The sequence below is a fragment of the Leptonychotes weddellii genome, chromosome 8, assembly GCF_054177405.1.
Source record: "Leptonychotes weddellii isolate Sample4059 chromosome 8, ASM5417740v2, whole genome shotgun sequence".
Lineage (NCBI taxonomy): Eukaryota > Metazoa > Chordata > Mammalia > Carnivora > Phocidae > Leptonychotes > Leptonychotes weddellii.
In genome coordinates, this window is record NC_138376.1 from 59,955,341 (window position 1) to 60,027,429 (window position 72,089).

Below are 72,089 nucleotides of genomic sequence, written 5' to 3' on the forward strand. Positions count from 1 at the left end.
ACAGAAACCAGAAGGGGTGTATTAGAATCCTGGGAAAAGGGGATTTGTAAATGCAATTTGTTTTGATTTTCTTCGTGGACATAATATTCAACTAATTTTGAAATTACAACTAACTTTAAAAGAATATTTGATATTTTTATTTTTATTAAGGATTTATTTCTTTATTTTAGAAAGGTGGGGCAGAGGGAGAGGAGAGAGAGAGTCTTAAGCAGATTCCCTGCTGAGCATGGAGCCCGACGCAGGGCTCGATCCTATGACTCTGAGATCATGACCTCAAGACTCAGAAAAACAAGTCAGATGCCTAACTGACTGAGCCACCCAGGTGCCCCAATATTTTGATTTTTATTAAAGTAACTTATAGCTTCAAAAATTAAAGACTGCTATATTCATTTATTATTAATGGATTTTGCTGTTAATTCTGGATTTAAAATTTCATTGGTTTCAAGTTACATTTCTGTGTAGTCATATCAACAAGGCTTATGCTGATCACAAATGCTACTTTCAGTAAGAAGCCTCTCCTGACCCCAAGCGAGGTATGTTCTTATTCTGCCTTGGATCCTTTGTCTTTCTTTAATTATACTAGCACATTTGGCTGCAGACAGGAAGAGGTTATGTTATTGTCTTCCCCATTATATTTTGTCCTTATTCATCATTTCTTCAAGCCATAATAACTAAAATTATTCTTTGCACAGAGTAAGAAACAACAACAATAATCATAATAATAAGTGATGGATTGAATTGTATTTCTTAAAAGGAAGCTTATTCTCCTGTTTTTATAAAGCTTTAAGATCCTAAATAGTTGCTAAAATTTGAGGACTTCTCTGTTGCTCATCAGATCATTTCATCATTGTTTATTTCATTTCTTAGCTGAGTGATCGTTTTCCTTCATCTTCAAATAGTTTCTCTGTTTCATAGCACATGGAATATGTATTAAGTTGTCTACTTTTGTTTTGTGTTTGGCTTGGCACATTGATTGGATTTTCTAGTTCATATAGCTAATATATAAATTATCCCATCCAGGTTCATCCAACACATGTGTAGTCTATTCTGAGGTTGCTTTGGAAGTAAACAATGCATTCGCACTATTTCTGGTGAGAGTTTCAAGAAAAAAAAAAAAAGAAAATTGCAAATTTTAAAATAGTTAACTTGTGTTTTCAGAATTTATGATTATATTTTTTCTTTATAAGACATTAAAAATCAGCTTTTGGTGGGAAAGATAGTTTATGTGGGTTGAGACAAAGGGAGTATATATGAGAGGGAGTTTGAGCACACCAGTAACTACATTTCCTTAAAGGGTGATTCATTTTTTCCTAAGACAGTTTATTTCACTTCTCTGCAATTAAAATTTTCTTTTCATGAGAACAATGGAAATGTGTATAGGAAAAAACTAAAACTATTAGCAATGTAAGTACTGTTTGGGGATTAAACTTGGAATTTAAAGTTTTATAATATAATTCCATCTTAATTGAGTAAAACCTCCGAGCACTTGCATGCTCTTATCATAGGAAAGAGCTTTCTCTTCAAATTGAGGAATTAGGGTGATATTTTGCTTGTTTTTCCTGTGAGATGGAAGAAATGAGTCATAAATGAAAATGAGATTGAAAAATTACCTATAAGATGTTAATTTCTTTTCAGAGGGAGAGGGAGAGAGAGAATATCAAGCAGACCCTGTGCTGAGCATGGAGTCTAACACAGAATTCGATCTCACAACCCTGAGATCATGACCTGAGTTGAAATCAAGAGTTGGACACTTAACTGACTGAGCCACCCAGGCACCCCAAGATATTAATTTCTTTAATGTTACTTGTTAAAACAGAAGAATATATAATAAATGGTAATATTACAAAATAGGCTAAAACCATATGTCTAAAATAGTATATTTTTGTGTCCACACCCTCTGCAGGAGAAAGCTAACATTCTTACTTTATTCCCCAGCTAGATGGTGGAGTTCCTAAGGGCTGCTCACACTACAGTTTCTAAACTGTAGTCACTATGCAGTATCTGGCCTCTTTGGGTCCTAGTGACTGGAGACGGCTGCCTATAAATCAATTTAGAGGTAAATCTACCTGCTGTCATTGTTGATGATGCTTATCATGAGAACAGCAATGTCGCAGCCAAAGTTACATTCTCCGTATTTGCTTTCAAAACCTCAGACCTTTTGGAATCTAGACCAGGGAAGGAAGAATGACCTCACTTGTTGCCTAGTCTGTAAAGCAGTCATTGATTTATGCCCAGATAGTCATAAAATCTCCAGTACAGTTGTATCTTTTTCTGTCTCTCAACCCTCTTGCAGAATTCCAAAGTCTCTTGTGGAAACATTTCTTTCAATGTTTGTGTTTGTCAATATTTTCTTTGTACCTTTTGTGTATGGGAGTGTGCATGCAGGTACTTTGCTGTGTTGGTGGTAGATTATGCTTCAGCCATCCTCTACTCATGACCTTTACTGTGTGACTTATACTTATTGACCATATCATCAATAATATGTTAGTCACTGAAGATCAGATGAGTCATACTAGGCTCAGCTAGGGGGCTCTGCTTCTTGCTGCAGATTTGTGGGTTTAACTGGGGGAAGGACTCTGTTTCCTGTTTCTATTATCCTTTTTTGGACCAGTGCACTCACCTAGGTATATTTTTCTCATAACAATGGTAAAAATACAAGAGTCAGGCAAAGATGTGCAATACTTCTACCCCATTCCATTGCCGAAGTAAATCACATGCCAAGCCCATAGTCAAAGGATGGAAATATATGCTTTGCCAACTGGATTTCATCTTTTGCAAAACAGCTATTCAGATTTTTCCCCACCTTTCTACTGGAGTGTCTGTCTCCTTTTCTGCCTGAATTTTAGGAATATTTTGTATTTTTGCTCAGAATCTATTCTTACACTTTCACCAACATTTAACTCCCAGACAAGTTTATGATTCTATCTAAACAAAAGCTATATTTTGTTTGCATGAAGGTGCTCCTACCCATCAAATACTCAAAGTCACCATCTTTACTAGTTTTCTATCTCCAAGCAACAGCATTTTGCTCATTTTTTTTTTTTTTTACATTTCTGGATTTATTTTGCTGTGAAATGAGGAACTCCTTGATCAAATCAGTGATGTTTGGATTATAGTGATGATGCAAAAGGCATTCCAGGAGTCCATGAATGATGAATTTAGCACAGTCTAATCCATATGGAAGACAAATACATATCCAATACAAATGTGAGTACTGGCAAAGACAAGCTACTGCCCTCTGCTCAATGGAAATGAGTCCATGTAAACAACCTATCCCTAGGTTGTTAGCTGGTTCTCACAGTGACCTCTTTATTAATCTGGTTGGGCATTCAGTACTGACAATAACTATCGGCCTGGTGAGAGGATATCCATTATTTCGGGCTGTTCATCAACTCCATCTCAGCTACCATGACTAATTTGTACATGGACCCATTAAATAAGTATGGTAAGTGAAGATAAAAAGAAAAGACTGACAGCCATAGGACAAGTCATATTTTCCACCTGATTTTTTGATACAGTTTGGTAGGCTTTCACACTGGACTTTAAATTCTACACCATTCTGAGAGGTCCATTCACATAGAGAAAACATTTTCTTCAAATTCTGTTTCCACTCTGAGAGGTCTGTTTCCAGATATCTTCATCACCAGTCTTCCTATTTTGTTCTTTCCACATCCCAGACAAACCTGACAGCCCATTAACATTGCCCGTGAATTGGTGTAGGACTCTAAATTATGTTATGTATTTTTCTGGTAAGAATGGGCAGCTACATGTATTGCCCAAAATTTGCCTACTGCAAGGATTTTCCTTCACCACCCTTTGTCAAGTCACCTGAATGGGCTGTAATGCAGCAGTATTTCATTAGTTCCTGTGCTACCATATTAGGCAGACACACCTGTAGAGCAAGTTTGAATTTTTCTTCCTTTGTCACCTGATTATAGGTAACTTCACATGAAGCTGTAAGTAGGGGCTGAGGAAGGGTCAGCAACGCAACAGGAGGGAGCATGATGAGAATCTGATCTCTCTGCTCGAACAACATACTTGTATCTTCCGACCTGTTAAAAAATATCACATATCACATAGGTCCTTCCACTTAATGATGCTGATGCTGCGTTCACTTATCTCATGGCTCACTGGATTAGCTGCTTTATTATAAACATCTAGTTTGTTATAAGAAAGCATATATATAATGGTCATTTTGTTTTCTTTGGTCATGCTTTCAGTCACTACCAGAGTTTTGTATCATTCAACTAACTGCTTCTCCAAAGGGAATAGTTATCCACATAAGAAAAAAATAGTTTTTCCCCTGAACCTTTGAGGTTTACACCGATTCTTCTATTTGGGTCAACTAGAGGTGCCAAAAAAACATTTTTATTTGCTGCAGATACTTTATCATTGGCTGTACTGCGTTACAAGACTGATGTGGAAAACTAATCGTATCGCAGCTTGAATCTGCAGGAGAGCAGTCTCTTGCTCTGGGGTTCACTCACAACTGGATGATTTATGTGTTAAGTTACATGTGAAAATGCAACACCCAAGTGTTGTTTATGTTGCTTTCTAAATCTAAACAGGTCTATTATATGTTGCACTTTTCAACAACCAGTAGATACTAATGGGTACAACTACCAGCTTTTTTCTTAGAGCAGATATCCATAGATACCACAGACCACTGAATCTCTAGAAATCTCACTGATATACTAGTGGCTTAATTTTCAGGGCGTTTATCTTCCACCTTCTGACATTCTTGACATAAGGCATCTTGACATCTAGGGTATCTGGTACTTTCTATTCACAAGTGCAATCATAATGTCATCAGTGTCATGGATCAACATGATGTTCTTTGGAACCTTATATAGTTGATGTCCCTGTGGACTATATTATGACACAAAGCAGGAGAACTAACTTAGCCCTGAGGGAAGACAATAAGGATGTCCCTGCCAGGTAAAAATCAAATTACTTCAGATGTGCCTTGTTAACGGAGAAAAGTTTATTTGCCAGATCAATAGCTCCATACCACATGCCACTAGCTATGTTGATTTGCTCCAGTAAAGATACATATCTGGAGGAAAGCTGCAATTAGATTCAATCTTTGATTACATTAATAATAACCTACAGTCATAGATCCATCCAACTTTTGCATTGGCCAAACTGCCAATTTAAACAAGGATGAGCTATAGATCATCACCTCTGCATCTTTCAAGTCATTGATGATTAAAGTAATCTCTGTAATTCATTCAGAAATGAAGTACTGGATTTGATTTAATATTTTAGTAGGGAGGAATAAATTTAGGAACTTCTACTTGGTATTTCAACCGTGTTAGCCCTAGTCCATGATGAGTCAGGAAGCCAGTTTGTGGATTTTTTTTTTCAAAGATTTTATTTATTTATTTGACAGAGACAGACACAGTGAGAGAGGGAACACAAGCAGTGGGAGTGAGAGAGGGAGAAGCAGGCTTCCTGTGGAGCATGGAGCCCGATGTGGGGCTCGATCCCAGGACCCTGGGATCATGACCTGAGCTGAAGGCAGACGCTTAATGACTGAGCCACCCAGGCGCCCCCAGTTTGTGGATTTTTTTCCATTTGCTGAGTCCAGCTATTTCAACTATAAATATAGGAACTGACATGTGGGAACACCACAGGATTGTGGTGTTCATTGATTAACTGGGCCCTGTGTAAGAGACTCAGGCTAAAGCTCTTTTTATCAATGGCCTAACTTTCATATGGACTACAGTACTATTTTGTTTCCCCAAATTAACATTAATTCAGAGCCAGTGTCCCTAAAGTCTGGTTGTTACTCTTTTCCAAGTTCATAGTCAGCATATGTAAATAGCTTCAGAGACCTTTGGAAATGTCTTGGAGAAATATTTATAGTATATATGTATATTAGTTTTCTCCTGTTGTAACAAATTACCACAAACTTAATGGCTTAAAACAACATGCATATATTATCTTACATTTCTCTAGGTGAGAAGTCTGATACAGGTCTCACTAGGCTGAAATCAAGGTAGGGCTATGTTCCTTTCTAACAGCTTTAGGGGAAAATCTTTCCTTGCGTTTTCCAACTCTAGAGGCTGTCCACATTCTTTGGCTCCTGGGTCCCTTCCTCCATCTTCAGAGCCAGCAACATTGCATCTATCTGGCCATTCTTCCTAGTTACATCTCCCTCTGACTCTCTGACTCTCTGTTCTGCCTCCCCTCCTCTGCCTCCTTCTTCCACTTTAAGGACTTTTGTAACTACATTGGATTCACCTGGATAAAGCAGAAAAATCTCCCTGTTTTAAGGTCAGCTGATTAACAGTCTTAACTCCACTTTGTCATGTAATCTAACAGGTTTCATGGATTAGGGCAAGGACATCTTTGGGGGAATCATTATTCTGCCTACCACAATACTATGGCCTTATTGCAGACGACTTTCCCAAGAAGATCAGACTCGCCTTCTAAAAAGGACTGCTAACTGGGTGAGAAAGCCGTGACTTTCTATGTTGATAGTTCAAATTCAGTGTCTTCTCACTGTGCCTAGGGACTTTTCGGTTATTCAGATGAAGAAATACTTTAGTAAACTATGTTATTCCTTGGCTCACCATAAATAATAAATCACTCTGATAAATTCCTTTATGTCAAAATACTCTAATTTCCACTCTATCCATGATGCCTATTGCAATGTTGGTGCCCACATTGACTCTGATGGCTAGTCACTATTACCTGGACTCCTCTGCTACAGAATTCCATCATCTCTATTAAATTCAGATACCAATTTTAGTGGCAGAATCCCTCATCATAATTCCTAGCCTATAAAGGACAGCCATCATGGAGATTTCATGGATGCTATTTCTTTTATTACTTAATTTCTTAATGTCTTAGGGAATTGAGCATTTGCTGGGTCCTCTGGTCAATAAGCATGTGTTCTACTGATACAAAATAACTTCAATCCACAATTCCCATCTCTCTAAGCCTTGATTGCTTCCTACAGATTATGCCAGGGAAATTCTGTCATATAAAAATTTCACTGAATGAAAGCCACCATTAAATCCAGGATTCTGGCAAACAAACTAATAATCTGTTGAAGTCACTTCCAGCTGCTTACAGTGACATATTAGACCAAGAATCTTGATTAAAGACACCTATATTAATAAATTTATCCTTCTTTTCTGATGCCATATTCTTCGAAGCCCATCCCAGACGTATTCCCTAGGTTCCAGCTGAAATGAGTTAGCAAAATATTGCAATTCTTTAGTTTGTAAGCTATCTCTTTATGGACAAGATTCTGCAATTGTCCTCCTGGGGAGTATTGATATTTAACTACTTACGGATTTGAGATTAATGAATGGTGTTTGGGTGGAGTATGAAGAGAATAGGATACTCTTTGAGAAGTAATCCTGTCAGATGAAGCCATCATAGGGATTTTAAGATGGAAGGGCTAATCTATTCAGATAGGAAAAGAGAGGCTACTTCTGCTGGTAAAGGGAGCTCAAGAATATCAGAGCCTACCTAAGACACCCCAGTCACAAAGATCAGAATTTTACTCACTCCAGCTAATGTACTAAATTAAACAAAAAATGACTTTTTTGAAGCTGTGTTTTCAACTTGAGCTTTGAGATTTAATTTTTTGAATCTAATTCTAAACCATGTATTCTCTGAGACTACTAAAACAGAGCTCTGAAAACTGAAAACTATAGCTCATGGCCCATGCAGAGAATGGCTTAGACGTTTTTAAAGAGTAAAAGAAAGAAAAAGGAAACATAGACTGTATGTGGCCCCACTAATCCTGAAACGTTTGCTATCTGACCCTTTATAGAAAAAAAAAAATGTGCTGAACCTCAAACTAGGAAAAAAAGTAATTATTTTGAGGTTATAGAGAAGTTCTGGGGTTTCAGCTGACAGTGTCTTAACCTAAGAGTTGAAAATCCAGTGCTTTTTCTGAAAACTCTAGCACAGTCATAAGTGGTCATCCCACCTCCCAGCCTTTGTAGTCATTATTACATCCCTACTATCAAGTGAATAAGCTACTTAACCTCCTAAAGCCTTACAATCAACCAGCACTTCATCCCAAGCATATTATATATTATAATTTCATGAAGCTATATATTACGAGTATACCATTTTTACCAGAAAAGATATCATCAAAGTATTTTAAGCCTGGGGCGCCTGGGTGGCTCAATCAGTTATGTGTCTGCCCTCGGCTCAGGTCATGATTCTGGAGTCCTGGGATCGAGCCCTGTGCCAGGCTTCTTGCTCAGCTGAGAGCCTTCTTCTGCCACTGACCCTTAACCCGCTTGTCCTCTCTCTCTCTAATAAATAAATAAAATCTTTTTAAAAAAGTATTTTAAGCTTAAAGAATGAGATACTTCAATTATGTACTCGCGTATTGCGAGTCTTGGTACCAAGGACTCTTATCAGTCAGAATCTGGTCAGAAAAAGGAATCCACTACATGTATTTCAAACAAAGGTAATTTAATATAAGAAACTGATTACATGTATAATGGAAGAATGGAGAAGCAAGCCAGAAATAAGCAACCCCAAAATAAGCAATAGCAGGGATTCCCTAACCCCTCTAGGGCTATAAAGACAAAGAGAAGAGAAGGTGTTATTAGAGCCCAGGAACAGGTCCATCACACAGAAGCTGCAGTTTCAGTGGGCCAGTCTACCAAGAATGGGGACTATGGAACACAGGGGTTTTCAGCAGATGATGGACCGATAGGGGTCAGTTGGAAAGGGATACAACCACTTTTATTGATGTTGCTTAAAGCAGGTGAGTGGGGATACCCACCCTGTCTTCACCCTTTCTTCTGTTGTGCAGTCCTCTGCTCTACCTGCGTAGACTACAGCTATTTGGAAATAGGAAGCAAGGAAAACTGGGAAATGCAATCCACTTTCAGAGCAAGGCAGAGAAGCATAGGGATTGAATGTGAAACCCAAATAACTGTCCTGTTTGTATTTAGCAACATGGTAAAAATCTCTCAGTAATTCTAATAATTTGTGTATTCTGCTTCATGGTGTATGTGAAGTATATATTTGTGATTAATAATTATTTTCCAGCTCATACACTATTATTTTTTTATTGACTTACTACACTCACTAGGATTTCCAATAAAATATATATGAAAGTACAAACAGTGGGCATTCTTATATTTTCACTATTGCAAAGGGAAAGTTTTCAACATTTCAACATTAAGCATGATGTTTCCTATGAGTTAAATGGATCTGCATTTCTCTTATTTCAAATTTATTCCGGTATAATTTATACACAAAAACTGGCACATATTTGATACAATTTGATGAGTTAGGACACATGCATATACCTGTGATATCATTACCATAATCAACATAATAAACATATCCATCACCTCTGAAAGTTTCCTTGTGTCCCTTTGCTCTGTGTGTGTGTTAATGGTAAAAACACTTAACAAGAGTTCTGTTCTCTTTATAAATTTTTAAGTGCACAACACTGTATTGTTAACTATAGGCACTGTATTTTGCAGCAGGTATCTAGAACTTACTCATCTCGTATAACTATAACTTTATACATACTGAACAACTCCCCCATTTCCCCCTCCTCCCAGCCCCTGGGAACCACTATTCTATTTTCTTACAAGTTTGACTGTTGTAGGCTCCTCACGTAAGTAGAATCATGCAGTGATTGTCCTTCTGTGATTGACTTATTTCACATAGCATGTCTTCTAGATCCATCTGTGGTGTTGCAAATGGTACAATTTCCTTCTTTTGAAAGGTTGAATGATATCCCATTGTATGTATATACCACATTTGCTTTATCCATTCATCTGTTTATAGATATTTGTGGTTTTCCATATTTTGGCTATCATGAATAATGCTACAATGAACATGAGAGAGCAGGTATCTATTTGAGATTCATATCTTAATAGTTTAAATACTTTGGGATATATATACCCAGGAGTGAGATTGCGGGATCATATGGTGGTTCCATTTTTAACCTTTTGAGGAGCCTCCATACTGTTATCCAAAGTGGCTGCACCAGTTTACATTCCCACCAACACTGCACAACTGCTCTCACTGTAACTGTTCCACTTTGTCGCCAACACTTGTTCTCTTTTGTTTTTGTGTTAGTTTTTGTTTTTGATAATAGCCATCTTAACAGGTATGAGGTGATATCTTGTTGTGGTTTTGATTTGTATTTTCCTAATGATTAGTGATGTTCAGCATCTTTTCATATACTTGTTTGTCATGTATGTCTTCTTTGGAGACATGTGGGAAAACTGGCTATTCACATATAAAATGATGAAACTGGACTCCTATCTTACACCATATGTGAAAATCAACTCAAAATGAATTAAAGACTTAAACCTAAGACCTGAAACTATCAAATTCCTAGAAGAAAACATTACTTCTGTACACTGTATTTTTCACCCCAAGAATTATTTCATTTACATCTTTGATAATCATTGCTATGGCAGTTGATCTTTTTTAAATAATCCTTTTTAATCTCTCCATTCCCTGTTCTCTAAATTATTACATCTCACATTATTACATATTTTTGCTTATTCTATATAAATGCCATACACAATGTGAATTTCTCCTTTGTATTTCTTATTATATTTGTTATATTTAAGCTTTCAGATGAAGTTTGAAAATTGGTATATCATTTGATTTTTTCACAATCTTCTTTGTTCACCTTTTCTTATTCATCACATATTCTTACCTTTTTATTTCATCTTATTTTTTCCTTTATCAAACTTGATTTCTGTGATGTATAAGCCATGCCTTGCTTTTTCCCGTTGAGTATGCAAAATAATTTTCTTAACTATTAATTTGTGTTCTGTATAGAAATACTTTAAAGATGTTATCTTTCTCTGAGTCTTCCAAAAATGTTTTCTTCTATTCTAAAGAACTTTTTCATAGCTACTACTCTAGGTTTTTAAAAATATTTATAAATTCTTTTTTTTTTTAAGGTTTTATTTATTTATTTGACAGAGAGAGAGAGACAGTGAGAGAGGGAACACAAGCAGAGGAAGCAGGAGAGGAAGAAGAGGGCTTCCCATGGAGCAGGGAGCCCGATGCAGGGCTCGATCCCAGGACCCTGGGATCATGACCTGAGCTGAAGGCAGACGCTCAATGACTGAGCCACCCAGGCACCCCTAATATTTAATATTTTGCCAATGACTTGAGTATATATATATATATATGTATATATATACATATATATATATATATATATATACATATATATATATATATATATATAAAACCCTTTTTCAAATTCTTTGTCAATATCAGTGCATATTGATATCAGTGCAAATGATAAGAGGAATCCTCTTATCATTTTAAAATTGTTGGGTATGTTGTTTTGGACAGTTTATTCCTATAGCCTCAGTATCTGACAGGGTTTATTTGACACAATGCTGCTATAATAACTCACACTTCCAGTACCTGATTTTTGAAAATCTTAGCTTATCAAGTAACTTAAAATCTGTATATACAAGTATATATTTCTATTAGGATACTAATGTCTGTTCTCCATATCCATGGCATGTTTTATATGAGAAACAAACACATCCTTAGTAACACCAGCAGTAGTCGTATTCAACTCTTTAATAATATGCAAGAGGGAGGGGCGTCTGGGTGGCTCAGTCCTTAAGCGTCTGCCTTTGGCTCAGGTCATGATTCCAGGGTCCTGGGATCGAGCCCCGCATCGGGCTCCCTGCTCAGCAGGAAGCCTGCTTCTCCCTCTCCCACTCCCCCTGCTTGTGTTCCTGCTCTCGCTATCTCTCTCTGTCAAATAAATAAATAAAATCTTTTAAAAAAAATAATATGTATGAGGGAAATTGAGAAAACCTAACATGCTTGTTTAGAACAAAATTATATTGTAAACCAGTTTTTTTTTATAATTTGAAATATACACATACTCACAAATGTACATTACAAACTATTTCAATAGTGTAGTAAAAATGTTCCCAAAGATAGTTATCCATTTTTATTTCCAGAACTTTCCCTCAATCCTGTTTATACATCATCTTGTTCAACTATACTATGGAAGAGGATATAAAAAAATATGTAGTAACAATACAAATATTATTTAACTTACAGAGAACTATCCAACTTCATCCCACAAATTTACAATTTTAGTGCTGAATTTTACCCTCATTTTAGTCATGAGTTCCTCGGAGAATGTTATAAACTAAAGACTTCTCCAGCACCATCTGGGGTAGATTACTGCAGACATTGCTTGTAGAGAGACAAAGGTCTGTGGTACTGATCCTCTGTAGATCATCTAATCCTGTACTGCAGAATCCAAACTGTATCTGTGTTCTGTATAAAACCCAAGAATGCTGAAAGTCAGCCAGAGCAGAACAAAGCTTTAATCAATTCACTGTTTCTTGTTGAGGATGATTTTGCTTCAGTGGGCAGAAATCTGATTATCCATAAAAGGCTAATAGTTGTCTATACCCTCTGATAATGGTTTACTGACTACGGTGCTTTTCCTATTTCAGTTTCCTCACTGAAATATGATCTCCTCCCCTCTTCTACTGAAGGTTAAAAAAGGGGGGGGAGTCATTTAACTGGAAATGAGTATCAGAATGAGATGAAAATGAAAGCCAGAATTTACTCATTCTTGCAGCAAAAACTATGATTGCATATGATGTGTCAGACATTGTAATAGGCATTGAAGGATCCAAGGATGCGTACATACCTCCTTAACCTCAAGATGCTCGCAGTCCAATAGTGAAGGAAAACCAAAATAAGACAATCATTAGCACTGTTGCAGGGATATAAACCACATTTCTTCTATTTTCTTATCAGTGAGATGATAAAAATGAAAGTACTAGAAAAATGACTTGAAATCACAACATGGTTTTCCACGTTTGAAATTATGCATATGTATATATGTATATATATATACACACACACATACATCTCCCTCTCCCTGTTATTTTCCTCTCTCCTTTACTTTTTCTCTATTCTTATTAAACTTTCAACTAAGAAACAAAATAAAAACTGATTAATGATTATACTTTGTACACCTTGATAAGGCAACTATGTCACATAATATAAGGCATGGGAATAATCATCAAAACTCTTTGAGGTTCTATCACACTTCATAAGGTAAAAAGAGGAATTACACATTAAAATGTAGTGACTTTTTTATTAGGGATCAAATGTTACCAGAGGATAATAAAATATTGGAAACATCAAACAGAAAAAGAGCAAATTGTATTTAATCTAAATCACACTGGTAAAATAAAAGAAATTAGGAAATGTGAGGTTTTCATGTTTCTTTTTCCTAATTTTTCTTGCCTGTTTTAAAGTGAATTTCCAGTATTCTTCAAAGTATGATGAATTTCTTCAAGAATTATTTTGAAATCATGGAACAGAAAGATGTGTTTTATCCAGTGAACCATAAAATGAGTCTTGGAAGAACTCATTTCCTCTGAAATTCCTCTGAACATTTTGGACTTCTACTAGAACCTTTTCAGAATCACATTTGTTTTGGTTCAATGTAAATTTATCCCATTTACGAAAAGTCACAATCAGACAGAAGGTTTTGAATATACAGGCATTGGTTTTAAAAATTCACATTTATTGATATGTGTTCATTACATAGCCTTTTCTATAATAAGAATTTTTTTAAAGATTTTATTTATTTGAGAGAGAGTGCACAAGCAGGGGGAGTGGCCGGCAGAGGGAGAAGCAGACTCCCCGCTGAGCAGGGAGCCTGATGTGGGGCTCGATCCCAGGGTCCTGAGATCATGACCTGAGCCAAAGGCAGACGCTTAACTGACTAAACCACCCAGGCGTCCCTAAAATAAGCATTTAAATTTAGATAAATCATATGCTTTTGAGTTTGAACTTACCAACTGCAGTGTTTCCTCTAAAACATATTAGTGAGTGATTTTACAGTTTCCTTAAACACAAAATACTTCTAATTAAAAATACACATAGCAGGGCGCCTGGGTGGCTCAGATGGTTAAGCATCTGCCTTCGGCTCAGGTCATGATCCCAGGGTCCTGGGATCGAGTCCCACATCAGGCTCCCTGCTCCTTGGGAGCCTGCTTCTCCCTCTGCCTCTCTCTCTCTCTCTCTGTCTCTCATGAATAAATAAATCAAATCTTTAAAAAAAAAAAAATACACATAGCAGGGTCTTCCAGTAATGGCTATGTGAAGAAGTCAGCGATTCCACCCATAGATAACAATCTCACATTTTTAAAAACTAGAACAAAATATTTTAAAACAACTATTTGTAGGCATTTGAAAATGAAAGCGTCAGTCAGAAACTTGTAGTGTTTACTCCTGAGCAACTGCTACATTGGACAAGTACGGCAAATGTGTGACTGTCTTGTGTGAAGAGCTCTCTAACCCAGATGCCCCCACTTCAGGCAGTGGCAATAGGCAGTATCGGGGGCTCAAGGTGCACATAAGAGTCCCATTCGGCAGATAAACTGCATAACATTGCAAACACATGGGAGACCCAAGGGAGTCTGGCGCAAAAGGGGACAGAAATCAGAGAGTACCTAACTTTAAGAGAGAGAACTGCTCCGGGTGAGATTTGCATGTTTGCTGTTCTCGTAGTGTGTTGCCAAACCCATGTACAGTTTGGGAGGCTTGTAAGCAGAACTGAGGCTCATGGTAAGATTGGGAGCAAACCCCAGAAGCAAAGAAACATCCAAGAGAGTAAGTTTCAAAATCTGAATATAAATTCTGCCTAATCTTTGAATCAGTACTAAGCTGCACAGGCTCAACGGAGACTCCCAGGGGTGCAAGCTGAGAAAGTAAGATCTGGCAGAAGGAAAAACAGCAAGTTTATCCACAGTTGCCCCCCGTCCCCCCATGCCAGAGAAAGATTTCTCAGTCTGAGTCTTGGCAAGTTAAAAGCCTTCTATAACAAAATAAGGGCAACAATTTTCAGTAGGAAAAAAAAAAGGACCAGATCCCAAAGTCTTCAAAACATATTATTCACAATGACCAATGGAGCATGAACATGGGAACCACACTCAGGAAGGAAAGCAGTCATTAGAAACTGACTCCGAATGGACCCATTTGTGGGATGTAGCAGATAAAAACTTCAGAGCAACTATTTCAAATTTCTTCAAAGGACTAGAGTAAGATATGAATTAAGATTTAAAGGTAAATTTAGTATTAATGACAAAAAGATAGGAAATCACAATATGGAACTGGAAATTGCACATATGAAACAAATACTTTCCAATCTAAACAACAGAGAGAAGAAAAGATGTAAAAACAAAGCAAAAGATAGCAGAGACCTGTGGGACCATATTAAATGGACACTATACTTAGCGGAGTCCTGGGAGGAAAGAGAAAAGGGAGGAAATGAAAAAAACAAAACAAAACATTTTTTTTGAGGAATTAATGGCTAAAAAACTTCCCAAATTCAGTGAAACACATTAACTTATAAATACAAAACAATATAAATCCAAAGAAAATGTCACATAGCCACATTGTAGTTAAACCAATAAAAGCCAAACATAAAAAGAAAATATTGTTAAGCATCAAGAAAAAATGGCACAATATATATAGGAAACACTAGCAATTACCGACTTCTCATCAGAAATAATGAAAGCCAGAAGACATTAAAATGGTACATTCAAAGTATGGAAAAGAAACTGTTCATAGAGAGGTCTATAACTTACCAGACTAATCCTCAAATCTGAATGCCAAATAAATACTGATACCAGAGAGAATTTTTTGCTAGTAGAACCCCACTTTAGGAAATGCTAAAAGAAATCATACTGACAGGAAATGGCACCCATGGGTAAACTGAATTATGCAAGAAAAAAATGAAGGACCTCAGAAATGATAAATATATGGGTCAATATAAAAGACTACACACATACATATGTATATGTTTATACATACACATATACATACATAGGCATAATTTTTCTCTAAATTTCTTTGAGACATATCACTGATTGAAACAAAAACGTCTCATACTTTCAGATTAAGAAGCATTACTAGAGACATAGTGAGTTGTTATAGTGATAAGATCAATTCAGCAAAAAATATATAACAATTATAAATGTACACTTGGTTATAAACAAAGCTCCAAAATACGTGAACAAAATTGACAGACTGAAAGGAGAAACAGACAATGTACCAGTTATAGTTGAAGATTGTAATACTCCTCTGGCACTAACAGAAGGAGTAGACAAAAAATCATTAAGTATATATATATAAATTGAGCAAGTCTATAAACTAAGTTACCCTAACTGATATTTATAAAACATTCCAGGGCGCCTGGGTGGCTCAGTTGGTTAGGCGACTGCCTTCGGCTCAGGTCATGATCCCGGAGTCCCTGGATCGAGTCCCGCATCGGGCACCCTGCTCGGCAGGGAGCCTGCTTCTCCCTCTGACCCTCCCCCCTCTCATGTGCTCTCTCTCTCTCATTCTCTCTGTCTCAAATAAATAAATAAAATCTTAAAAAAAAAAAAAAAAAATTCCACCAACTACAGCAGGATACACATTCTTTGCACATGTACATAGAATATATAGATGCTCTGCTGTAAAACATGTCTTAATAAGTATTAAAGAACAAAAATAAATTAGAAACTAATACCAAAATTATACCTGGTAAATCAGAATTTGGAATTTAAATGACATACATTTAAATAATCCATGGGTCTAAGACAAATTGGAAGAGAAAGTAGAAAACATTTTGAACTGAAAATGAAAACATAACATGTAAACATTTTTGAGAAGTAAAATTCATATATGTGTGAATATGAGAAAATAAGAAAGATCTAGAGATCAGTGATCTAAGCTTCCACCTTAAAAAGCTAAAGAAACAAAATAACTTAAATTCAAAGGAGGCAAAGGATTAAACAGTGAGAAGAGTAGAAATCTGTAAAATAAACAGCCTAACTAAAGAGAAAATTCAGTAAAATCAGAAGACGATTCTTTGAAAAGATTGATAAAATTGGAAAGAATCTCTTAGCTGATCAGGAAATAAAAAAAGGCACAAAATAATAACATTACTAATAATAGTAATAAAATTACTAACTAAAATTAGTAATAAAAGACGGAACATCAGTACAAATCTCATAGACAGCAAAAAGATGATAAATATTATGCACAAATTTATTCCAGTTTGACAACTTGCATAAAATCCTTAAAATTCCTTAAAAGTATGTTACCAAAAGACTTGCAAAGAAAGAGAAAACATAAACATTCCTATATTTATTAAAGAAATTGAATTTGCAATTAAAATCCATTCATAAACAGAACTTCAGGCTCAGATATTATATATGGTGAATTTTTTTCATTCTTTCAATAAATAAGTAATTCTAAACCAGCTCTCAGAAAATGGGAGGAGGAAATATTTTGACTTGTTCAATGAGGACAGTATATCCTGATACTAAATCAGAGAATTATCTCAAGTAAAGATTCCTAAGCACAATATATCCTATGAATATAGGTTCAGATATCTTAACAAAACTTTAGAAAATCATATCCAGCAACATATAAAAAGAATGATTATTTAGTTGGCAGCTACAAATACTATTATCTTTTTTTCTAATAAATCGACACATCTTTTTCAGTGGTTTTTCTCACACTCTTTACTTTTTTTTTTTTTTTTCCCCCAATTTTCTGAGGCTCTAGGAAAGGTCTGCATTACGCCCCTGGCAGCAACCTTCCACTACACCCTCCCATCCATCCTGCGTGCTGCTGGTGACCTCATCTTCCTTTTACTGATAATGCAGCATATCATTCTTCTCTTCAAAAACTCTAACCCCCTATTGTCTACTTAATAAAATCTGTGTTTCTGGGGCGCCTGGGTGGCTCAGTCGGTTAAGCGGCTGCCTTCGGCTCAGGTCATGATCCCAGAGTCCTGGGATCGAGCCCCACGTCGGGCTCCCTGCTCAGTGGAGAGCCTGCTTCTCCCTCTCCCTCTGCCTGCCTCTCTGCCTACTTGTGCTCTCTCTCTCTCTCTCTGTCAAATAAATTTAAAATAAAAAAAAAAATAAAAAAAAATAAAATCTGTGTTTCTTAGTCTTTCAACAATTTTATATTAGCCTTATTTCTCATATTTCAGTGAAGGGGTTGTATTTATTGACTTGATAATTCCCAGTTTCACCTTCCACTTTTTTTCTCAACTAGTAAACTTTGTTTGATGCTGTTCCCTTTATGCAGTAATACTCCTTGATTTTAAGCTTTTATGTTTTACGTATTAAGATTGAGGTACGGGGCACCTGGCTGGCTTAGTTGGTAGAGCATGAGACTCTTCATCTTGGGGTCATAAGTTCGAGCCCCACACTGGGAGTAGAGCTTACTTGAAAAAAAGATAGAGGGCGCCTGGGTGGCTCAGATGGTTAAGCGTCTGCCTTCGGCTCAGGTCATGATCCCAGGATTCTGGGATCGAGTCCCACATCAGGCTCCCTGCTAGGCGGGGATCCTGCTTCTCCCTCTGCCTCTGCCTATCTCTCTCTCTCTCTCTCTGACTCTCATGAATAAATAAATAAAACATTAAAAAAAAAAAGATTGAGTTAAAATTCAGCCACTTCAATGAATTCTCTTCTGTGATTCTCAGATCATATAAACACTCTTTCCTTTGAAATTCTATAGGTCTTGTCCTTTGAACCTTTGAGAGGAGCAAAGTAAGGTACAAAAAGCTGAGGAATTTGAATCTGAGATTAATTTTCTGAGTTTTTTAAAGACCTAGCTATGAAATCATGGGGAAATCATTTGATGCTTTTGAGGATCAAATATTAGAATGTATGTGGTAATCCACAGGGCAATGTGTAATTATTAATTATAATTATTACTAGTAGATGACTTTTTATATTCTCTCATGTAATATATTTTTTTGATATTGAAATTCTAATGTTGAGTCAGGATGTCTCAGGAATTAAGAAGCCATCATTTATCATCATTTATCATTTATCAGCTGGAATACAATCAACATCATTCAACAAATATGCCTTCAATAAACACTTTGAAAACCATTCATAGAAAAAATGGTTGGTATAAATACAGTGTATATATAGACACATATATACATATATACACATAAGACGTATGGATGTATATTATATACACAAGTTAGAAAAGGAAGAAGCAATGATAATACTTTTCATTATAAAATTAATGTGCAATATGTAGGTGAAAAATTCTTTTCAGCCCACCTTAGACTAGTAAATTCCATTGATACTGATAATAATATTTTCCAAAATGTGACCATTAGGATTTCTTTGGTGACTTCCATAAACCCTTTTAAAGAATTTGTGAATGATATTTGGCTTCTTTCAAAAATGTTAAGTTCGAAATTTCAGTTATGGTGTTTATCTGCTGCTGAGTTAAGGATAGAAGATGGAAACCACTGGGGACTGCCGCACGACTCCGGCTATATTCAATGTCTTCCATGTTCTCTTTAGTGTAGTATAGTCATGGAATCAAATTCCTTTCTGCATGTGATAACCATATTTGTCATCACTGATTAAAAAATGCACTCCCGGGGCACCTGGGTGGCTCAGTCGTTAAGCGTCTGCCTTTGGTTCAGGTCATGATCCCAGGGTCCTGGGATCGAGCCCCACATCGGGCTCCCTGCTCTGCAGGAAGCCTACTTCTCCCTCTCCCACTCACCCAGCTTGTGTTCCTGCTCTTGCTCTCTCTCTCTGTGTCAAATAAATAAATAAAATCTTTAAAAAAAATGCACTCCCATCCAAGTCTGTTTAATAACAACAGCAAGAGCATAATAATAATAAAAATAATATCCTTTAGTAGTGTGCTAGGTACTATTGCATACATTTTACCGGTGTGATTTATTTTAATCCTCACACCAAGTTTATGAAATAACTATTATTTCCATTTATAAGTGAGAAAGTTATGGTACAAAGAGCTTAAATAAACTTCCCAAGGTCACACACGTAGTATATGGAGGAGCCAATTTTTGAGGCCAAGCAGTTTGAATATAGACCTCAAAGACTGTGATTAAAATCTTGAGGAAAACCAACTCATTTTGTAGGATTTAATAGATCACATATGTGTGGCAAATATTAAACCAAAGAATCTTATTTTGGCCAGTTCTCTCCCCTCCTTGCTTGTGCTCCCTCTCTCTCTCTCAAATAAATAAATAAATAAAATCTTTTTTAAAAAAATTAAATAAATAAATCTTAAAAAAATAGTATGATTAGGAGAGTAAGATGCTTGTGGTAGGCTGAAAAATTGTCCCCCAAAATATCCAGGTACTAATTCCTAGAACCTGGGAATGTTTAAAGAGATGTTGGATGTGATTAAGTTAAGGATCTTGAGATGGGAAAGTTATTCTAGATCATCTGAGTGAGCCCTTTTATAAAGCTATCAAAAGTACGTTTATAAAAGGGAAGCGGAAGAAGATTTCACACAGAAGCAGAGAGGGTCATGTGATCATAGAGGCAGAGATTAGAGTAACACAACCACAAAACAGGGAATGCTGACAATTGCCAGATTAAATTGGAAGGGCAAGGAATGGACTCTCCCCTAGAGCTTCTGGAGGGAATGCAGCCCTGCTGACATCTTGACTTGGTCGTAGTGAATCTGACTTTGGATTTCTGACCTCCATAACTGTAAGACCATAAATGATGTTGTAATCCACCAAGTTTGTGGTAATTATAGCAGACATAGAAAACTAATACACTACTAAATCAAGCTGCAAACAACTAGGATTTAGTCTCTATTCCCCCCTCAGATGCTGTACAAGGTATAAAATAGTATAAGCCATACTCCTCTTTCCTTTTTTTTTTTTTAAAAACATTTATTTATTTATTTTAGAGAGAGAGAGTCTGGGGAAGGGAAGGAGAATCTGGAGCAGACTCTGTGCTGAGCATGGAACCCAATGCAGGTCTGGATCTCAGGACCCGAGATCATGACCTGAGCCAAACCAAGAGTCTAACGCTTAACTAATTGAGCCACCCAGGTGCTCTCATACTCCTCTTTCTTGAGTATTGAAAGTTAAAGAAGGATATATTCCCCAAGACACAGGAGAGAATAATACCAGCTAATTTAAATTCAGCTTGTATGTTGTACCTGTATCTGTGCTAAGCACTGCACAGTTTGTCTTATTTAACCCAGACACCAACTCTATGGGGATTATCTCCATTGTAAATGACACAACCAAGGCATTCAGAGAGATTAAATAAATTGCTTAGGTTTACCCATCAGAGACTGGAATTCACTTCTGTCTTTAAACTATGTTTGGTTTAATCATTACATTATAACGACTCTTAATCAGATGCATTGTTTCCTAACTAACCAACCATGGGAAAAAAATTGTTCTAGGAAAAATCTGGGTACAATCAGAAAAACAACGATGAAATACTGTTTAAAAGTCTCTTGACTATTCACCTTGTTTGTACTTTGACATTTGAATAAAAGGTTTCTAATGAGGGATATAGGAAAAGAGAAGATGGAATATTCTTACTATTCCTTCTCACCTAGCTAAACACTCAAAAGGAGATACAGAAATGAGTCTGAAATTTCTCAACCAGTAAATCCCATAAAAGATAAGGCTTTCAGAAATCTAGATAGATAAAAATATAGGTGATAGTTGGTAGAGATAGAAAGCTAGTTAGCTAGATTCCTTAATTAGATAAGTAGGTATGATTCCTTATTTACATTCCATATTTTTTATTGACTTCCAATAAAAACATACTTCTCTTTCCCTGGGGAGTTGAATTCAATATATTGGGGGATTTTCAGTCCAATGTTCTTTGACTGTGTTCAAAAGTATAGTTTTAAACTCTGCTGATGTGCTCTTTCTTACACAAGATTTGACCTAGCACAATGGCACCACACATAAGATGGTTGTGAATTATACCACAAATCTGAGCAAGAATGATATATTAAACAGTGAGTTTTTTTACATTCTCACTTGCAAGCAAGAGCAAAAGAAAAATGTTATGCTCTCTTCTGAAAGGAACACTAGGAGGATAGTTCTGCTTTCTTTAGTCTATGTGTGTTGGTCTGAAGATTACCAAGCATTTGCAGTGTCCTAGAATGTTCTAATAAATTGGTAGAAATACAAACCAATTTTTAATACATCTTAATGTAAATGTACACATATATTATATCCTTTTAAATTAAAAAAGTTACTTCTGAATTACTTCTGAGTTAAAAAGAAGTCACTTAATTTTGTTTAATAAAAGTAAAAATCTCTCATGCTGGGTAGGTGAGTTTCTGTTATATTTATGTCTCAATAATTTATTAGCATCATTAAGTAGTGTTTTACAATTAAAGAATGGGGGCTGAGACCATTAATTAATTAATTAATTTTAGCTTTAATTGACATATAAAATTATAAGATATATAAAGTGCTCATCATGATGACTTATCTATGTATCCCTTATGAAATAATTCTTACCATCTAGTTAATTAACACATCATCACTTCACAAATTTATCTTTTTTGTGTGAGAATGTTAAGTTCTACTCTATTAGCAAATATCAATGATAGAATGCAGTTATTAACTATAGCCATCATGTTGTACATTAGATCCTCAAAACTTACTCATAACTGAAAGTTTGTACCCTTTTACCATCCTCTCCTATTCCTATCCCTGCTTTAGCCCCTGGCAACCACTTTTCTGTTGTTACTATGAGACTGACTTTTTTTTTAAACCATGAGCTCATTATCAGGAGGATTTCTTTGCTATATATTTATGGTTTCATTATATGTAATAGTTTTCTTAAAAGTGTGTACCTTAAAAATCTTATCTACTTCCTCTTTATTGTTTTCATTTTAACTATTATGTTGTATATTCAGAAAGGTATAAAGATTAATATAAGCACCCATTTAAAAATCATCATACAAGTGAAATAAAATACTTCTGCTTCTTTCCCAAGACTATTCTTCTCACTCAATAATATCATACTAGAGGCAACAATTATCAGAATTTAGTTGCATAATTACCATGCACTTTTTATTCTTTTTCTATAAATGTATATTTTTATCAATGTACAATGTTTTGTATTTTTTTAAAAAAGATTTTATTTATTTATTTGACAGAGAGAGACACAGCGGGAGAGGGAACACAAGCAGGGGGAGTGGGAGAGGGAGAAGCAGGCCTCCTGCTGAGCAGGGAGCCCGATGTGGGGCTCGATCCCAGGGCCCTGGGATCATGACCTGAGCCAAAGGCAGACGCTTAATGACTGAGCCACCCAGGCGCCCCTGTTTTGTATATTTTATTAATTTTTTCCCATTTCAGCTTTTATTAATTTTTTTGTTTTGTATCTTTTAAAACTTTACATTTTTATTACACCTCACTATGTATATCTTTTTCTTATTTGTGTTTTCTCTCAATAGAATGCCTTCTAGTCTTTGTTTCAATTTATTGAGATATAAGTGACATTTAACACTTAAAGTGTACCACATAATGATTTGAACCATGTATACATATTACAAAATGATTACCACAATAAGTTTAGTTAATATCTATTTTTTTGTAGCTACAACTTTTTTTTTCTGGTGATGAGAAGTTTTAAGATCTATTCTCTTAGCAACTTTCAAATATATGATACACTGTTATTAACTATAGTCACCATGTTGTACATTACATCCCTAGAACTTAATTGTCTTACAATTTGAAGTTTGTACTTTTGACAGTCTTCACCCATTTCCCTCATCCCCAACTCCTGCCTCTAGCAACTGCCAATTCATTCTTTGTAATTATGGGTTGTTTTTTAGATTTCCCATATTAGTGAGAGCATACAGTATTTGTCTTTGTCTAACTTATCTTACTTAGCATAATGCCTTTGAGTTTCATCTGTGTTTAGTCTTAATGGTTATTGGGACCTGTAGCATTAGTTTATCCTTTCTAACTGATGAATAGTAAGCCATTCTGTAAATATACCACAACTGATTTTTTCCTTCTGTTAGGCAAATTAATGTGTTTTCAGATTTTCTATTATAATCAATGAGGTTATGAACATCATTGTACATTTTTCCAGGAACACACGCACGGAATTTTCTCTAGTGTTTATAGTTTGTAATGAAAGGTTATAGTCAACTTTATTAGATAGTATTAAATTACTGTACTTTCCAAAAGCATTGTACGAATTTACAAGCTCTCAACAATGTAGAGGAATTCTCGTTGCTCTCATCCACCATGCAATTGTAAGACATTTTTCCCATCTATGGCTAGAGGGATTGCCTTTACCTCTATTGTCTCTGGCTTTTCTTTATTTTTGTTATCCTAATGAGGCAATACTTGCTGATTTTTGTTTGATTTCTGGCTTAAGATTCTCTCTCCCTCTCTCTCTGCCCCACCCCCCTAAAAACTGTTTTTTTTTAAATACCAAACTGTTAAAAAAAACTGTTCATTTTAGGAGATGGGATGGTAAATAATTTTAATTTTCTTATATTGTTTTTTATGCATCCAACTTTTCTACAAAAAGCACCTATTTTTACTTCTAGCAACTCTAAAGACATTTATTAATTGTTAATTGTTTAATTCATTAGCAAATAGGCACAAATCAGTTCATTCAACCTATGGATTAAGTTCTGTGAAGTCATAACTGAGTCTCTTTAGGTGTCCCTAAATCAGTACACTTTACATTTGACAACCAGTGATTGGACAGAGGACACTCAGGGATCAATTAGTGAGTATAAGCTAAAGGCCTCTCTGGTTACTTAAACTATACTCAAGGCAAAAATAGATAGTGTCATCCAGTGTTTTTTTTTTTTTGGTAAAAATTAACAACTGGCTCTCCAGAAATAAAAAGTTCTAATTTTTATCATTTGTTTTATTTCTGTGGTATAAATATACCCACTATGGCTGATCTCAAGCTATCCACATGATGTCACTGAAGAGAGTTGGGAAAAAAATGTGGAGTGATACAGGATTGTATAGAATTTCCATCAAATAGATACAATAGATGTAAATAATCTCAAAGCATAGGTAATAATAAAGTGTAGAAAAATAACTAAGAAGTGATGAGGTTTGGGTATGTGTTACCTTTGTTTTTAATATAATTTATTTAATTGAAAATTTATATAATTTAATTTTTAACTGTGGCTCTGTTTAAGAACTGATTCACGAAATTCCTGAAAATTTAACAATCCATCTTGTAAGCTGATATGAGTCAACCCCAGCATACCACTAAGAGTATCTCTGAAATATATTAGCCCATCCACATACTTTGAATATTTTTATTTTTTAATTTTTAAAAATTTTTTTTAAGATTTTATTTATCCATTTGACAGAGAGAGACAGTGAGAGAGGGAACACAAGCAGGCGGAGCGGGAGAGGGAGAAGCAGGCTTCCTGCGGAGCAGGGAGCCCGATGCGAGACTCGATCCCAGGACTCTGGGATCATGACTGAGCTGAAGGCAGACGCTTAATGACTGAGCCACCCAGGCACCCCTGAATATTTTTATTTTTAACAATGAAAGCCCTTTTCTAAAAATGTATTCTACTAGTTAAACTATTTTCACACACTCAGAAATAAGACTCACTGTACTATTTGACAAAATGAGATTTGCTGTTTGACATAGATTAAAGAAGTACTTGTCATTTCCTCTGAGTTGTGGTTTTTTTAAATAAAATGCTAGCTAACCGTTCTGAACTGTGCATTTTTAAAAGTTTGACTCATAAATACTTCAGAAATCATCTCAAGAAGTTTGACTATTTTTAATTAAAATTTGTATTTCTAGATAATTATAAATTTGTACAACATTGTAAAAAAAAAAAAAAAAGAATACAGAGAAATCATACAGCCTTTACCCAGTTTCTCCAATGGTATCATCTTGCAGTATTATAGAACAATACCACAACCAGGATATCAACATTTATACAGTCAAGAGGCATATTTCTATTACCATAAGATTTCCTTCTGTTGCCCTTTATATTCATATACACATCCATGTTACCCCATCCCCCCAAACCCTAGCAACTACTGATCTGTCCTCCATTTCTATAATTTTGTCATTTCTACAATGTTATATAAATGGAATAATACAGTGTATAACTATTTATGTTGCTTTTCTTTTTCACCCAGCGGTCCATCTAATTTTCTGTGTGCATTAATAGTTCATTCTTTCTTAGAACTGAGTAGTATTCCACAGTGTGAATGTACCAGTTTGTTTTCACATTCATCCTTTGAAAGATACTAAGTGCTATGAACGTTCATGTGCTGGATTTTTCATGAACATAAGTTTTTATTTTTCTGGGAAAAAAGCTCAGGGGTGAGATTGCTGGGTCATATGGCTGTGCATGAATAGTTTTTAAAAAAATTGCAAAAAACTATTTCCGGAGTGACTATACTATTTTCCATTCTCACCAGCAATTATGAGTGATCCAGTTTCTTCACATCCTTGCCAGAGTTTGATGTTTTCACTACATTTATTTTAAACACTGTGATTTTCATTTGTATTTTCCTAATGACTAATGACATTGAACTTCTTTTTATATGCTCATTTGCTATCTGTACATCTTCTTTGATGAAATGTCTTTTCATGTCTTGTGACCTATTTTTTAACTGGATTGTTTGTATTTTTTTACTGTCTGTATTTTGAGAGTTCTTTTTCATATCAAGAAATACCAATTCTTTTTCAGTTATATGGCTTGGAAATATTTTATTCCAGTCTGTGTTTTTTTTTTAATATTTTTAACAAGGATTTTCACAGAGCAAGTATTTTTAATTTTGATCAAATCCAATTTCTCAATTTTTACTCTTAGAGGTTGTGCTTTTGGAGGAAAGTTTGAGATTAGTTTATATAGCCCTAGATCAGAGGATTTTCTCATGTGTTCTTTCTCTGTTTTATACTTTTTAATTTTGCCTTTAAGTCCAAATTCCATTTTGAGTTAAACTTTGTAAAAGGTGTGAAACTGGGCGCCTGGGTGGCTCAGTTGGTTAAGCGACTGCCTTCGGCTCGGGTAATGATCCTAGAGTCCCTGGATCGAGTCCCGCATCGGGCTCCCTGCTCGGCGAGGAGCCTGCTTCTCCCTCTAGCCCTCCCCCCTCTCATGTACTCTGTCTCTCTCTCTCATTCTCGCTCTCTCAAATAAATAAATCTTTAAAAAAAAAAAAAAGGTGTGAAACTTAGGTCAATATATATCTCCTTGGTTAAGTTTATTCCTAAGTATTTTATTCTTTCCAATGCTACTATAAATTAGATTTTATTTATTTATTTATTTATTTATTTATTTATTTATTTATTTATTTATTTATTTTAGTTGTAAGTTTTTATTTAAAATCCAGCTGGTTAACATGCAGTGTAATATTAGTTTCAGGTGTAGAATTTAGTGATTCATCACTTACATACAACACCCAGTGCTCATCATAACAAGCGCTCTCCTTAATACCCATCACTTGTTTAACTCATCCCCCTGCCCACCTCCCCTCCAGCAACCCTCTATAGTTAAGAGTCTGTTTTATGGTTTGCCTCTCCCTTTTTTCCCTTATGTCCATTTGTTTTAAAACATTTCCTAAATTCCACATATGAGTGAAATTATATGGTATTTGTCTTTCTCTGACTTATTTCACTTAGCATAATAATCTCTAGTTCCATCCACATCGTTGCAAATGGCAAGATTTCATTCTTTTTTATTGCTGAGTGATATTCTATTGTCTATATATACACACTACATCTTCTTTATCTATTCATCAGTCGATGGATATTTAGACTCTTTCCATAATTCAGCTATTGTTGATAGTGTTGCTATAAACACCGGGCTACATGTGTCCCTTCAAAGCAGTATTTTTGTATCCTTTGGGTAAATACCCAGTAGTGCAATTGCTGGGTCATAGGGTAGCTCGATTTTCAACTTTTTGAGGAACCTCCATACTGTTTTCCAGAGTGGCTGAGTTTGCATTCCCACCAACAGTGTAAGAAGGTTCCCCTTTCTCCACATCCTCACCAACATCTGTTGTTTCCTGTGTTGTTAATTGTAGCCATTCTGACAGGTGTGTGGTGGTATGTCATTGTGGTTTTTATTTGTAATTTCCTTTTTAGATAGTTAATTGTTAGTGTATAAAAACACAATAGATTTTTGTATTTTCATTTTGTAATCTACAACTTAACTGAATTGGTTTATCATTTCCAGCTTTTTTTTGTGTGTGGAATGTTTAGGATTTGCTATATATAAGGTCATATACTCAAAGCAGAGACAATTTTACTTCTTACTTTCTGATTTAGATGCCTTTTATTTCTCTTTCTTGCCTCCTTGCTCTGGCTAGGATGACTAGTACTATGTTCAGTAGAAGTGGTGACACTGGGCATCCTTGTCTTTTTCCTCATTTTAGAAGAAAAGCTTTCAGGTTTTTACCATTGAGCATAATATTAACTGTGGGCTTGTCATATATGACCTCGATTATCTTGAGGTACATTCTTTCTATCCCTAATTTGTTGAGAACTCTTATTATGAAAGGCTGTTGAATTTTGTCAAAGGCTTTGTCTGCATCTGTTTTTTTAAAGGTTTATTTTATTATTTATTTTGAGAGAGAGAGACAGAGAGGTAGAGGGAGTATGTGAGTGGGGGGAGGGACAGAGGGAGAGAGAATCTCAAGCAGACTCCCAGCTGAGCTCAGAGCCTGACATGAGGCTCCATCCCAGGACCCTGAGATCATGACCTGAGCTGAAATCAAGAGTCGGATGCTTAACCAACTGAGCCACCCAGGCGCCCCTCTCTCTGCATCTACTGAAATAATCATTCATTCTGTTAAGGTAGTTTATCATGTTGATTGACTTGTGTATGTCAAGCTATCTTTGCATCCCAGGGGTAAATGCCATTTGATCATGATCCTTTTAATATGCTATTGAATTCAATTTGCTAATATTTTATTGAGGATTTTTGCATCTATGTTCATAACATGTGTTGGACTAACTTTCTTTTCTTGTAGTGTCCTTGTCTGGCTTTGGTATTTGACATTACAAGGTAATGCTTATAAAAAGAGTTTGGGAGTTTTTCTTCTTCTTCAATTTTTTGGAAGAGTTTGAGAAGTATTGATATTAATTCTCCTTTAAATATTTGGTAAAATTCATCAGTGAAGTTATCAGGTTCTGGGCTTTCCTTTGTTGGGAGGTTTTGGATTATGATTGGTCTGTTCAAGTTTTCTATTTCTTCATTATTCAGCCTTGGTAGATTGTATGTTTTTAGGAATTTCTACATTTCTTATAGATTATCCAGTTTATGGCTATATAATTATGCATAATAATCTCTTATGATTTTTTTTATTTCTATGACATCAGTTGTAACGTCTCTACTTTCATTTCTGGTTGTATTTATTTGAGTCTTCTCTCCTTTTATCTTAGACTAAGGGTTTGTTACTTTTGATTTTCTTTCCAGAAAGCTAACTCTTGACTTCTTTCTTCCTTCCTTCCCTTCTTTCTCTCTCTTTCTTTTTCCTTCTTTTCCCTATATTTTGTTTATTTCTGCTCTAATATTTATTATTCCTTTTTGCTGGTCAATTTGGCCTTAATTTGTTCTCCCCTTTCTAGTTTCTTGACATGTAACATTAGGTTGTTTATTTGAGATCTTTTTTCTTCTTTGATATAAGCATTTATCACTTTCCTCTTAATATTGCTTTTGCTACATCCTGTAAGTTGTTACACTGTGTTTTCATTTTCATTTATCTCAAAATGTTTTTTTGACTTTTCTTTAGATTTCTTCCTTGACTCATTGGTCATTCAGGAGTGTGTCATTTAATTTTCACATATTTTTTAATTTTCTAATTTTCCTTATGTTATTAATTTCTAGTTCTGTACCATTGTGGTTAGAAAAGATACTCGATATGATTTGAATCTCCTTAAATTTACTATAATTTGTTTTGTGGCCTAACATGTGATCTATCGTAGAAAATGTTCCATGAATACTTGAGAAGAATCTGTATTGTGTGGCCATTTGTATGGAAAGTTCTATATGTGTCTGTTAGATCCATTTGATCTATAGTCTGCTATTTCCTTATTGAATTTCCTTCTGAAAGTTCTATCTGTGTTGAAAGTGTCATGTGAAGTCTCCTATGATTGCATTGCTATTTATTTCTCTCTTCAGTTCTACTAATATGCTTATATATTTAGGTACTTTATATCTTGCTTTATATATTTAGGTACTCTGTGGTGGAGTACATATATATTCATAATTTTTATATCTTCCTGATGAATTGACCATTTTATCATTATATAATGTACTTCTTTATCTCTTGTGACCATTTTTTATTTAAAGTTTGTTTTGTCTGATGTAAATATCATCACCCCTGCTCTTTTGTTTACTCTTTGCATGGAATACATTTTTTTCTATCCCTTCACTTTTAGCCTGTGTCCTTGGTCTAAAGTAAATCTCTTGTAGACAGTATATAGGTTGGGTGTTATGTTTTCATCCATTCAGCCATTCTGTATCTTTTGATTGGGGAGTTTAATCCATTTATGTTTAAAGTAATTATTGATAAGGAAAGCATGCTATGGTCATTTTGTTAATTATTTTGTCATTTTTTTGTTTTGTTTTGTCTTTTCCTGTTTTTGCTATCTACCTTTGTGTTTTATTAATTTTTGTAGTGATATTCTGTGATTCTTTATTTCTCATGTGTATCAAATATATGATATATATCAAACATATATCTCAAATATAATATATATCATACATATATATATGTATTTGTGATTACCATGAGGCTTACAAAAAACATCTTAAACTCTTGACTTTGAATTTTTTTTCTTTCAACACTTTGAATATATCATCCTATTCTCTTCTGGACTGGCAAGTTTTATGTTGAGAAATTTGCTAATAGTTTTATGGTGGCTCCAGGATATGTGATGACCCTTTTTTCTCTTGCTATTTTCAATTTTTTTGTCTTTAACTTTGACAATTTTGTTATGTGTCCTCGTGTAAACTGCTTTAAATTTCTCATATTTGGAGTTTCTTGGGCTTTCTGAATCCAGATACCATTTCCTTCCCCAGATTTGGGAAGTTTTGGGCCACTATTTCTTTAAATAAGCTTTCTGCCCCTTTCTCTCTTCTTCTGAGATTCCTATAATGCCTATTTGTATTAGTTCACTTGATGGTTTCCCATAAGTCATTTAGGTTTTCGCACTCTTTTTATTTTTTCCTCTTTGTTCTCAGACTGGATGATTTCAAATGACCTACCTTCAAGTTCACGGATTCCTTTGCTTTATCAAGTTTTCTGTGAAACTCTATTGAATTAAAAATTCTAGTTTAGTTATTGTATTCTTCAGCTTCATAATTTCTGTTTTGTCCTTCTGTATGGTTTTTATCTTTTTGTTGATATTCACATTTTGTTCATATACTCTTCTCCTTATTTCATTTATTTGTCTGTCTGTGTATTCTTATAGCTCACTAAGCTCCTTTAAGATAATTATTTTGAATTCTTTGTCACATACTTCATAGATCTCCATTTCTTTTGTATTTGTTACTGGGGATTTATTGTTTTCATTTGTTAATGTTGATTCTCTGTGTTTCTTATAACTTCGTGTTCATGTTTGTGCATTTGAAGAAGCAACCACCTCTTCCAGTTTTAAGGACTGGCTTCAGCAAGAAAAGACCTTAACCAATCAGCCTGGCGAGATTCTGGGAGATTTACAAGCCTCTTTATGGATGTGAACATTCTATTCCTCTCCTTCCTGGGAGAGAAGTCTCAGGATTATACATCTTCTCCTGGTCCTGCTGAGCCCTGCTGGATACTAAAAACCATCCTTCTTTTTTCCTGGGGCAGTACACTGAGATGCCAGGACATTGGCACAAGTTCCGCTTCTGTCCCCGTCTCCTGAAGAAGTGTCATGGTTATGCTCCTCATTCCAGTTCCACAGATCTGATCCAGCTGCTGAGAACTGCACTGTCTTCTGAGATTCATGCCTTCTGTTGAGAAATGCGTCATCTGCTGAGATTTACAGAGGCTGCTGAGATCTGCACTCTCTGCTGCTTTCCCTGCCAGCTGCTAGGGGTTGCGCTGGCTGCTGGGGGCCACACCAGCTGCTGAGAGCCACCCATGCCTCTTCTTTGTTCTTAGCTGTTCCGAGACATTCCAGCCATGCCAAATTCCTCAGCACTCTGGGTGAAGCAAGACAGGAGAAAATTTCTCAGGCAGCATTCCAAAAGGCTGGGTATGTTGGATGCACCCTTCACTCTCTCTTTTGCCTTGAAGAGTAATCATTGGCAAATGGGATTTTTCTTGATGTTTACCTCTGCCAACTTGGAGGAGAGGGAAACAGGTAAAGGTAAATTACTCTTCTTACTTATTTCAATGCAATTATTCTCATCCTGTGCTTTTCTGGGGTACTGCAACTTCTTAACTAGATCCTAGGGTTTTCATAAAGGTATTTTGGTTCATATATGACTGTTAAATCTTTGTTTCTTTGGGTGGGGCAAGAGCCAGGACTTTCTTTTCTGCCATCTTGCTGACTTCAATCCCCTTCCTCAAAACTTCTTGAGATATGTTTTTGTCAGGGCCCTATGTCACTTGTATCTGAAATTTCATTCTTCTTTACTTCAGAATTCCTGATCAAATAAATGTAAGTTCTGTTCCCAGCAGTATGTCCTCCCGGTGCTCTTTACTGTTACTGAGTATTTTGGGGGTCCCTCTGGGCCCAGGACATCCAGCACACTCTGATTGTCTCCCAGTCCCCTTTGCATTTGCCTACAAGTTGGAGCCTTTGGAGCCTCTCCAGAATTTGTCAGTCAACTCTTTCACTCAGAGAGGGGAAGCCTTTCTTGTAGAAATGAGGGCTTGTTGGGAATTTCTGTTTCTTAGATCTTCAATCTGTTAGAAGCCCCCTTGTCCTTCTTCTGCTTTTCCCACACAGCTTCTCTTCTTATGCAGCTTTTCATATTACATTTGGGTTGGCCTTGCCTGCTCATTCTCTGAGGCTCATAGAAATATCTTGTCAGCAGCTTTTGTGAGAGATGTTATTTTTTTGCTCCTAGTTTTCCTATATCTCTTTTTAGGAAAGGATTGGGAAGGTTCACAGTCAGTGCTACTGCTACCATTATTCCTGCTTTCCACATATTGCTTTTAGAAATAACAATATTAAATATTTAAAAGTAGCATAAAACATATACAACACAATTAAATAGTACAATACTAAAGTGTAATTTGTTCCATCTAAACACTTCTCTGGAAAAGAGCTGTACAGATCAGACTAGAAGTTGTGAAATTTTACACAAAAAAAGCAAAGCAATATCATGATTTGGAAGATGGATGGTGTCAGAGGCCAGAAACTTATTAATTCCAGAGGAAAGACTGGGAGATGCTACCTAACACAGAAGATTTATAATTGAATTGTGTGTCAGAAGCAATGGGGCAGTAATCTGATATGAGTTTGATGAATTAAGGACAGCCAGAAATAATGTGGGCACAATAGTCAAAGCCCTAAAATAGTGGATCCTTGTAAATTAAAATTCAGGATGCTGAAAATAATCTATGAGTGTCAAAATGCACTGCCCAAATGACCTTGCCTAAGCAAGTCACCAATGTGTTAATTCTCTTTAGTCTTGAATAAATGCCACATCATTCAGGTTATTGGACTACTTAACTGAAGTATTCACATTGACTGGCTGCCTCCCTATTTCATAGCCTTTTAAATCCAGTAGTATTACATTGAAATGGTTTAGCCCAAAAGACAAAAAAAGACTGCTTCATTTTTCAGGAGGGTAAAATAGGTAGTAACCAAGTATTAGGATGTGTCAACACAAAAAATATGGAAGAAAAATAATGTGTAGTAACTTGAGGAAGTTAAGAGATGCTTCACATCAACCTCACAGGTGGAAATTGCTAATTGTTTATTTTACTTGTTTTAGTGGGGGGAGGAATGAACAATTCATTATACAGCAACATTAGAGCAAAGTAATACATAATCCATGCTTAAAAACCATAACATTTAGAATCAAAGGATACATTTGGAGGAATGTTTTAAATAAAGGTAGAATTTTTAAGGTAGGTAGACAGACAATATGAGAAAATGCCATCAGACAGGCAGGATTCCAGTGTATAGTTGTTCTGTCCTGTCTCTTACATTTATTCTTTCCAAAATATCAGAACAATTAGAAAGTCATGTCTGGTATTAAAGTTTAAAATCATTGTAAGCATTGTGATTTTGGAGTTTCAAAATCGGTTTGGACCTGGCCTTATTTCAGTTATAAGAAGTGTTGTATAAATGATTTCTATTTATTTTACTTAGCAAAATTACTCAGATAAAATTTTCACTCTGATAACCTCTATCAATATTAGGAGACCTCCATATGAATGTAAAAAATGGTTCACTAATCTTATCGGTATATATATTTTTTAAAATGTAAGTACCCATATGGACTCAGCATTACAGCTGATTATAACAAAATTTTAATTCATTGTGTCAAATGATGTATTGATTCTTTATTCTTCATTGTGTCCTTATTCCTCACTAAGTTATATCCAAAATTGGAAAAGGCCATGAGATTATTTATGTCTATTGTGTATATATAGTGGAACTACTATATACTGCATCTCTTCCGAACTTTGTTTTCAGTGACATCACACTGGTAGCTTGAAGTCAGCCGTAGAGGTGGTATTTACACCACAAAAATCAGCAAATGCCTCAGACAAGGCTTCCTTCCTTCTTTCCCTCCCTCCCCCCACCTTCCTTCCCTTCTCTTTCTTCTCTTTCTCTCTTTCTTTCTTTCCCACCCCCCTTCTTTCCTTCCTTCCTTCCCTCCTTCTTGTGCTGGAAATCTAGTTGTTAAGTATTTACCAACAAACCACTAGTGGGGACCAAGAGTATTAGGTAGCAAATGATATCAATTAATTGCCAAAGATAAGGTTGACATAGTTGCCACAAGGACAAAAGGGACATATCAATAATAAGAATTGCTTGGTTTTCAGGGATTTTTGACAGTGGCTAATTGATCCTGGTGTCCTAGAAACAAAATAAATGGTTGGTCAACTAGAGCATTGCATGATCTATATAATAGAAAAAAAAAACCACTCTAAATCAAGCAGCCAAGAACCTGACTTGAGCTTAACAATGGAGACTCACAGGCATATAAATATTTAGACCCAGAGCTCCTTGATTGAAGGGGAGATTGAGTTCCTTTGATGAAAGACCCAGCACCATCATTGCCAATACATATAGTAAATATTCCAGGCCTTCTCCAAAGGAACCTGAGGCCACAATAGAGTGACTGTGAACTAAGAAAAAATAAATACCCAGATCTTTTAGGTATTATTACACACTGGTTCTGAATCTTTCAGAGGCCAAAACATTTTACACTAGTCCTTTTCATTAACTGCATTATGCTGATTGGATCCTATGAATAGGATTATTTTATTAAGATGCCTTAATAAAACACATCCAAACTAGACAGTGGAAGATAAACCCCACAGAAGTTGGCTCTCCAACTCAATAACGTTACTAGTGTTACATATGAAGGGGGAGGTGGCAGTAAATGTCTGGAATATGTTGAGATATCCCTCAAATTTGTGTACTTCACACAAACTACCTTGAGAAAAGAGGCATAGGGCTTGATATGTTCTTCTGGATTTTGGAGGAAACATACCACATTAAACAGTGCTACTTTAGTCAAGAGTTATCTGTAAGACTACCAGTTTCCACTGAGGAGTAGAACAAAACAAGGCTTTGCAGGAAGTAAAGGCTTCAGTAAAAATTCTCTAATACTTGGATTTTTGATCGAGCAAATCCAAGGATACTCAAAATGTTCATAGCAATAGGTATGCTGAATGAAATCGCTGTCATCACCAAAAGGAGAGTCACAACACACACCTCTAGAATTTTGGAACAATTCAGTGCCTCTCCCTGCAGATAACTAACCTCATTTGGGGGAACAGTTTCTGGTTTGCTATTGGAACTTGGAATAGACTCAGCTCACCATGGGATGTGAGATTACCATTACTGAGTGTTGTCTGCCCCACTTAGCATAGTTTGGGTGTGTGCAGCAGCAATCTATCATCAAATGGAAGTGGTATATTAGAGACTGAGCTCAGGAAGATCCAAGAAGTAGAAGTAAGTTGTATCAGTGGGAGACTCAGATTCTTTTGACCCTGATTCCTCTTATATCATCATCTCCTCTACCTCAGACTGTACCTATGATCTATTGCTGTGCTCCTTACAACTGGTTAACTGAAGAGAAAACCCCAAAACTTGAGTCCAGTGAACAATTGAGTCTGTGCAATATGCTATTATAATCTAAAAGGGGACAGCCATAGCAATACAGCCCCACTCAAAGGTGACCCCAAAGTACAGTGGTGAAGGAAAACCCTACCATGGAAATAACTTCAAGCAGAACATTTGGTTGTCCACTTTATCTGGAGGGAGAAATGATCAGAAATATGGAACTATAGAGATCAATCACCAGTTGTTAATGGCTTGACTGGATGATTGGTGACTCAGAAGGAATAGGACTGGAAGACTGGTTATAAGGAAGTCTGGGTAAGAGGTATGTAGAGGGGCTTTTCAGAATGAGTACAGATTATAAATATATTTGTGTCTAAAATGAATATCAATCAAAAGGATCCACAACAGAGGAGAATCTTAATTATGAGGTGGACAAACTGACAGACTCTGTGGATGTGTCATTTTCTCTTTAGTTCTTGGTTAAAGAGTCCACAGAGGGACAAACAGTAGCCATGGAGGTGAGAGTGAAGGCTATGCATGGGTTTGGCAATGTGGGATTCTCCTCACCAAGCCTGACCTCGCTAGCATTGCTGCTTAGTGCCTAACCTATTAACAGCAGGGACCAACATGGAGCCTCTGTTATGGCACCATTCCTCAGAGTGACCAGCTAGCTGCTTAGTTAATCACATTGTGGGTATGGATTTACCATCCCTGTCTATAATACTTCCGTAAGCATAGCCCTCCATAGACTCACGGAACACCCTAATCACTCTTGTGGAAGTCTCTATAGCACTGTTCTTGATCAAGAAACTTATTGCACAACAAAAAAAGTTCAGCAATGGGTTCATGGCTATGAACCTAAGTGGTCTTATCACATAACCTCATCATTCAGAAGTTGCTGGAGTAACTGAAAGGTGGACTAGCTTACTGTCCTTGCTGACTTAGCCAGGATCCCTTTCTACTCTAACAGTTTTTAAATTTCCATGAATAAGGGATAGCAAGTAGAGCTGAATTTTGTTATGTTACTTAGAGTCAAGTAACTATCACTTCAATATAAGTTTTGCATCCTCTTCCTCAACATATTTTAAGTTCTATTTATAAACTCCTGTCCTCCTTTGCTCCCAAGCATTCAAAACTGGTTTTAATCTTTTTGCATGTGTTTTAGCTTCATTCTTTTGGCTATCTTTCCTGAAATCTGTAACAATACAGTGGTGCCACAGATCAGTTACAGCTTTATGTAGAAATTTCATGTTTGGCAGGCTTTAATCTAGAAAAGCATAGAGGACATTTGTCATCTGCCAAGTGAGGTCCTCACAGCTTCTCTTCTCCCACATTCAGAAATGACAAACTGTGACCTTACACACTCCTACACGCAATGATTTCAATAAGATGCTCACCCTACTTCCCCAAGGGTTGTTGCTAATCTTAAAACTGTATTAACATTTTTCACATTTAATTTTTTTTGTCTGTTACTCAAGTTATTTTTAAGTATTTGTTTATATCCTGTATTCACATCTCTAAGGACTTGCATGGGAACATCTGTGATCCATGTATTTGAATGGATTTGGAGGAAAACTGAGCCAAGCAAAGGGAATCATATTTATCTGTCATGTTAAGAACGAAGGTACTCTTGTATTACTATTTTTACCCATTTTTGTATTTTTAAAGTGGAGCTTATGGAATATCACATATTAAAACAAAACAACACAAAGCACTTTATTGAAGAATGCTTGATTTCTTGCAAAAGCCTTATGATCTTTTGATGTAAAAATTTTAAGTCAAGACTTTTTTTTTTCATTAGAATGTGTTAACATATTTCTCCATAACATCAAAATCCAGTGGCTTAGTATTTGTTTCATATGAAAATAAAATGCAGCCATGATAACTTTTTATTATAAAGGCAATACATTTCCTATATTTAATATTCTAAACATTCATTTCCTTTTTGTTAATTTTTTAAAGGGCATGTATAGCTAATAACTGTGCTTATGGGAAGAACATAAAAAAATGTCACAGATTTATTGCTGTGCTAATTTTATTTAACTTTTACATATAAATTAAACCTGTACTCTGGATTTGTATGCAGTTTCAAATGATACATGCTGTAGGAAAATTAGTGTTAAATTGGCCTGTATTGCCAGATCTTGGTGACTGGTTAAATATATTCGTTATTCAAACTGGAACTCTTTTTAGAGTAAAGGGAAGTATTGACCTGAGGAGGACAGGATAACAGGTGTGGGAAACACCTAGACCAACTGGGACATCGGTTTACTATAGAAGTGAGAGATAAACTACCCATAAATGTTAAGGATTAAGTCCAGAATTATTTATGCTAATAGACCTATTTATCTATCCCAGTACTTCTCTGATTTTATTGGGTAGAGATAGAATTCCTTTCTTTAGGCTACACACTTCAGTCTCCATAATGTTCTTGTCATTTAACTGATACACAGTAAAGAAAGTGAAGCAACCATTTCATATCCAGGGGTTATTTAAACTATTTTCCATAGGGCCTCGATAGGGTCATTTAGAGCCTGTGGCCCGAAAAACACTTCTCTAAGAGAACTCATTTACACCATGATTGGTTCAGACCTTCTACTCTGGAAGCATTGTTCCTTCATCTATGACTTATCTTTTTAAAATGGTGTAGAACAAATCAGGAAGAGAGGCCTTATCAGAAATCACCCTTGCTGGCCCTTAGATTTTGGACTTCCAGCCTCCAGAATTGTAAGAAAATACATTTCTGTAAATGTTGCCCAGTCTGTGATATTTCATTATGGCAGCCCAAGCAGACTATTACAGCCTCTCTCCTCCTCCTTACCCAATTTAGCATCCATAACCAATAATCATTTCGTGGTAACTCCTCACTTCCCTTGCCCCTTCCTTCTTCATATACATGATAAGTAAACACATGATCAATTGAATTTGTCTTTCCACCTGTTCCCTACCCACAAAGTGAACATGACTACAGAAAATGACACAAACCATCCTGCTTTTCAATTCATGGCCACAAACCTCAAAGGAGCTCACAGAGCTCCCCAGAAATCATTATGGTCCTACTCTATTCATTTGCCAACTCTTTTCAACATCACACACCTTTCTCATTAAAATTCCAGTATGTTCTCTCCCTCTTTAACAGTATTTGTTAATGATCTTGCTTCCTAAACCACTGCGCCATCAGAAGTAATCAGAAAAGGGTTCCCACAAAATTCTACCATCATCTGTACCCACCTAACATAGTCTCTACCCCCCAATTTTGCCTCTTCTTCAAAGTGTAGAGAAAGTGTCTATGTCCTCCCCTTGGATACTTGATCCCCTCTCTTAATACATATTCAAGATATTGTTGAAAACCGACCTCTGTACTCCAGAGCTTAAATATGTAACACGAAGACAGTTGATTCCTAGGAAGGGACTGGGGGGGTTCCCTCTTCAAGTCTTTAGGGTGATACTGGGTTTCTGAAACAAAAGGAAGGAGGGGAGGTTTGCAGAAAAGAGGAAAAAGGTTACTTTAAAATTGAGCTTCACTGAAACATTAGTGCAGGCATTTTGATTTTTGTTCAACTTCATGTTTTTTAAGCTGTTTCAGTATCTCTCTAACAATTCTTATCAACATTATCCATTTTTCTCTCTACATGGAGCTATTCCAACTGTGCTATTATTTCTTACATCTCAAAAACCTTCTCTTGGGGCGCCTGGGTAGCTCAGTCGGTTAAGTGTTTACCTTTGGCTCAGGTCATGATTCCAGGGTCCTGGGATTGAGCCCCACATCAGGCTCCCTGCTCAGTGGGAGGCCTGCTTCTCCCTCTCCCACTCCCTCTGCTTGTATTCCCTCTCTCACTGTCTCTCTCTCTGTCAAATAAATAAATAAAATCTTAAAAAAAAAAAAAAATTCTCTTGGCTTCACTTACCCCTCCAGCAACTAATTTCTCTGTAATCTATATATAATTTTATTATAGTATATATAATTAACATATACTTAGAAAAAATCTGAAAAACTATTTGATCACACTTTTAAAAGGGCTATTTAAGAGTAATGGAATCATCAGTTCATTTTTAATCATACATGTCTATAAATTTTAATGCCTTTCATGTATGTTTTCATGTGTGTGTACACATGATAGTTATGTAACCATGAGATTGAAAATGTATGTTCCATAAAGCTCTGAAATATAAATAAACTTAAGAAATGTAATTTACAAATGCTGAGAGGAGAGTTCTTTCAATTCAACAGTTTCATAAATTTATACCTTTTCGGATTATTGTTTATTAAATGACAGAGGCAAGAAGGATCATTTTTATGTAATTAAGATGACCAAAAGTAATAGGGTGCCAATACCTCCAAGAATTAGAACTATCATGAAGGGAAACAGAATTTATCACCCCAAAATATGTTTCTTTGACATAAGGATTACTTTAGGCTAATTATTTTTAAGAAACTGCAGACACAAGAGAAGCTCTGAAAACTAAGCAGAAGTTACCTCTTTTTAAGAGACATTTATGTTTGGGGCACCTGGGTGGCTCAGTTGGTTAAGCGACTGCCTTCGGCTCAGGTTATGATCCTGGAGTCCTGGGATCGAGTCCCGCATCGGGCTCCCTGCTCGGCGGGGAGTCTGCTTCTCCCTCTGACCCTCCTCCCTCTCATGCTCTCTGTCTCTCTCTCTCAAATAAATAAATAAAATCTTTAAAAAAAAAAAAAAAAAGAGACATTTACATTTATAAGGAAAATCTCCATTTGTGAAGGTGTCTTCCTCCCAGTACCAGGAAGAAGGTAATGACTAAATCTCCAGAAAATGTGATTATTGGAGAAGGCAGAAACTTAAATCTGCACAGCAGCCACACCCTGGTTTACCATCCTTTGCCTGAAAAATGTCCCAGAACTGGCTTCTCCATCCCCCAACATCTTTTCTTGGCTTTAGCTGGAGATAGTATTTAAGGTGGTAGCTTGGGCCATTTTGAAGAGTTACTCAGCTTTTCTGGGTGTCTCCCACATATACAGGAGTGAAGGGAATGCAGGAGGAGGCAGCACAAAAAGTGCCTTTGGCATAAAGATTATTTCAATTTAAAACTAATAAAAATCCAGCAGCTGCAAGAAAAGAGCTCTTCCTCCCCCATAACTGCCTAAATTTACATTGGGAAGGAGAGCCTGGAACAGGAAGAGAAGTATTAACAGAGACCCCCATTTCCCGAAGGAACTTATCTGCATAATGGAACAATTTTTTTTTCAAACTTCTCCTTTTCACCTTCTTGCTATTGAGTTTTTTCCCCTTAGGGTCCTCAAGTCCCTCCCCCTCTCCTTGAATCATATAAATTTCATGTTGCCTCACTGTCGTCAGGATTTCATGTCTGTGTGGATTTCCCTTACATACGCCTATGAAATTTGATTTTCTCCTATTAACCTGTCTCATGTCAGTTTGAGTCTATGTCCAGCCGGAAGGATCATAGGGCAGAGGAAGGTCTTCCTCCCCAACAGGAAGTGTACATATTACTAACTTTCTGTTTGTTTTTCTCCTGTTAATCCATCTTTTATTACATGGGGGTTTCAGCCAAAAACCTAGAAGGGTAGAGGAAAAATTATTTTTCTTTCCCCATAATTATGTGGAATAAGACAGCTTTTCTTTTGAAGGGTTAACATGGAAATTTTGTCTTTATTATTACAATATTATCATCAAAAGGAAATGGCTCATTTGTTTTGTGGTAAGGCCAATTATTTGTGATACACTCCAGTACCCTTTAACTTAAACTAAGCTTACAAAGAAACTAACTGCATTCCAGGTTTTACTAACACCTGTTCCCATTTAAAAATTTATTATTATTTATTTTTTATTTATTTATTTTTTTTAAAGATTTTTTTTTTTAATTTTTATTTATTTGAGACAGAGAGAATGAGAGAGAGAGAGCACATGAGAGGGGGGAGGGTCAGAGGCAGAAGCAGGCTCCCTGCTGAGCAGGGAGCCCGATGCGGGACTCGATCCAGGGACTCCAGGATCATGACCTGAGCCGAAGGCAGTCGCTTAACCAACTGAGCCACCCAGGCGCCCCTATTACTATTTATTTTTAAATGCTGAAAAAAGTTAAGGATTAAGTTGTCTTCTTAAATTGCATAGCCTTATTTGCTTTGAATGTTTGTACCAATTCTTAATTATTACTACAAGTTCAAATAATAGATGAAGGCCGAACAGGCTTTATTAAACACACATTTGAGATTTTCCTTGTCTAAACACACTAGGAACATTTATGTTATGACTTTGAATAGTAATGTGGGATTTATGTTACCTTAACCCTTCTAAGTGTTTACTTGATTTTTTATTTCTTATAGATTAGAGCCAGATGACAGCTGTCTACACATAATTTAAGTAACCAAAACATAAAAATAATTAGCTTTGTTCAGAGCAAAATAGAATCTTTATGGAGCCCTGTCTTGAGAAAAATGTGTTGACTGAAATCTACACAACCATCGATGTGAGAAACAAAGGCAAAATAAAAAATTAAATTTCATTATTACTTACAGCCCATTGACAAGTCCTTGAAACAAGTAGAGTGACCTTCCTCTAGAACTCAGCTGCCTCAATGATAATACTTTGCTAAGGGCAAAAGGCAATCTTAGCTTAACATTATCCCAACCTTCAAGATCCTGTAAGTCTACTTTAACATATAAAAATTCCTTTTGAAACTTCCTTTATCTCTATCCCCCAAGATACATGTTGGTAATCATCCCCCAAGTATATGATCCACTGATACACATCTGAAGGGTCTCGTGACTGAGGTTTTACTAAACAGTAATAAATGACCTTTTCCTAACAATAGCTAGACTCCTCAAGGCCCTGGAAACCTTGCTTCCAAAATTCCTTAGGGACTTAGGCAATCCCTAACCCCCTCCCAACTTGAAAGTATATAATCATCCATTCCTCTTAACCTCAGTGCAGCTCTTTCTGCCCAAGGGATGAATATGAGTGAGGTCCAGAGCCCACGACCAAGAAAGTATTCTTAAGACGTCTCTGGTGCAAAAAGGTGATTTTATTAAAGCACAGGGACAGGACCCGTGGACAGAAAGAGCTGCTGCCCTGGGGTCGTGAGGGGTGGCTGATTATATACTTGGGAGTTGGGAGAGGTAAGGAAAAGGGAAGTTTCAAAAGGATTTTTGTATGTTAAAGAAGACTCACAGGATACCAGAGGCCTTGCCATTGTCAAGTTAAGGTTGTTTTTCCTCCTAGTAAGGCATTAATAGTAAGATAGTTGGGAGCTTCCTGGAGGAACATTACACTTTGCCCACTTCAAGTATCTGTCAATGGGCTGCAGATTATAAGGACATTTAATTGTATCTACATTCCCTTCTGGAAGCTAGGCCATTAATAGAAATGCTTTGTTCTTGTAGATTGCTAAGACATTTGTAAACTGAGGGAGACTCCTGTCTTGTAGGACTGTGATCTCTATAAGTTAACTATTTGTTTTTCCTTTAGGGCAACCAGGAGTGCCTGAGGAATGTCACATAGATCCCATGGCGGGGGGGGGGGGGGGTGCAGGTTGTGGGGTGTCAGCTTCTGTTTTGTCCTCGGCTTGCCTTCTGTTCCCTCATCACAAGGGTCCTTCCTGTTCCTATGCTTTAATGAAACCACCTTTTTGCACTGAAGATGTCTCAAGAATTCTTTCTTGGCATTGGCTATGAACCCCAACATTTCCTACATCACTGTGACCTGCATATTCTGAGCCGCGAAACTCTGATGAGAATAGGGACAATAATTTTTCATACTATCTTGTTCTCAAGACTGCATGTAAATTTAGTATATTTTATTTATCTGAAAAATAAACTAAAATATATTAGGAAGATATATGATCTTGTACTATTGGAGACTATTTGGAATATTATTTCACAAAAAAATAAGAACATATATTTTGACCATTTTTATACTCCAAATATTATCTACTAATAAAATGATGTCTATATGTTAGAAGTATTACTACTAAATAATTGCTAAATTGAATAATCTTAAGAAATCTCATTTTTAAAAATGTTTAAGGAAGAGATTGTATTTCCGTATGACCTGTTTATTTCTCCTGAGTAATCCCAGGCTATTAAGAAGCATTATTATAAATGCAAACATAATTAGCATGTTGAACATGTGTGCTACAATTAACCATTGATATTGGATCTGAACACTTGATTTCACTAAAAACAAATGGAAAATTAATTTATATAGTAAACCTCTAAATGCTCTAGTAAAGTTTTATTAATTCCAAGCTATATTTTTGTCATCATATTTTTTTTTAATTTATTGCTTTCATAATGTAAATAGAGCATTCCAAAGCAAACAACATTGGATGACAGTTCACTAGGGAACATTCTAATGTATTCTCTTGAAGAGGATTCTTATATCCTTTATCAGACTGACCAATGATAATTAAAATTTGGAACTAAATGCTCAGAACTAGACATAAGTATAAACAGGAAAGAAATAGAAAAGGAATCACTCAATCCCCCATGGAAGAATATACTTGCTTTACCTAATGTTAGTGGAACCCATTCTCCTCTGATAGTATCTGTTTCAGATATGTTGTAGAGCAAACACGAATGAGTGAAATACCCATTCAACCCTCATTAAAGTACGTTCCTTTCAGCTCTGATCCTGAACAGCCTACATCCTAGAGCAGTCCTCAATCTTGGCAGTGCATCTGAATCATTTACAAAATGTTGCCAAGATTGACTAGTCCTTAGTCCTGAAGTTTCTGATGTGGGCGCCTGGATAGTATCTTCATTTAGAAAATAACTTTTATCTCTACTTTATCCATGTGTGATGCTTGTGGGGAAAAAAAAATTCCAACATTTTTATCAAGTTGGAAGCAGAAGGCCCAATGTTTGTTTCCACTTTGGATAGCATCAAAGGAAAAAATGATCCCAGTAAATCCTCATTCATCATTCTTAAATAGTATTTGTGTAATGACCACAAGAGTAAGCTATCACATCAGGAAATTATTATGTAATCAATTTAATCCACCTAGATAAACAAATTTCTGAGTTCTAGTTTGTATTTTGCACCATTCCAGAAGGCATTAAGAAGAAAAAAGGAACACATTTTAAAAGAAATAATTCTTTAATGGGTCTTGATAACTTTCAATCTAATGAGAATAGTTTCAGTGTCAGCTTTCACCTTTTGGCAATCATCGTTTAAATAAAAGAATATCTAAACCAATTCTGCTGTTGTGTAGTATCTATTAAGCCATCTTTTGAGCTTTAATTTGATCATATTGACTTTGGAGATCAGCAGGTGAAAACATTTTTATTTTTGCAGACAGATTTACTAAACAATGTACCACGTGGGGAGACAAACTCAGTGTGTTATAGATATATCATAAATGCAATCAAAATACATTTCAAGGAGGCTTACAGATGTTTTACTTGCTTTTCCAAACTCTAGGCTATTGGTCCACTTCTCCCCTTCTGACATTTAAAGAACCTGTTTTGAGAATACCATTGCATGGGGAAAATAATACCTTGGAAGATATTGAACAAAGTCCAGAGCATTCAACCTTTGCAAGACATAGGTTATATCTGCCCACTTGGGTATATTCTTTACCACTGTTTACCACTCCATTATTTTCCTCCTGGTTCTGGAGGGAGGCTGAAGGATGTCCTAGTCTGTATTATTGCTCAAATAAAGCATAGCCTCTAAAAGAAATACTGCACTCAATTGTCTTGTAAACTCCAGTGCTTCATAATTGTGCATCTATAACAACAGAGTAAATTAAATAAAAAATAATTTAAAAAATAAAAGTAAACATGTCAATGTATTTTGGGGGGAATATTCCAAACTGAGTTTGTGAAAAATAGATCACACTTTTTTGATGGAAGAGGGCAAAACATTTAGAATTATAACTTTTTCAAGATTATTATCCAAATTGGTTGTGTGGGAATCTGTGTTGTTTGCAAACTTATATATCTTCTCCTATGCAATAGAAATCATTTCTTTACCTATTTTTCAGTGATGTTCAAAGAATGTGAGGATATATATACCAATCCTACCATATTTAAAAGAACATATAATAGGGGCATCTGGGTGGCTCAGTGAATTGAGCATCAGACTCTTGACTTTGGCTCAGGTCTTGATCTCAGGGTCCTGAGATCAGCCCTGCATCAGGCTCTGGGCTCTGAGATCAGAGGGGAGTCTGCTGGAGATTCTCTCTCTCTTTCTCTCTCTCTTTCTCTCTCTCTCTCTCCCACTGCCCCCCCCAACTCGTAAGGGCGAGTGCTCTCTCTCTCAAATAAATAAATAAATAAATCTTAAAAAGAAATGAAGCATCATTTGGGTTTTGCTATAGAATGAGGTGTTCATCTAGGTGAATAATACAATAAATGAGTTTTCTTCCTTCTATTTTATTTAAAAACCGCATGGCATGTTCTCTGCAACAAATGGATTGTGGAACACTTTGCACATGTTAAAGTATCATTGTCATCATTAAAAATATGTTCTTATTGTTTGTACTTCAGTGGAAAGATGTCCAAAGGGACCATTAGACTTCTAGGACATTTTGCCACATTTATGCAATGAACAATCTTTTTAAACTGCTACATGTGCACTTGGCACCAACTTTTAAAATCTCTCATCCATTTAGCACATTTGTAATATGCTGCTTCAAATCTACTATGAGCCAGAAAAAGAGTTAATTTTGCTAACTATGTGGCCAAATAAGAGGGAATATATGTTAAAAACAAAGGGATTGCCTATGAAATAAGAAGGTGAGATTTAGAACTTCACATGCATGCCATTTTTCTTGACCCCTCTGATGTCTCATTTTCTAGTTTATATTTCTCAACAGAATTTTCTGTAGTTGAACATGTTCTATATATTAAATTCAGTTTTATTCAATAATCTCTGAGGTAACATTCTTTTTAGGAAACATATTGTTAAGCCCTGTGAATGATGGAAATATGACAAAAGAATCACACAAAGCGTTTATAATAAGGAGCTTTGTTAATAATAGAATATTTACTGAGCTATTATAATGTATAATACCTTCCTTCAGGAGGTCACAATCTATAGACAGAAATGTCTCAACCACAATAGAGAAATAATATAATAGACATATAAAATACTAGTCTGAGGAGGAGAGATAAGAGGGAAGATAAGCCAGTAGAATTTTAAATTCAAAATGAAAAGTGAGGATATTTTAGTCTTAAGGATTAATTCAGAAATTCACAGAAACAGCCTAATCAACATACAACTGAGGGATTTCTCTTTCTAGATATGCATGTCCCATGTGTAAAGATTAGAATTTGGTCCCCTTTCTTTTACAAACTCTAGATATTTTGAAGTATTTGTTTTTTGTTAGGGAAATGAACTCATTCATATTCATTATAATTTTCCCATTAACTCAATATCCTCTATGACAAATTTCTTATTATATATTTTTTAAAAATATGTTTGACTGAACAAGTTTCTTTTTATTATTCACATCCTCACTAATTTAAAAGTTCCGTCGTGTGCCTCTATTTGTCTACTATTTATCATTTTATCATTTTATTAAGAATATTCAATATGTATTTTCCTACTGTTAAATTTAAAGAACACCCTTCTATATAAGGTTGGTTTACTTACTTTCTTCTCTTTTCACCCTTTAGATGAAACTTTATATGGCTTTAATTCTCCCTATGATGTTTAATTACAAAAACTAGAATTTTTAGTCTAAGTTACTGTTCTTCCCTTTAAGTGTGTGTGTGTGTGTGTGATTTTTAACACATTTTACCAATCCTCAGTTGTACTATCATCATTATATTCATATGGATTATTCTCTCATTTTTACTATATTTATTGTTCATCACCATTTACTATAATCTTTGTCTTTCCCTATCTTTAATTTAATTACAATAGTTTCCTAAGGAATTTCCTCATATAGGGTACAGAGATAGCATACATTCTGAGTCTTTCTATGTTAAAATCTTTCTTTAGCTCCCAATATAGGACCACTTTGGGTGTAGAATACTTGAATTGCACTATTTTTTTTTCATTGAGGTCTATAAGTTTTGCTTATTTAAATTCTAGCATTGTAGGTGTGCCTGGGGGCCTCAGTCAATTAAGCATCTGCCTTTGATTCAGGTCATGATCCCAGGGTGCTAGGATGGAGCTCCATGCAGTGTAGATCTCCCTGCTCAGTGGAGAGTCTGCTTTTCTCTCTGCCCCTCCCTCCTGCTTGTGCATGCTCTCTCTCTCTCTCTTTCTCTCTCTCTCTCAAATGAATACATAAAATCTTAAAAAAATAAATTATTGCATTGTAGACAATAAATTAAAACACCAGTTTAATTTTCTTAAGTAAAATGTTCTTTCTGCCCATAAGCAATATGCATTATTTACAATTAGGCTCAGCTTCAAGGAACATAATACAGAAAAAGAATAGCTTAAGACAGTACAAGTTCATTTTTCTCCCACGTAAAAGAAATTGAGAGATGAAAAGTCCAGTGACCTCTCTTTCTAGATGTGTCTGTCTTATCTAGGTATACATGACTCATGTATAGCTATCATGGATACATATCATTTCAGAGACTGGAGGTCTTTCGTGCACCTCTCCAGTATCCCCTAGGAAACAGATCTTGTTCTCATGGACCAGAATAACTGTTGGAGCTCCAGTTATCAGATTCTCATTCCAAGAAACAAATTGAAAAAAGAGAATAAAATGGCACCTTTTTTTCTTTTATGAAATCAACCTTATTAAGTTACAAATTTCATAAAATAAAATGCACCTATTTTAAGTGTTCAGCTCAATGAATTTTGGCTTTGTATATGTTTGTGTAAGCACCACCACAATCAAGATTTCAAACGTTTCCATCACTCCAAAGAGTTCTCTCATGCCTCATTATTTAGCTACTTCAACTCCATTTCAAAGCAAATACTGATCTGATTTTTATTAGTATAGGATAGTATCACCTATTCTAGAATTTCATACAAATGGAACCATTCAGGATGTATTATTTTGTGTCTGATTTCTTTTTCATGTAATGGTTTCGAGATTTATCAATTTTTCTTGTGTATTGGGAGTCTGTACCTTTTTATTGGTGAATAACATTTTATTTCTAAGTTGTTCCGTTTACAATCCCCGGTAATTGTTTTTTGCCTGGTCTTGTGGTGTATCACCCTATGAAGTTTAACATTCAACCAATGACTCAAAGAAAACTCCATGCAGATTTTTAGAGTTATTTTTCACATATCTCATTCCTCTCTAGAATTATATGCTCTACAAATTTCAGATGCCCAACAACTCTATTTTCTCAATTCAGTAAGATAGCTGATCTCTGTTTTAATTTTTGCTTCCACACTAATATCTAGATATTACTCCCAGGTAGAAAGCTGAGACAATTGTTGGACCTACCTCATTTTCGTTCTCTCTGGGATTATAATTCTATGATGCCTCTTATCTAATGTCTACAGACATATGCTCAGTTATTTAATTCAGTTTTCTAGTTGTCTATATTGGTCGAACAAGTCTGTTACCAGTTATTTCATATTGACTAGAAACTAAGAGAAAACCTCTTGTCATTTAAGTAGACATTCTGAAAGTTGCATTTAACATGTCACTTATATTTCACTGGTTAGAACTTAACTCATGGCTACACTGAACTTACAAAAGAAGACTTAGACATATAGTAATATATGTAGGCAATGATATACTCAGCTAAAATACAGAGTTATTTTACTAAAGAAGTAGGGGACAGTGGGAACTGGAAGGATATTAGAAGGCAAAATTACAGGAAGCCTATATGGTTTTCTGTTTATTTTAGGTTAACTATACAGGAATATTGTCAGGGAAGATATATATATATATATATATATAGATAAATATATATAAATATATATATATTTATCTATATATATATATATATATAAATATTTTGGGCAAATGGAGAGACAAATAAGAGGCAATAAAAACTATGACACACAAGGAAAGCTCAACTATCTAGTAACCAAAGAAATGAAAATTAAAACATAACCATATAGGGGGAAACATTGAAAAGCCTGGCAATAAAATGACAGAAAGGATATAAAACAGTGTAAACCCTCATAAACTGCTAGCTGAAGTTAAAATTAGTACCATCATTTTGAAATTCAATTTAGAAATATCTAGTATAGATAAAAATATACATAATATATATTCTAGCCATTCCATTTCTAGGAATTTGCCTGAAAGAAACACTTTCCCAGGAACACAAGGAGACCTATATGAGGACATTAATAGCAGTGTTCTTTGTAATAGCAAAAAAAAAAAAAAAAAGCAAACTAAGTGCACAAAACATAGATAAATGTCGTATACAATTGTATTTTAATCAATGAAATACTATGTAGCAGGAAAAATGAACTAAGAGCTTCCTTCCATATGCTATTTCCTTCAGGCTCTAATAATCAGCCATGATTGGATGAACAGTGGGGAGTGGTAAGGGACTGGGTACTAGGCTCTTGCTGAGGCCACCATCTTTCTACAGTTTATAAATTTATAACTCTTCCTCTACTTTCTAATCTACAGACCAAAGAAAAGTAAATTATTACAGTCTCCTAAGACATCAGGGATAGCATTTATATTCTTTTTTTTTTTTTAAAGATTTTATTTATTTATTTGACAGAGAGAGAGGCAGCAAGAGCAGGAACACAAGCAGGGGGAGTGGGAGAGGGAAAAGCAGGCTTCCTGCCGAGCAGGGAGCCCGATGTGGGACTCTATCCCAGGACCGCGGGATCATGACCTGAGCCGAAGGCAGACACTTAACGACTGAGCCACCCAGGGGCCCTAGCATTTATATTTGTACCAAATATTAGGAGAAGTTGTTATTTTGAAAGTATTTGTGGTATTAAAGATCCAAACCCTCCTAAGTGTCTGTTTTGCTGATGACATGCCTGCACTGTTTTGTTATTCTCAGCCATGCCCACTGCCAAGTGACACTGAAGTGCCTCTTTGCCCAAACAATTTTATAGGCATTCTTCAATGATCATCTAATGATTGTATCTTTCTCAATTTCATCCACTCTCCTTAATCACTGGAAAGATTTAGTTTTTATGTCAATAATAGAGATCTAGTTTCACCAAGAGCAGTGTCGTTCACAGAAATCACTACATTTTTTTGGATGTCCAATACAGATTCTCCTAAACAAAATAAATCAAAACAAAATAAAACCTCCAAAAAGTACAAATAACCTTCTAAAGCAATTCCAAAAATATACAGCAAGGCTTTATGCTATCTACCTATTGAAAATTACCAACAGAGAGAACAAATGAAAAAAAAATCTGTTTTATCCATTACTGAATAGTATTGGAGTTGTTAAAAAAAAAAAGCCAACACATTTTTTGAAAGGGAATGTCCATTGGCATTAACTAATCTGAATCTATCCTTGAAATTTCAAATCAAGCAAGTGAAAATAATAATCCAGATGAACTGGCAATAAAAATTAAGCAGTATGTCTGTTTTTAGCATTGACAGCTCCCAATATTTCCAATTTTCTGAATAATTTACATCACAAATGTGTTAAAAAGGTAAAACACACACACACAACACAATGCCATATATATTGAAAAAATAGATTTATGAAGAAATGTTATTTTGTGCACCATACTTGGACCAATACTTGAGTCTAATAAACCTGGAATACTCCATTCTGAATATCTTCTATATCTGTTTCTTTTTAGATATCTCTGAATAGTAACGTTTTGTACTTTCACATTTTAAATATACAATTATTAGAAAACAGCAAAACTCATTAATATAGAAGAAGTATTCTTTCATTGCAGTGGTTTCCAGACTTTGTTTCATATTAGTATCAACTGGGGAGCTTTTAAAAATCCAATGCCCATGCTGAAACTCAAGCTAATTAAATCAGAATGAGTGGGAAGCAATGCAGATATACATAGTTTCTAAAGATTCCCCAAGTGATTCCAATATGCAGCAAGGTTTGGGAATGACGGCTTTAACGTCTCTGTCATGTAATAGTTCAAATAAATGGCACTTTTATTTTAGGTATATGATGTGGAAATGTTGAGGTTCAGAGAAAATGGTCAAGAAAGAATTCTTGAGACATCTTTGGTGCAAAAAGGTGGTTTCATTAAAGCATGGGGACAGGACCTGTGGGCAGAAAGAGCTGCACTGGAGTTGTATGGGGGTGACTGATTATATTCTTTCAAGTTGGGAGGGGGTTAGGGATAGCATAAGTCTTTAAGGAATTTTGGAAGAAAGGTTTCCAGGACCTTGAGGAGTCTAGCTATTGTTAAGAAAAGGTCATTTATTGCTGTCTAATAAAACCTCAGTCATGAAACCCTTCAGATTATATCAGTAGGCCATATACTTGGAGGATGATTGCTAACATGTATCTTGGGGGGGTAGAGATAAAGGAAGTTTCCAAAGGAATTTTTATATGTTAAAGTAGACTTACAGGATCCTGGGGGTTGGGTTAATGTTAAGCTAAGATTACCTTTTGCCCTTAGCAAAGTGTCAACATCGAGGCAGCTGAGTTCCTAGAGGAAGGTCACTCTGCCTGTTTTGAGGACGTGTCAATGGGCTGTAAGTAGTAATGAAATTTAATATTTTTCTTTTGCTTTTGTTTCCCACATCAGTAAACACTGTTACTCTAATTTAAAGTTTCAAGAAATTCTGAATGAAGTGTTATGAGGGAGAGCCCAGTCAATCAGTATTTTTTCAAAGTTCTCCAAATTAGTCTAGTTTTCAAAACTGGGTTTGAGAACTCCACCCCAAAGTGCTCAATAACACCTTTCAAGCTACACAAACGACCAGATGTAACCAAATGATCAGCTAAAACTTAGGTAATTTGTAGTATTATTTTCATGTAACCATTTTACTAAATTATTTTCAAATGTTGGTTTCCTCAGGAATGTCTCTTAGAAAAGTATTAATATTATATAAATACTTTATTTTCAGTGATAGGACAAAGACAAACTTCAAATCAACATAAGATAAATGATCAAATTAAAAATTGTTCTATGGAGAGAAATGAGAAATTTTCTATAATTGCTCGATGTGTCTTGGATTATTCCACTACCTCTTACTGTCTGGTAGAACTGAAAAGTTAATAGCGAAACAGTAAGGAAAACATGAGGCCTGTAATCTCCTGTGAGCACAGAATTTGATGAATATGAGCTTGAAATTAGTTGAAGTTCTGAGATTTCAGCCCATGACTAAAATAGCATTACAAATGAATGTTCCTTTTTTCATAATGAAAGAAAGTCTGGATATCACAACTAGAAATATCTGCCTTTATTTCAAACCTAATTTCAATCAAAGAATTAAAAAGTAATGAGAATGTTTACAGACAGGTAATGTGAAATCCTAGGTTTTGCAAGAAAAGAAGTCCAAAAGACAGGATTAATCTGAGAATGCATCATTTGTTAGTAGCAAAGCTGGGTCTGGGACCCTGATTTTCTGACTCTTCACATGACAATACCTTCACAGGCCAAACAATGGAAGGCTATAAATAAGGCACAAGCTGATAGAAAGTGATGTCTTCCAAATTACACGTTTTCTTTATAATATAGGCTTTTTATGGCAGTGATTGTTCTGATTAGCTGTGGCATCCTGGAAAGTAGTTTAGGAATCCAGGGTAACAGGTTAAAGCTCTTACCTTATCACTTATTAAATATTTTGTATATTATTCCTAGGGGCATCTGGGTGGCTCAGTTTGTTAAGCATCTGCATTTAGCTCAGGTCATGATCTCGGGGTCCTGGGATTGAGCCCTGTATTGGGCTCCCGGCTCAGTGGAGAGCTTGCTTCTCCCTCTCCCTCCCCCTCTGTTCTTTCCTCCCTCCCCCACTCATGCTCTCTTTCTCTGTCTTTCAAAAAAATAAAAAATCTTTAAAAAAGAAAAAAAATAAATGATTTGTATATTATTCCTGCTGACAAAGTTATTAAAAAGCACACAATTACAAAAATGCTCTATAAAACAGTTATTACATTAAATAGGACAAAAAAAACCCAATAAAGACAAAAGGTTGACATCACTGAAATTTTATTTTATTTTATTTTATTTATTTTTTTTTTTTTAAAGATTTTATTTATTTATTTGAGAGAGAGAGAATGAGAGAGAGCACATGAGAGGGGGGAGGGTCAGAGGGAGAAGCAGACTCCCCGCTGAGCAGGGAGCCCGATGCGGGACTCGATCCAGGGACTCCAGGATCATGACCTGAGCCGAAGGCAGCCGCTCAACCAACTGAGCCACCCAGGCGCCCGACATCACTGAAATTTTAATCATTAAATTGCAAGAATATGTTAGGCCTTGTTGAAACAAGTATGTGCTAATAGTTAAGAATTAAAGAGGTAGGCTTTGAAAAGTGTGAAATATTTTAAGCAAAAAGGGAAAAGGAAATTACAAGCCACGTGCAGTATTTTTAGCATGGGATTAAATAGTAATCACATTTTAAATACACACAATGCTAGAACGCATCCAAGCTTTTGCATGTCAACACATACCATTAATGGTTTCTGAAGATTTGTAAAGCATAATAAACTGCTTTGATCCTAGTAAATGACACTTGCAAATGTACTACATAAATAGAACATTCATGTGCTTAGAATGCATTTTGTTTTGTTTCAAAGCTAGCTCACTCTGTACGCCATTTAGAAATTTATTCAGACTTTACAGCCCTAAATACCTGATTGAATATTCTACACAATGAATAGTGATAGATCATTCATAAGATCAATAGATTTAAAAACAATAATTTGGTATTGCTGAACTAAGTCCAAAGCTAACCAGGAATAAATGAGAATCCTCTAAATTCTGTTATACTGCAATATCTAATGTTATAATATAATTATGTGGCCCTTAGAACAGTGTAAGTTACCAACTGGTACTGGTAAATACTTGCAAGTGTTGAAGATTAAAGAAGAATCACTGTGACCCAATTGGTAAGAACTTTTGAGCTGCTGTAGTGTTACGTGTTTCACACTTAAACTTTCACCATGTATCCTTTTATTTTTAGATCAATCAATCAGTGTCTTATGAGCACTAAGTAAGACCAGACAAAATTTGTTGCTTTCAATACTCACTCAATGGACTTTACAGTAACATGTGGTAAATATGTGCCCCATGAAATGCTTCTTGATTCTAATACTCTGGTGACTTAAGAGCTTCCAGCCATCTGGTCTTCTCTTCAGTTTATTAGATGGCTCATTTTAAATGCAGACTTTATTTGTAAAGTTCAATTTGTTGAATTAAACTAAAATGAAAATGATATCCGTGGTAAAAATGCTGTTCATAAATATGAAGCTGATGATGATGAGTGGCAAGATTGAAGAAGGATTGTCTCCAGGTTCCAATGGGAATTGTAAATACTTGCTGAAACTACTCACAGTACTGGATTTTCCAGAAGTAAAAGTGGAATGTTTCAACAAATTTGTGATTTCACCTGCTAATCAATCTGGCAAAATATTAAAGATAGGATGAGGCGATAGTGACAAATTATGCTTAAAATAAAACAATGTTTTTCCATTACATTTTATTTCTGTTGAGCCCTTCTTTCAGATGAAAATGTGTCATTTTTAAAATGAGAATACTCAGTCTAAACTATCTTGTTGGCAAGTTAGAAAATGCACCCTTGTTGCCAACCGGCAACACAAGAAGTCAAAAACTCAGAATTTCTCCAAGTGACATATTTCCCAAATTCTCAAACATCAATACACACTTCAAGATCCATGGTAGCATTCCAAGCAAGGTGACGGTAAGATATTGACTGGAAGAGAAGAGGGAGGGAATTCCATCCCTCAGAGAAGGAATGACACAAACAAAGGCTCAAAGATAGCAAAGTGGAAAGTACGTTTGGAAAATGCAGTGCTTTTTAGTGTGCCCAAAGGGTAGGGCTCTTGAAGTTGGAAATAAAAATGGGAAAGCAGTTTTTGTACTGGTAGTCAAAACTTCACATGTGAGGCTAAGGAATTTTGAGTTTGTTTTGTGGGAGATGTGAATCACTGAAGGGTTTTGAATAGAGTGAGAAAACAACTCTGAACAAAGTCAGGCTCTCTAGAGAGATAACATTGGCTTGAACATGTATGAAAGATCAAAGGGGAAATTTGTATTTTAATCTTGTCAATTTTTTGGTAAAGGTTTGAAGTACCAGATAAAGATGTAACAAAAGCATTATCCCCAGCGGGAGGATATTGCCCGTCTTGACTCAATCTTTCACATTTAGAATCACAAGGTATAAAGGGGTTTTGGAGAAGAGGGATGAAATAAAAAAGCTTTAAGATTACTAGAGGATATTTTTGCTTTCCAGCTTAGTATCCATGCAAGGTTAATCCTAATACTGAACACAATTGTTTCTTTTCAGAGTTATGATTCTAATAGCAGAACCTAATAGATGAGTTCCCAAGGCAACTTGAATACAAAACCAAGGATATACAGAGACAGTTCTAAATGTCTTCTTTTCCTTTGCTCATATAGGAAAGTGGCATTTCTGGCATGAATAGAAGAAAGAAAAAATACCAAACATTTTTGACTTTTGAAAGTTGGGAATAAAAGGTTCACACTTAAAAACAAAACAAAGAAATAAACAAACTTCACTTTCATACAGTTTTGCATCCAAATACGTTTCTTATTTAAAGAACTTAAAATTTTTTCCAAGGAAGAATGAAAATATTAATGATGTCTAATAGGTATGCTCTAAAGCTTTAGGAAGATAATATTCCTGTGACCTCTGGTTAACTGATGAACTGAGAAGAAACTCAAAAAGGAAAATATGGTAACTCTGTGGCATGCAAATATGGTGATGTTGGTTTTATTGCAAATAAGCTGATCACTCGAGAGAAGTCAAGCCTCTGCAGATAATGGCCCCTGTGAAGAGTCAGTGTGATTTGGAGGCCTAAAATTTGAAATCAATTTCACCACCTTCATTAACAAAAGCTTCTTTCTTGGTCAAAAGACAAGGTTCTATCTTCCCAACAATGTGTTAAAAGGATCAAATATTTTATTTGTATGAAAGTGGCATTTCAATTGTAATATTCTTGAGTGAAAATTAATATTCAATAAGAATATTTTTAAAGGAAACAAAATTATTATTAATATTAATAATAGACATAAAATATGTATATACATAAAAGCTTATGTGTCTTATGCCAGTATGAGCTAATATATATATATATAATTTTTTCTGATTCTTTAAGTAATATTATCAGTTTGGTCTTATTATACCCACCTATTTTACAGATAAAAACCAAAAGGTTCACAGAGTGCAGGTAGCAATAGCTCACTTAGTAGGAAGGCTTGACTCCAGTCCCGTGTCATTGCCTCCTTCTGCTGGGTGTAGCAGAGGTCTTTTCTGATATGTGGCCTGCAAAGAAGGCATAATGCCATTGTTTTTGTTTTTAACTTAAAACAAAGATGAGGAAAACAATTATGTATATTTTTAAGACAGTAGCTCACCAAATACGTGACTGCCTCAAATATGGGAACGAGAGTCCTAGCATCAGTGTTGGGTTCCAGCTAGGTTGTGATGATGGATTTCCCTAAGAAGATGGAACTTAGCAGGATTGTGTTGCTCTCCTGATCTAGGTCCTATAGCAACCACACAAATAAGGAGTTGGAGAAACAACATTACAAATGTGTTAACAGTAAATTCAATATAGGTGAATCATGTATCACACCAACCAAAACCTGGATTACTCCTCTCCTCAAAAATCTGGCTCTCCCATCTGGATCTCATGGATGTATACTTTTCATCATGACACTCAGGGCTTTTCACAATTTAATTCACTTGTCTTTGGAGTCTCATTTTCTATCTATCACAACCATTCTAAATTAACATCATCATTCCCCCAATTCTGGAACAAATTATATCTTTTCATTCCATTTTCTTTCCTTTTGCTAATCCAAGAAGATATATTTTTCTCCTACTCTACCTTAAAGTTTTTCTCATTTTTCAAATATAGCCTAACTCAAAAGTTAGCTTCTATCTGTTCTATGAAAGACAATGTCCAAAGAAGACAAGCCACAGACTGCAAGAAAATATTGCAAAAGACACACCTAATAAAAGACTGTTACTGGGGTGCCTGGGTGGCTCAGTCAGTTAAGCATCTGACTCTTGATTTCAGTTCAGGTCATGATCTGTGAGATCAAGGCACATGTCCAGGCTCTGTGTTAAGCGTGGAGCCTGCTTACAATTCTCTCCCTCTCCCATTTCCCCTTCCTCCCAAACCCCTCTCTCCCTCTCCAAAAAAAAAAAAAAAAAAAAAAACAGCTAATATATATATACATACATATCTTAAAACAACAACAGGAAAACAGAGTGAAAAATGGGCCATAGACCTTAACAGACACCTCACCAATGAAGACTTACAGATGGCAAAAAAGCATATGAAAAGATGTTCCACATTATATGTCACCAGGGAAATGCAATGAAAATAAAAATGAGCTTGCACTACACAACCAATAAGAATGACCAAAATCAAAAACACTGATAACACCAAATGTGGGTGAGGGTGTGTGTGGAGTAACAGGATTTCTCATTCAATCTTGGTGAGAATGCACTGTTTAGCAGTTACTTACAAAATTATACCTACTCTTTTTTTTTTAAAGATTTTATTTATTTATTTGACAGAGAGAGAGAGAGAGAGAGACAGTGAGAGCAGGAACACAAGCAGGGGGATTGGAAGAGGGAGAAGCAGGCCTCCCGCCGAGCAGGGAGCCCGATGCGGGGCTCGATCCCAGGACCCTGGGATCATGACCTGAGCCAAAGGCAGATGCTTAACGACAGAGCCACCCAGGTGCCCCAAAATTATACCTACTTTTAACATACAATCGTGCTCCTTGGTATTTCCCCAAAGGAGTTGAAAACTTATGTCCACACAAAAACCTGCACGTAGATGTTTATAACAACTTTATTCATAATTCCAAGACTTAGAAGCAACCAAGATATCCTTCAGTAGGCAAATGGATAAACTGGGAAACATCCAAACAATGGGATATTATTCAGTACCAAAGGGAATGAACTATCAAGCCATGATAAAACATAGAGGGAATTTAAGTGCATATTAACAAGTGAAAGAAGCCAACCTGAAAAGGTTACATACTGTATGTGACATTTTGTAAAGACAAAACAATCCAGATGGTAAAAGTATCAGCGGTTGCCAGGAGTAGGGAGGGGTAGAGATGAATAGGCTGAGCACAAAGGATTTTTAGGACGCTGAAAATACTGTTGGGTACTATAATGATGGATATGTCACAACGCATTTGTCTAAACTCATAGGATATAGGGTTCAAGAATGAACCTTAATGTAAACTGTAGGCTTTGGATGATTATAATGTGTCAGTATAGGTTCATCAGTTGTAACAAATGTACCACTTTGGTGGGGGATGTTGATAGCGGAGGAGGCTATGCATGTGTGGGGGCAGCAGGTATATGGGAAATCTCTGTACATTCCTCTCAATTTTGCTATGAACGTAAAACTGCTCTAAAAAATAAAGTCTTAAAGAAGAAAAAGGAAACGAGCTCTGTCTTAATTAGTTCATATTTGTGCCCCTCTATCTGTTGTGTCATTCTAGTTTTTAGAAATAATTAGTAATCTTCAAACTGTATTTCTAGTTCCTTAATGCCTAACATAGTAAACATGCCACCACAGCCTACAATAATATTTGTTGGAAGTAACCAAATTTTTTTCAGAACAAAATGATGATCCCATTCTTGTTAGGTCAGATTATACCTATAGTTTGGGGTAGCAGATTTTAATACCAAAGTTGATAGGAGACTCTTTTTCAGAAGCAGATACCTGGAAGATCGAGGAACTCAAAAAAGTACCACATGAAATATGTTGAAAGAAATCGAAATTTTGTTAGGCTGGAAGAAAATGTAGAAACAGAATGATTTAGCTTGTTCCATTTAATTTGCAGACTGCTGACAAATAGACAAAGAATCACAATTACAGGGAGGCAAAGATAAAGAATGATACTCTAAATTAGATAATGTCCAAGCATGGAAGGCTGAAGGAGCAGACTTCTACAGCCACAGGGGGTTTTAGCACATGTGGAAATGTTGTAGAGGAAATGTCTGTATCTAGCAGACATTTTGGGGAAAGGGAACAAGAAGGGAATAATATAGAACTTTCAGACTTTTTAGGAATATGTTGCATTACAGCCTACACTGAAAACTTTCAAAGTCATTCTGTCCTTGAATGGCTCTAGTATTAACCATTATCAACACCAATATCTGAGCCATTAGAATCTTGGTGTCAGATCATCCACCTTCATAGTCTTGAAGTTCACTTTAAAAACTTTTGATGATTCATTAAATATATCATAAATTATCATTGTTATCAATCTGTTTTCAACATATTGTACTTGTGAATACTAGTACATTTTAATTCCTGCATACATTTACTTTAATTATTATAGTGAAGCTCTTACAACGCTTACCCAACCTTTTTTAAAAAGACCTATTATTCAGCAAAGTGCTATTATATGTGATCTCTCTTTGATTTCTAGATGTGTTTAAAGAGATTTAGTAAGAGATTTATTAAAAGTTTATAAAATTGAGTTTGACAAATATCTTCTTTTATTTGGGTGGGGGAGGGTTGTATTAACATAGGCAATTTTTTTTTGAAGATTTTATTTATTTATTTGACAGAGAGAGACAGTGAGAGAGAGAATACAAGCAGGGGGAGTGGGAGAGAGGGAAGGAGGCTTCCCACGGAGCAGGGAGCCTGATGCGGGGCTCAATCCCAGGACCCCGGGATCATGACCCAAGCCGAAGGCAGAAGCTTAACGACTGAGCCACCTAGGCGCCCCAACATAGGCAATTTTAATTTAAACTATGAAAAGTGTCAATCACTGATATTTTCTTGGGCCCAAATACCATCTCAGTACAAACAGAAAAGTACACATAGTAAGTTCTTAAAAATGATAGCTGTACTTTTGATTAGCAATGATTAAATGAAAGTAAGAATATTAATAAATATACTTAACATAGTATATATTATATTACTAATTATTTCTAAAAACTAGAGTGACACAACAGATAGAGAGGCACAAATTTTTATTAAAATACCTTTTGGCATCATATTTAAAATATTTTACACATTAGGTGTTATAAAATATTTAACACCATTAGATGAATAGCTTTGATGTAGAATGTAAAGATACTAATTTAATTTATATGCTTCATACATATAAACTACATTATTATAGATTAGATGACAAAATCATTTAATAACGTGAAGCTTAGTTTCCTTTAAAATGGGTTGATGGGGTGCCCGGGTGGCTCAGTGGGTTGAGTGACTGACTCATGGTTTCAGCTCAGGTCCTGATCTTGAGATCCAGCCCCACCCCCTGCTGTGTGCTCCTGTGTGCATGCTCTCTCTCTTTCTCTCTCAAATAAATAAAATCTTTAAAATGGGTTGAAATATATCATATGTAGAATTTTGGTGAAATAACTTCTTAAAACCTCATCCCCATTTGCTTTGTAAAAAAGTGATAAACTAAATGATTTTAAAATGTCTTTTGAGAATTGTGAAATTAACGTTTATTGAGTCTTTATATCAAACCCATACTCGAGTCAGTTTATAAATGATATTTAAAGAAAATTCAGTTATTCTAAAAAATAATTTGGCTGTAACTGCAGACAGAAGAAGGGACCAGACCACTCACCATTGTTTTGACCCCTTCATGGAAATTCTTGCCATTCTACCTTCCCTTCCTTAGTTTCTGAATCCTTGGAGATATAAATCTGAGGTAGAAGTGGTATGAGGAAATAATGAGCTTAGTTGTTGCAGTGATAAGCATGAAGGTTTTCAAATATTAAGGATAATAAGCTACTTAATCTTGAACTTTTTCCTCTACAAATTTCTTTTAATAGTTCAGATTAGAAAAATTATAGAATTTTATCAATTTTCTTTCCTCTTTCCTCCTTATCACAACTTTGTGATCAAATACTTTTTTTGTTGTTTTGCTTTATTTACAATTCAGAGATGGAGAAATACTTTGGATAAGAATCCCAGTTAAACAGTCATGCTTACTAAGATTTAGATGAAAACCACTTCTCAAGTGCCTTATTAATCATCAGAAGTTAGAAAATTTTGGACAAGTGATAATCGCAGTTCTCATAACCCCAAATCTATGTGTGTGCACATACATAATCTGTTAAATCAGAAGCAGAAGTATCTGACTGTGTTTTGTAATTATTCACAAGATAGACAAAAGAAATGCTTTACCAAGGAGATTTATAATATAAAGAAAAGTAATGTCTATTTAAGATGTCACTGTGTCCATTCAGATCAGTAGTGGTTAGTGGTCATTTTAAGCCTAATGCAACAAGTATTTAAAACTAATCTCTTGGGGTGCCTGGGTGGCTCAGTTGGTTGGGCGGCTGCTTTCGGCTCGGGTCATGATCCTGGAGTCCCGGGATCGAGTCCCGCATCGGGTTCCCTGCTCTGCGGAGAGTCTGCTTCTCCCTCTGCCTCTCCCCCTTCCCACCCGCCATTGTGCTCTCTCACTCACTCTCTCTCGCGCGCAAATAAATAAATAAAATCTTAAAAATAAATAAATAAATAAAAATAAAACTAATCTCTTCTGCTCACTCACACCCTGAGAAGCCACAGTGGAATTAGGCATTTATGTAATTTCTGGACTGCCACATTAAGTTATGTGCATGCAAAATCAGGTTGTATTAGAGCTCATGTACTAAGAGCTTTAGGGGACTGAAAGTAATTGCTCTATTTAGAAGTTAGAATGCAGTTTTGGGTCTTCTATTCCTACTGCATTAGGACCAGGGTTGTACCAACCTGCCATAATTTAAAGCCATTACTGAAATCCTCATAGTGTGAGATAATTACTTTCATATCTTTGAAAGCATTGATATAAAGCGGCTTATGTCCCAGGATTTTTCCTGGGACATAGTTCACATAATGTGTAGCCCAGAAAATATGTTCCTTTGTTATCGAATGCTTATTGAGTAGTTAAATGGCTAATTTTTTGTATATATTCAATATGAAGACAGCTGAGTAGGACTATCAAACTTGATGAAAAGACATAAAATTAACCTAATCCTGTGGGAGTTTGCATCATAACAGCTTCTCTTTTTAATGAAAGAGAACTTGATTATATCACACAAAGAATTTTACCAAATTTCATAATAACAGTTTATAAATTTCTTGAAAAGGCTCTCTTCATAATAACTAGTTGAAACCCTATCTGAAGCCACCAAATTCATATTTTCCATTTTACTGCATGTGCTATGAATGGTCAATTTTATAATGGAGAAAGATCTCCACTCTAAATAATGTTATGGACTTATGTAGAACAGACAGGCCACAGAATAGTTCAGTTAATACTATTTCATCTGATTTGAATCACATATCAGTCAGGGCTCCAATCAGAAATAGATGATTTACTCAAAGATCATTTGAGGAGCACTCACGTAGGATTCACTTACGAATATGTGAAGTTTGTAGAACAAAAGTACAGTAACCTAGTGCAAGAGCATCTTAGTTTTTACCACTCCTAGGAAACAGAAACAAGGGAAGGGTAGAGTTCCTGGGTCTCTGAAGCAGATAGTTATATAAACTCATCAAAGGCCTTCAGTGGAAGGACACATTTAGCTCAATGCAAATGCTTAGTGGGGAAAGCCCAGAGCAAAAAATACCCTGAATTCCTTTTTTCCCCCTTCCTTCAATCTCCTGCTGGCCTTTCTAAACCCAACAGAAACCTGAGGATGTGGGTGAAGTTTTAATATGATCCACAAGGGTGAGTCTTCTAGGGCAGAAAACAAGATGGGGAGAAGTGGAAAGAGGACATGGAGGAACACACAGCAGGGAGAGTATTAACACAAAACAAAACAAATCAAAACTTTTTTTTTTTTCAGAACAAAATGAAACACACTGCCTATATAAAATCTGGAAAATAAATAAAGTACATATTGGTGTAGACTATCCCTTCTTGTTGAAAGTAGAAAAACAATAGCAAAACAATAATAAGAGCAAAAACAAAAAAGTACACAAAACTCAAACACACTTTAAAAAATGTAGGTGTTAGGACAGCCTTTGGAGTTGGTTTGATCTTGTGACTCAAATGATGACACTAAAGACACAATTTCTCTTTGTTTCTCTGCCTGTTGTAGTGTCAATGTTAACCTAAAGTTGACACTTCATGGAGGCAAAATGGCTGCAACACTTCCAGGCTTCACACCTGTGTCCCACAGCATGTGGAAGAAAAATGCAAAGAGAAATCTGTCCCCTGCCACTTTTTTTTTCACCCACAACTTCCATGAAATTTCCACCTGTATCTATGTGGCCTGAATTGAATCACTTGAACCAATCTCTGTGGTCGAAGGAGAACCATATGCAGATTAGTTTGGGATGAGGTCGCTGAAAGCAATAACTCTGACAGAGAAATAGGATTACCATTCTTCAAACTGATGACTGAGTCAGCATCACTTTCAAGTACATATGGTGGCTACACCTAGGAATAGGCAGAATTAATATTATGGAGACAATCTCAATATCTAGCGTTGTCCCTTTATTCCCTACAACCCCTTTAACAGATGAGGAAACAGGTTTAAACGGGTAAGAAACATTTCCTGATGGCATTTAGTTACTAAATAATGGGGCTCGAATTACATTTTCAATTTTGTAGTTTAAAAGCCTATATTTTCCGGGGCGCCTGGGTGGCTCAGTCGTTAAGCATCTGCCTTCGGCTCAGGTCGTGATCCCGGGGTCCTGGGATCAAGGCCCGCATCGGGCTCCCTGCTCCGCGGGAAGCCTGCTTCTCCCTCTCCCACTCCCCCTGCTTGTGTTCCCTCTCTCGCTGTCTCTCTCTGTCAAATAAATAAATAAAAAAAATCTTAAAAAAAAAAAAGCCTATATTTTCCAACCATAAAAATTGCTATAAGAAGTAATTATATGGTGTGTAAAGTGTCCCATGGTCTTCTGACTAAGGACTTTTAAAATATAAAGTATGAGAGTCAAAAGCACAGAAGAATGGATAATTCAAGTAAACCCACTTTAAAGAAGCATTTTTAAAAATATGAGCTTTAATTAATCAATTTTGTAGTAGATTAAGGATTAAGGTTCACTGACATATTTTTGGAAACAAAATTTGGAACCATCAGAGTAACTCAGAACAAGAACTACTACTATTCAGTGAGTAGAACATATATAAATATTTGACTATAAATATTTGACTATCCTAAACATAAAATCAGAAATATGTATGAATAAAAAATAGATTATAGAAATTATAGAGAGAAAGGAAAGAAGTAGTTATTGAACAACTATTGTTTCTATGGGTGAAATAATACTAATTTTTTAATATATACTTAAATATGCAGGTATATTTTTGATCTCCTTAATGACTAATTTATCATTATTCTATTTTTTTATGCTTTTGTTTGTACCTTTGAATTTTTATACATGGTAGATAGGAGTTTTATATTTAATAAAAGCTACAAAATACTTAACTCTGAAGATGTTTAAATGTCTTTTTTCTATTTACATCCTGATTCTGTTAGACCAGATTATGAACCTAAGTGCTCCTACTTGCCATCTCCTCTACCTTCAGAACTAGGTATCCAGTACTAAGCAAAAACAACAACAACAAAACATACAGACACACAAACAAAAAGAACCCAACTCTCATTCCTTTAGGACAGTATCACTTCTGAGAAAAGCAAAGAGATCAAAGAAAAAGTTGGAAGTGAAATGTCAGATCTTATAGGTTCAGAGAGAGAGTTTTCTCTCACACCAAGACAAATTTTATCCTTTGTCCTGTACTGTGTTCCACTAAATAAAGTAAAAAAAAAAAATCATGGAGATAAAATATTTGATTTGATATCATGTTCCCTGGGAGCTAATAAGGGTTTACAACCTACTTCTAAGCCCCAGACATTGGACATAATATTGGGCTTACTGCTGAAATATAAATGAGTAAAATATTTGGGAAAGAGGAGGTACAATTTATCCATACAATGTTAGATTTTTCTTTGTTTTTTTAATTTATTTTTATATAAAATGGTCAAAAATTTTATAATACAACAGAATAATTTCTGCCCTTTCTAGGAGTTGACAAAAAGCAATTGGTATTTAGATTTGAAAGTTGTGGTACTGTGGAATAAAATATAAGGAAGAAGCATGTTGTGATGCTCCCCCACCAAATGCTGGTTATTATGGCCAAATTGTGGTGACAAAGCACTTCTTTTATTAATATTGCACTTCTAAATTTTTTGATATTCCTTATAACTATCAGGGAAGTATTTTAGTTGTCTATTGATATACTGACATTAAATTTGGTATTATATATAGCTGGACTCTACCAAGGAATCCATGAAATCATGCTATATATGAAGAATACAATTTAAACTTCAGATTACTAATGTATTCATATTTACTAAACATGGAATATACAGCACCTTTTTGATAATTCCTTTCTGAGTAGGCAAAAGATAGCGTACATGTTAAATTATGTGAGACTACATAGGCTGGATTTATCCCCTCTAGGGATGAAAGTCTTATTGGGCTGTTGGGATGGTTCATAGTTCCTGCCTCTTCATCTGCTCTTTATTTAGGCCAGCAGTGAAGAATCTGTGGAGAATCAATGCACTCAGTGAAATAGGGAAGTATTGGCAGAATCAGTATTGGGGTTGAGTTTCTCTTAAAGCCTTTGATTTGGTTGACAGTGAATCCACTGTGAAGTTGACCTTTGCATTGCCTTCAGAGCATGCTAAAGTTGACTTTCTTCATAAAGGCTGTATTCCTGCCAAGGAACAGAGAGGTCCTCAAAGCTTTGCTGTACAGACAGCTACAGGGAAAACACAAAGACATTAATTAAGAATGTGAGTATGGTATGGCTCAGAGTTTTAATAATAGGTGGAAATAGCTCTCTGGGATCCGAAAGTGCCAGAAACATTTTGTCCTCAGGTTCACTTTAGGGCTCCCCAGTGCCTTCTCAGAAACCTAATGTCTTTTATTTCCGTCAGCTTATCTTTTAGCAACACATTCTTTTTATTAAAACAAGGAATCAAAATTCCCTGACTTAAATTTCAAAGCATGATTAGTTTGTTAAACTTTCTCTACTTATTTGCATAACTAAACTGAAGTTGGAGAGGAGTAAATAAGTTAACATTTGTTCAGCAACTCTTGTCCCATATTGACAAAATGTTAGGTATTTAATTCATGGAGGAGGTTCTTGAGGAAAAGATCAGAAAATAAATGATAACTCACTCCATATTTATCCCTAGGAGATAGAATAGAAAAAATAATTGACAGAGGAAAATATATGACATAATGAAAGTTACATAAAACAATATATTATTTCTTTATATTAAAATATTTAATTGTGATTTAAACAATAATTGTCTTGAAAGGCACATAGTAAGTTGTAGTTTGTAGACTTCTCATTTGCCACTGCACATGTTTATTTTACCAAAGCCCCTCAACATATATGTATACATCTTCATTTCCATTTGCTTTCAGGACAGATTAAAATACACAAGTTTACAAGTGGTTCACTGATTGTAATTTAGGTCGACTCCATCTTCAGGCTATAAAGGGAGGTATGATATGCTCACCAAGTAAGCTATCTTTCAGTGATTTTCAGGATGGATTATTGCTGGTATTGTTTATTAGAGACAATTAAATCCATTTCAGGCTTTTTATAGGTGTTCAGGTGTATCTCAGAAGGTCAATTTTTTAAGCTTCTTTCCCAAAACTAAACATTTTAAATTCCTTCTTGCTTTAAATCTTAGGCTTTGTTTTACTTTTGTCCTTGTAAACTAGGTTTCTACCAATTGATTATAATTATTATTCTATAATTTAGTTTAATTAAGAAACAACTGTAAGGGCACCTGGGTGGCTCAGATGGCTAAGTGTCTGCCTTCGGCTCAGGTCATGACCCCAGGGTCCTAGGATCGAGTCCCGCATCAGGCTCCCTGCTCATCGGGGAACCTGCTTCTTCCTCTGCCTCTCTCTGTCTCTCTCTCTGTCTGTCTCTTCTGAATAAATAAAAATAAAATCTTAAAAAAAAGCTGTAAAAGGATAAATGATCTAAACATAAGATGAACCTCCCATTGTTATATTTAACAACTCTGTTTAGCAAACTTAATATTGGTAAAATCATAGCAAATATATTTAACATAAATCTGAGAGACACTGCTCTGCATGGTAAATTGTTTTGCTTGAAAATAACATGATTTGGAAAACATTTTTTTTTTCAATGATTTTTTTAGGAGCTTGAAACAAATTCAAGTCACGAGTTATTTATATTACACTTTGGACAGTTTTTTCAGTATATACAGAAAAATTTTCAGAGTTGAAATATACTTGAGTACTATGCTCATTCATTATTTTTGTCCTTTTATATTGGTAGCTCATTTTAATAAAATTCACTATTTCTCAGGAAGTGTTACCATTTGATATGAATTGGAGTTCTTAGTACATTACTACATTTTTAAACACTGCAAAACTATCAGGGCTGCCCTGGTCTCATTTCTCTTTCTAGTCCCCAGGATATCTCAAATTCTCACATATCTTCAATTGTCAAATATACATGGATGACTCACAAAGTCCTATTGTCTGCTCAGCTTTCTCTCCTAAGTTCTAGACTGCAGCTTCCTAGTGGAAATGTTCACATGAATGTCCTCCAGATACATTAAACTTTACTGTCCAAAACTAACTAACTCCTCTGTATTCCTCACTTCAATGAATGGTATCATGTTTCACCTAGTTCTAAGACCAGGAAACTGAGGACGATTTTTGACTTTTCTTTCTACCTTATTCTCCTATACTTAATTGATCACGGAGTCCTGTTGACTGTACCTCCTAGACCATCATGATTAAAATAGTGTCTTACCAAATCCCCTGGCTACCATTTTGGCTTTCTCTAATTCACTCACTGAATGGTGCCAGCATGATCTTCCTGAAATTAAAATATGGCCATGACACTTTTCTGACTCAAATCCCCTAGGCTGCCTAAGATTGCACATATACTCACAGAATTTGTGAGACTTTTCTGCACTTGATCAGTGGTTTTCTCTTTACACTGTTCTCTGGACATTACTCTTCCTTCTGCCAAACTGTAGGCATAGAGAACTCAATCAGCTCTTCAGCTGTGTCAGCTCTGTCTCACTGCTGTGTCTTCCAATAGGCAATCCCTTTGTATGCCCAGAATATTTTTTGCTCTCCCTCTCCCTTCTTCCCATTCACTGGCTTAACTCTATGTTAAACATCTGTCTGTCTGTATGTCAATTCCTCTAGAAGACTTGCTATGGCTTCTCCTAAAACTTCCTCTTCAAGTTCATGCAGAGGTCCCTTCATATAGAGCTCCCATTGAAATTCTTCTCAATACCCATCATATTTTACTGAAACTATTTCTTTAGTTGTTTACAAAATTAATTGTTATAGGTCACTCCCACTAGATTGTAATCTCCATTCAAAACTTTGTCAATCTTTTTTTTTTTTTTAAGATTTTATTTATTTGAGAGAGCACAAGGGAGAGAGAGCACAAGAAGAGCACAAGCAGGGGGAGGGGCAGAGGGAGAGGGAGAAACAGAGTCCCTGCTGAGTCTGATGCAAGGCTCAGTCCCAGGTCCCTGAGATCATGACCTGAGTCGAAGGCAAACGCTTAGCTGACTGAGCCACACAGGCACCCCTGTCACTCTTTTTTTAATATTATGTCTCCTTTGCCTAGGACAATGATCACATAGAGGTGCTCAGTGAATATTTACTGAGTATATGAATGGTTGGATATTGGAATAGTGAATTTGGCTGATTATAATTGATGAACAGTTTTGCTATAAACTGTTTATATATCCTGATACTTGCTTCTTTCTAAATTCTAAACAAAGTCTAATGAATTAAAATCGATTCAGAAATATTACATTTAAATATAACATGATTTTGATATTATGATTAAAAATATATTTAGGACCTAGCTGAAAACTTGCTACACAAATGCTAATAGATATCTTGTCAAATTGACCAAATAACATTATTTAAGTTCATTTATAGTTGAAAATTTGTTTAGTATGGTGACATATTCTTTTCTTTTTTTAAATTTAGGGCATATACCTCAGGGTCTTATATTTATTCCAAACATGATCATTCTTTTCATATCAAGTTTTATTTGGGTGGGACAGTATTACCATTTACAACATCATAAGCAAAGAATGAAATTAGTCAATTGGCTATTTTTCACAAAGCTCCAATTATTGAAGATTACCATTTTGCTTTTGTTAAAAACATTTCTCTCTGATGAATTTGCTCAGAGTAACAATTTTATATGGGATGATACAAATATATATTACCTATGTTACTTATTTTCCTTTTACAAATAAAAAAACCCTTTATTTTGGGGAGATGTCCAATTCTATCTTAGAAAGAGACTAATCTATGTTCATAAAATAAGTTCCAAGAAAGCAATGACAGCTTGAAAAATTGCTGCAAGAATTGTCCAAATGGAATTAGGTTTTGGGAGTGTTGGCATGTGTGTGTTAGAAAATGTTAGACAAGTTCTCATAATTTAACATTTCACACATATATAGGATATTTTCACCAAAGAGCTTTTTTCATCTTCCCTGAGGAACTAATGCATTAATTATCAAGATACTTCTAGACTGGAAGCAACCAGTGTAAAAATTAACTGCTGGTATGATGATATTTATTTTTGTCATGATATGAATAAGAAAGAATATACAAAGGAAAATGCAGGGTACTGTAATAATCTTGGCATTATGAAGTTCCAAACCCCAACTCAACCTTAATATTTACTCTGTTACTTTTATTTGTTTAAGTTTTTATTTTTCTCAGAATTCTTCCTTAACATGACCATTGGCAACCCACTGTCATTAATTTTCTAAACAACTAATTGTCTTATTTATATCTATTGCATGTGTCATTCATAAAGTTTATTTTTTTGAAGATGATATGGCCATTTATTTTATTTTATTTTTTTTAAAGATTTTATTTATTTATTTGACAGAGAGAGACACAGCGAGAGAGGGAACACAAGCAGGGGGAGTGGGAGAGGGAGAAGCAGGCTCCCCGCAGAGCAGGGAGCCTGATGTGGGACTCGATCCCAGGACCCTGGGATCATGACCTGAGCCGAAGGCAGTCGCTCAACCAACTGAGCCACCCAGGGGCCCGATATGGCCATTTAAATTGAAAACTAGGAAACAGGAAAATGAACAATCTATTTAAAAAATAATATATTTGGCTAAGTTAACAAAACACAATCAACATTTATTTTAAAAAAAGTAAGGAATTTTCCTTTACATTAATAATAAACTATTTAGTATTCAGTGTTTAGGAATTATCAAGGAATGCCACTAATCTACTGGGAAATACTTTAAAACTCTGTTAAAGGATATAATAAAAAGGGGCGCCTCAGTGACTCAGTCTGCCTTCAGCTCAGGTCATGATTCCAGGGTCTTGGGATCAAGCCCAGCATCAGGCTCCGTGCTCAGCAGGGAGCCTGCTTCTCCCTCTCCCTCTGCCTGCCTATCTGCCTACTTGTAATCTCTCTCACTCTCTCTGTCAAATAAATAAATAAAATCTAAAAAATAAAATTAAAAAAGAATATAATAAAAAGCATAAATATATGAGAAACTTGATAAAGTTCATGATAATAGTCATGAATGTAAAGACATTAATTTCCTTTTGACGAAAATATGAAATAAAAAAAGGATACATGTATTTTACATATATTAAGATAGATTACAAAGCCATAGTTATTAAAAGTGTGACATTGATACCCAAATGCTCTAACAGACAAATAGAAGATTGAGCCTATATTTAGTATACTGATGTAACCCCACAAATTTATATTAAAAAGTAGCTTATTTAGATGATTGCATTGAGAAAGTTGATTCACCATATGCGAAAAATTTCAGAATTTCTACATCACATATGCATATATTAAAATAAAAATTCAGGTTATTTAATACCTAACTATAAAATGTTACAAACAATAAATCTAATAGAAGAAAATATAAGGGGTATCATCATGATTTTTAAACACCCCGAAAGGCCCATCTATAGGCACAAAAGGAAAGTAAATTGTCAAATTGGCAGGGGATATTTACAACATCAACAACTGCAAAAGATCAACAGGTAAAATATAGAAAAAAAAAAAC